The sequence below is a fragment of the Canis lupus genome, chromosome 2 (assembly GCF_048164855.1).
Source record: "Canis lupus baileyi chromosome 2, mCanLup2.hap1, whole genome shotgun sequence".
Lineage (NCBI taxonomy): Eukaryota > Metazoa > Chordata > Mammalia > Carnivora > Canidae > Canis > Canis lupus.
This window is the reverse complement of record NC_132839.1, coordinates 63,780,673-63,849,493: the sequence shown is the minus strand read 5'-3', so window position 1 is coordinate 63,849,493 and position 68,821 is coordinate 63,780,673. Positions and strand designations below refer to the sequence as shown.

Below are 68,821 nucleotides of genomic sequence, written 5' to 3'. Positions count from 1 at the left end.
CTGCTCAGCAGATGTGTGTGGTGCCGACTTTCCATGGGCATGCTTTCCTTCTGTCTCAGCCCTGGGGCGCAGACGGGGCAGGGACCTAAGCTGTCCTGGCCTTGGCAGACCCCTGGCCCCAGCAGAGCCATCTCCTGTACCTGTGGCCCTGGCCCTACCAGAACCAGCCCTGAGAGGTGAACTGTTCGAGTCTGGCCCCTGGGAGAGCCCAGATCCTATCCTGTCCCCAAGGGCATCAACCCACACAAACACTCGTCCCCCCATTGGACCTCCCTTGTCAAGGACCTGGGGACTTCCCTGAGCCCCAAGATGCCTCCCAGGTGGAATGGTGTCCTGAGAAGGGGTAAGTTTCCTGAAGGGCTTTGGCCAATGCTGTCATTGTCCATCCAAGATATTGGCAGAGTTGGGATGGCAGGTACTGGGCTCAGGGAAGTGTCATGCCCTGACACCTGGCATCTCATGTGTCTAGCCAAGGGCTGCCTGCCTAGATGCTCTGTGAGGGCAGGGCCCTGGGTTTGGGGGAGCTGGCTGGGGGCTCAGTGGGCCGGGGTCCTGGCAGGCATCCCCGGCGAAGATAGCTGTGTTTGGGCCACTGTCAATGGGCCGTTGTGCTCCTTGAGGGCCACTAATCCTGCCCACCTGGCAGGACAGATGTGTCCTTGCTGGCAGGTCCTGGCTCCAGCTGGCAGCAGCTGGCCACCGCACACGGCCCGGATGTGGGGTGCCTTGGCTAGGGCCTGGTGCACGTCCTGGGGCCTCTGGGAGTCCCGCCTGAGCAAAGAGTGAACCCTGCACTCTGCCACCCTGTGCCAGCCAGCTGTCCTCAAGACCACACTTGCTGCCCCGACAGGCAGGAGGACAGGCAGCCCCTGGTTCAGAGTCACACAGCTGTTCCGAGCCTGGGCAGCCTTAGTCCTTTTCTGGGGATACAGGTCCTGACTCTCCGAGAACAGCATCCTCGTCTCCCACCTTGAAACTCCCTCCATTAGCCCCAGACCCCCTCCAGGAGTGTGGGGTTGGGCCAGGCTCAAGGCGCTCCGTGGGCCCTCTTAGCTTGGATAGGGGGCCCCAGTGAGCCAGGACCGAGGACAGAGCCTCTGGGCGCAGAGCTGGAGACCTGGAGGTGGAGGGAAGACTGGCTGAGAGCCCAGAGCAGAAGGGCCTTGGGGAACTGCAGAAGGGACCTGGATTTGGGCATCTGCGGTGGGGACAGCCTTGTGGACGTCCTCAGCCACCACAGGAGAGATTGTGTGGCCTGGAGAACGATGGCTGCCACAGGGTGTCGTGCCACATGGTGGCCCACACGCCATAGAGCTGCCACTTGCGGGATGGTCTCTGACCTCTAGGGCCATAAATACACGCCCCTGAGACCTCAGAGACCCCACCCCAAGGAGCCCCTTCCCCCTCTCCTTAGCCCAGGGCCTGCGAGCAAGCAAAGCTGCCTTGCCCTGGGCGAGCTGGCCCTGGCTGTGGGGCCTCAGGTAACGCCCCCTCCAGAGGACTTGGTGGAGGACAGTGGGCAGGGTCTGACTTCCCGGAGGTGATTCCTCCAGGGCAGAGGTGCTAGGGTTGTAGGAAGGCTCCGAGGCCGGCCTCTCTCCTGTGTGTCCCAGGGAATCTGATCAAGACCCAGCCTCCGGCCACCTCATCTATCGAGTGGCACCTTTACTGTCAATGTACCCAAGACCACTCAGGAATGCCAGCAAAGCTGGGACCTCCATACCCAGTGCCTTTCGGGCTAGGACCACTCCAGAGATGGGAAGGGTGGGGTCTGGGTGATGACACTGAAGCCCTGAGGGCGTGAGCACATTCCCAAGGGGGCTGCAGGGAAGGGGCAGGTGGCTCCCCACTTCGGAGGGTCATCTTCAGGGTTGGTGGGACAGGGCAGGCAGGGAAAGCCGGAGGGGAGAGGCCCCCGGGGAGTGGGCTGGCCCCGTCGAGTCTCCACCTGCCCAGCCAGCCTGATTTCTGGCGCTACCAGTTCTGTGAGCTCATGGGAGCACACAGCCCAGAACCCTTAAGCTCTTTACAAGGAGAACACATTGTCTGGGTCGAGTGTGTGTGTGTGTCTGTGTGTGTGTGTGTGTGTGTGGGCGCGCGCATGCACGCCCATGTGCAGGACAGGGTTAGGGCAGGATGGGGATGCAGGAATAAAGAGGTTTGTAAAGTTCTACTGCCCCTTGGTTTCAGAGATCTCCTGCCCCCCTGCCTCTCAGCAGGATGGATGCAGCAAGGAAGCATGAGAAGACAGCAAGACCAGGAACTGGAGACAGCCTCCCAGCCTAGGATGGTGTGTGAATGGCCCCACTCCTGTGGCCTGCATGCTGAATTCTGTCCCCCTGCCACTCAGCTGTAGAGGCAGAAAGTGGCCTGTGGATGGGTTGGGGGATGGAGGGGATGCCTAGTGGCAGTGGGCATTTGAACCCCCACCCTCTGTGGGCTGGGCCTCAGGGTGTGGGGACCTGGATTTCACCCTGAGGTGCCCGGGACACTGCTCCCACAGGTACCCACCACCAGCAGGATAAACCTTGAGCACTAAGGAGTCCCATGGGTCATGGAGACAGGCCTCACTGAACCCCTGGAAGCTTCTCAGAAGCTGGGAAGGGGAGGAGGGGACATGGTCAGTGAGAGTCAGGGCTAGGGTGCCTGCAAAGGCAGCTCATGAAGACACTCCATACCCCAGAAAGGCATGATCAGAGGCATGCTGAGGAGGAGTGGCTGTTCTTGATTTGCTGTGTGCACAGGGCAGGCAGCTAGCTTCTCTGAATCAAAGTGCATTCCTCCTCTGTCTACTGGAGTTCATTCCTCTCCTTAGCCCCAAAGACCCCAGGGGCTGGGAGAGGGAGCCCTTTCTGAGCTGGCCGGGGTTGGCCAGGACCCCAGGGCTACCCAGCTGTTGTGGGCTAGCCTGGGAACTGGGCTTAGCCTGGAGTCCACCCTGGCCAAAGTTTTCCCTCAACCAAATAGGTCCCTGGGTTGGGTGGGGAGGCGCAAGTGGGGGCCACTCAGAGCCCTGAGCAGAGGCTGTCAGCTGTCCCCAAGACACGAGCATGTGAGCACATACACATACACATGGGAACGTGTGCACCCAGGCTTGGCCTGGGCCCAGGGTGTGCTGGGACCGAAGCCCCTGCCTTCACTGGGTGCGTGCTTAGGCGGGTGCGGGGGGCCTGCCCAGCCTTGCTCTGACCCAGTTTTCCGGCCCAGCCCAGCAGGCAGCCCTGGCAGTAGAAGCTCATAGAACTTTTCATCAGCAACATGGATGCCCCGGGCCGTGCCGTCTTGTTGGGGGTGACAGCTAGCTTGACATGGTCAGGGTTTAAGCCCAGTCTGCCAACACAAGCTTGTCTCAAAAATGTGTCTCCACAAGCCCCCCTTAATGGTTCCAGGCCCCACCTGCTGGGGGTAGGCAATCCTCCCAGGAGACAGGCTTCTTCCAGTCCTCTGGTATCCCCAGGATGAACAAACACATCATCCAAAGACAAGCACTACAGTCCTCCACCACGGACTTCTACAGAGCTTCCTGCCACTCCTCCCTGGAAATCGGTCATGGCCTCGCTGGAGACTAGAGTCCTGGGAGGTCAGGGATCCGGGGCTAAGCCCCCAGAGTCACAGGGGCTGGGAAGGCCCCAGAGAGGGGCACAAGGGAGGGTCTGGATGGGCATGGAGGCTGCAGGAGCATGGTTAGGGCAAAGACTGCTGGGAGGCGGGAGAGAAGGGAGTGCGGAAGGGTGGCTGTGGGAAGGGAGCCCTGGGCTGATAAGCCCCTTTGATCTGCACTGAGGCAGCACAGACTCCCCTCCTCTGATAACCTGGACCTGGGAGCCACAGGCCCCAGCCCCCGCCACCCTCCCCTAGGCGCCCCACCCCCTCCCACAGAGCCCATGGCAGTCGACCCTGGGAGCAGGCCTGGAGGCTGGCCCCTCCCCCTGGGAGCTGCTGGGTCCTTGCCCTGGTCCATAGGCCACCCCTGGCCCCTGCCTGGCTGTACCTGGGCCTCTCTGGTTTCCCTGGCCTGGGAGCAGACACCTCTCCAGCTTCCCTGAGAAGCCCCCACTGCTCTTGCCCCGAGCTGGGGCCCTCATGAAGCCACTCCTTGGCTGTGGCCCCTTGAGCAGCTCCAGTCTGACCTGAGTCAGACTCCTGTGCAGGCACAGGTGTGGACATGGGACGGTTGCTCGCTGCCCCAGCACCCTCTCCACAACAGCTACCCTCTGCCTGGGTGGTGGTCAGCATCTCCCACGCCCAGGGGGCCATCCCAACCACGCCCCCAGGCCCTGCTGGGCTGGCCACTGGACAATAAAGTTGTCAGAAGCCTCAGGCCATGGGAAAGGCAGGCAGGCGTGGCCAGGGAGGGAGGCTTTGGGAGGCCCTGCAAAGACATCTCTATTAGGGGCCTCCCAGGACTGGGAGGAGTGGGCAAGCATGGGCAGAGGTGGCCCTGAAGCTGGAGGAAGGCAGGGGACTCACAGTCCATCAGGGCCCATGTGGAGGGCAGGCCCATTATGCAGAGGAGCAAACTGAGGCTGGGAGCTACATGGTGAGGGTCCCCTTCTCTGAAATATCCCCCTGCCCCGAGGCGCCTATATCCTAGGTCTCCCCCTGTGTGGGAGGATCCCCCGGGGGGGGGGGGAGAAAAATAGTTGCTGAGATAGGCTGAGATAGGTGCTTCAGGACACTGGCCCTCGGTTTCCCCATCTGTAAAACGGTGCCACGCTAACACCATGTGGGCCAAGTCTTCAGCTTCAACAGAGAGGCCTCCCCAGTGCTCACTGTGTGCCCCGTGCACTCAGACCCACCCCTGGGCTTCCACAGGAGCAGGGCTTCCAGCAGCCTGGGGGACCCTAGAAGCCCTGACCTCCCGGGAGGTGGGACCGGAGTGTTTTTCCTGCAGAGCTATTCGCTTCAGCTGCCCTCCCACAGGGGACTGGCTGGACCCCACAGGAACCCTAGCCTGTCTCCTCCCAGTCCCAGTAGCTGGGTGTGGGGAGAGGCCCTCGGTGGGCCTGCTGTGCCCCCTCTCCTTCCCAGGTGGCTGGAGGGGGCCCTGCACTGGCAGAGGCCAGCCAGTCCTTTCCTCCCAGATTCCCCAGAGCCAGGCCCACTTCCCCAAGAAGCCCAGGACCCCCAGAGGCCCACTTTCCCCCTGCACCCCCTCTGCACCACCTCCCATAGCCGCCTCCTTCCTCCTAAGCAGCTCCCACCTAGGTGCTGTCAGAGCCCCTTTACCGAGGGGAGACTGAGCTCCCTGTCCCAGACCACAGAACGGGGCAGCCCCAGACTCTGCCTCCAGAACCCGTCTCTGACCTTCCAGCCTGCAGCCACCCCTCCGCCCCCTACCCAGGCCAAGGGCTGCTGCCGCCTCCAGCCCCCACTGCCCACAGTCAGGGCTCCAAGCGGCCATCAGGGGAAGCCTGGAGTGCGGGCTGTGCCTTGTCTTCCTAGGAAGGGGCCTGGCCGGTGGGGCCAGGGCAGGGGTTCATAGTGCAGCCTGAGTCTGGCTGGGGGGTGCACGAGGACTCCAGGGCTCCTGACAGCCAGCAGCCTCTGCCCAGCCTGGGCGAGCTCGCTCTGCAAACAGCTGCCTCCTCCAATTAGCTCTGTGCGGGCCCGTGTGCCAGCATCCGGCGGAAGGGCCCGGGGTGGGGGCAGGGCCGGCCCTCCCTCCAGCTGCTAGGCACTTGCCTGAGGCTGGGGGGTCCAGCCCGCTCTATGGGCTCCCTAAATGCTGCAGAGAGGATCCCCCTTCCCAAGCTCAGTGGTGGTTTCCCCAAGGCAGGGCAGCTGCTCCCGGTCACTATGCACCTGGGCAGGTCATGCCACCTGAGCTTCTGTGCCTCGTTATCCCTACCTGTCAAACAGGGCTGATGATGGAACTGGTGTGAGTCTCTTGGTCAGGAGCCACCATTACCCCCACCTTAAGTCCTCTTGTTCCCAGTCCCGCAGGATACATGTTGCCCCAGTGCAGGCTCTGGGGGGTCCCATGGTCCCAACCTGGGCTGGACAGTGGCGAAGCCCTCCCCTGCCCACTGGACCCCCTGGCCATTCTGACCTCACTGGCTCTGGCTGGAAGCATGGCTGAGGTTTATCCACGGGGGATCTGCACAGAGGCTAGCAGGGGCAAAGGGCCAGGGATCGAATCCCCGAGGAGGGACTTGGGCTGAGGCTCAGGGCAGAGCTCGAAGGGGCTTTCTAGAACAGGTGACACTTGCCAGGAAGGGCCAGCAGGACCCAGAGGCAGGGGCACTCCACTGAGCAGGGTGGAGGCTGCCTACAAGGGAGGAGGGTGTGACGTGGGGTTGGCCCAGCGGCCCCTGAGGCCTGGATTCCTAATTCAGCCGGAGCCTGCGGAGCCGGAGCCGGGCTTGTTTATTCTTGGCAGGAAGGCTGGTGGTGGGGGGTGGGGGGGGGGAGTGAAGCCTTTTCAAAAAATAATAATAATAAAAACGCTCATTTAGAAAGCTCCCAAGACGTGCTGAACTCCAAAAGGGTCTTGGAAAAAATGCTGAGAAGGTTTAAGTGTAAATGGACCCAAAACACCATAATTAAATTTCCCTTAAATTTACCAGAGTTTGGGGTCAAAGAAAAAATAAAACTTAGGGAAAATACACTTGAGGTTTCAGGCAAATGCCAAGTGCTTAGAAAAATAGATTTCTGAGCTGCTCAGCGGCTACCGGCCTGGCCCCCGCCAGCCCCAGGAGCTGTGGAGGCTTTAACCCCTCCCAGGCCAGGGTGGCGCTGGCCACCTCCTGATGCTCTCTTTTCCCAGCCCAGCCCCTTGGGGACCCTCCCCAGCCAGTCTCTATGCCCAGACCAGCTCCCTCCTGCCCCTCTGCACCCTGCATGCGAGGAGCAGCCTCTATGCCAGGCTCTGTGCGGGGAGCAGGGGGCCCCTCACCCTCAGCCTAGGTGGGAGCCCAGTAGAGTTTGAGCTTTCGTCTCCCTGTCCCTCACCCCCTTTCACCACTTTCCTGCATCTACAATCAGCCCTGGTCTCCTTTTTTCTCTTATCTGGGAGCAACCACACTTTCCAAACCTAAAGTCAGGATTTCAGGTCTAGTGGTCTGAGCAAACAAAGGAGTAAAGAGGCCAAAGTGTCGACTGGGGCTATTTCAGCATATCCCAGAGGACAGCCTCCCAACAGCACATGATTATGGTGTTGCCCTCTTTGCTCAGCCTGCCAGGAAGCTCAGAGCTAAAATTAAGCCTCTTGTATAGTAGCTAGTGTTGGCCAACAGATTTTGGAATATTTTCTCCATGTTTTTTAAAATTCCCTTTCTGTTATAATGCACAAATCAATAGTGCTTTTTATTTTAATCCTCAAATTTTCTGAGTGCATGGGCATGATCCTGGAGACCTGGGATTGAGGCCTGCATCAGGCTCCCTGCATGGAGCCTGCTTCTCCTTCTGCCTGTGTCTCTGCCTCTCTCTGTCTCTCTCTGTATCTCTCATGAATAAATAAATAAAATCTTTAAAATAATTTTTTTTTCTGAATGCAAATTTAAAGAGAGGGATTGCCCATGATCCATTGCAGCTGTTGGTTCTCTCAAATCTCTTCTTCTGTCTTTGGGGGAAGGAGGTCAGCCCAGCCCAGCTCAGGTCGACTATGGAGAGATACCTCCTGTTTTACCCTGTGATGGCCTGCTCTGGTCCCTGGGGCCCAGCCCCATCGTTGCCCTGCCAGCGGCAGGGGTAGCAGTGGTTTCTGAGAAGGTGGAGATGTGTCCTGGGAGATGGGGAGCTCCCAGGGGGAGGTCAAGCAGCCCTCTGGGGGTTTCCCTAGGGCCTCCCAGAGAAGCCAAAGCTTCCTTGGGGCCTCAGCTTCCCCCTTCGAAGCACTCAGCCTGGTGGCAGGACAGAGAGAAGCTTCTAGCAACGACCATATCTCTGGGCCATGCACTCCATCCCAGGGGTAGCTGAGCAGGAGGCTCTGACCAGGGGCTTCCAGGTCCGGCGCCAGCCCTGATGGGCATCTACTGGGTACTGTGGAAGCTGTGGCCTACAGAGAACACTGTGGAGAGCGGGCTAGATGTGGATTCAAGTCCACACTAAGAACATCCCCACTGGCAGGGGAGGTGAGGAGGAATGGCTGCAGGGCCGGCTGCTGACAGCCTGCCACAATCCCTGCACCCAGGGCACCGTGCAGCCTGGCCTCCCTTCTGTGCATACCTGCACAGACCTCAGCAAGCCGGGCCTGCCTGCCTCTGAGTCACTGACCAGGCTGGGCCAGGTCAGGCTGCCCACCAGCCCCCAACTCTTGCCTGAGCCTCCTACACTCACCTTCACTGGGGCCCCATGGGTGTGGACCTTGGGAGAAGAGTGGTCGTGCAGGTGGTTGGGGGGAGGGGGCAGGGAAGCATAAACCCTGAAGGGAGGGGATCCCTGGGTGGCTCAGCGGTTTAGCACCTGCCTTTGGCCCAGGGCGCGTTCCTGGAGATCCGGGATCGAGTCCCACGTCGGGCTCCCTGCATGGAGTCTGCTTCTCCCTCCTCCTGTGTCTCTGCCTCTCTCTCTCTCTCTGTCTATCATAAATAAATAAATAAATCTTAAAAAAAAAAAAAAAAAACCCTGAAGGGAGTCCAGCCATCCTAGGACTCCCACACCACCACATTGACCCTCACTGACTCTCCACCCCCGCCCCCCACATGTGCTCACTTGCCTGATGTGCCCAAAGAGGGCCTCCCTCAGGCCCCCGCCCCCCCCCCCCCACCGGGGAGGGAGGACTGCAAAGGGTCTAGGGGAAATGCCCCATCAGGAGGGCTCTGGTGACACAGTGGCTTCTAACGGCTGGCTACTTTTTAGAAAGCATTGTTGAGATGTTGGAAAACACAGCACAGACAGCATCTTGAATAACAGGCCCTGATGTCAAGGGAAGGCCCTGTGAGATGTTGACTTGGAAAGAACAATTGTGAACAATACAGTTATGTTTTCAATAATAATAAAAAAAGGCCTTTAAGCAATGTCCTCCCCTGGTGGCACGGGTGGGGTAAACTGGACGCCTCCTTTGGTGCTGGCAACGGGCAGTGCTTCGGCCTTTTGGAAGCAATTTGGCAGAATCAGCCGAGAGCCACAAGAACCTCCTCCCATTCTGTGACATTCAGGGGAGGCCAGGGGAGAGGCCATAATGAAGGGACCCCTTCAGACTGTGAGCCACCTATAGCCACAGGAGCTAGTTGCTATAAGGTGCGTGGAGGGCGCAATGCAAGACAGGGCCACGTCTTGACCCCCGGGAACTGGGAATGTGACCTTCTTCTTTGCGGTGTCATTAAATGAAGCTCTTGTGGGTGATCTTGGATGATCTGGGTGGGTCCTACATCCAATGACAAGTGTTTCTGTAAGAGATGGAAGAGGAGAAGGCCACGTAACTACATAACTACAGACACAGAACCTGCAGGAGTGATGCAGCCACACACCCGGCAGCACCTGGAGCCTCAGAGGCAGGAAGAGGCAGGAAGGACCCTCCCCTGGGGTCTGCAGGGAGCAGGGCCCTGCCCACACCTGGGTTCAGACTCCTAACATCCAGGACTGCGGGGACAATTTCAGCCACCAGCTTGTGGAAATTTGTGACAGCAGCCTCAGGGTGTGTGAACCCCCCCAGGGGTCTGCCCAGGTCTGGCTCTGGAGGGAGATGGAGCAGGCTAGAAGGGCTAGGGCCCATCTCCCAGTAACTGTTAGTGCTGCCAGTGGCCAGCCAGCTGGCCAGCCGGCCAGAGAGGAGAGGGCCCCTAATGCTGCTGGAGTCAGGCTTGTTGGGATGGTGAGAAGGGACGAGGGAAGCTTCAAGAACTACTAACACAGACTCATAATCCCCCACGGGCACTTCTGCTGTGAAGATAGTCCTGGGGGCAAAAAGCAGGTTATTTACAGGAGGATGGATAGATACCCACCTCTCAGAGACCAGGGGATGCAGGATGCTTATCTCAGGGGCCCCAGGGGGGACCCTGGGCATCATCGAGGAGAGGACCTTCAGGAGACAATACAGAGCATCTCCCGGGCCTCAGAAAGGTCCCCTGAGAAGTTATCCCTCAGGTGCCAGTGGACAGTCCTTCCCCTCTGCCCCATCTGCCCACTCTGTTCACAAACCTGATCCAGGGCACATAGATGAGGAGGGTCAGGGGGCCAAGGACCCACAGCCATCCTTGTATGTTAAGTGCCTGGGGGAAGTCAAGTTCTCACTATTGGTGTCAGCTCAGGTCATGGCCTCAGGGTCAGGAAATCAGCCCTGAGTTGGGTTCCATGCTCAGCAAGGAGTCTGTTAGAGATCCTGTGTCTCTCTCTCTCTCCCTCTCCTCCTCCATCCCTCCTCCCATCAGCGCACTCTCTCTCCAAATATAAAATAAGTAAATAAATCTTTTTAAAAAGTAACCCATTGGGGGATCCCTGGGTGGCGCAGCGGTTTAGCGCCTGCCTTTGACCCAGGGCGCGATCCTGGAGACCCAGGATCGAATCCCACGTCGGGCTCCCGGTGCATGGAGCCTGCTTCTCCCTCTGCCTGTGTCTCTGCCTCTCTTTCTCTCTGTGTGACTATCATAAATAAATAAAAATTAAAAAAAAAGTAACCCATTAAGTAACTAGTTAATATATTAGAGCCTAATATGCCCAGGAGGGGACATAGGTGGGGTAGCCTGGGGCTGTGCACTGGAGGGGTCTGGACAGCCCAGCTGGGGTTCAGAGGGGGCCCATGGCCACCACAGGGGATGTGGGCTTAACGAGCACAGGCAATGAGGGCAGCACACAGCAGAGATGCTCATCTGTCAAGTAGGCACAGACATGGAGCACGAGGGCTCCCTGAGGGTGTGGCCCTTCTAGGGCCCTGAAGTCCGGTGTCAGAGGCTGGGGTGTCTCCAGGTTGGCGTCTTCAAAGCATAGGCTGCCCCTGGAGCTGTGGGGTGGTGCCAGCCACCAGCCACAGAGGGGTTTTCATTGCCATTTTCCTGATGAGCAAATGGAGTCCCAGGAGCAAGGTGGTCCAGAGGTACTTGGGCGGGGCAGGCCAGAGCCATGCTGAAGTGCCCTCTCCTACAGTGCTGGTGCCCCTCGGAGTCTGCCTGAACGTGGGAGAAGTGCCCTCCCCCTTGTGAAGATGCATAAAGAAGCCAGTTACATGGGGTCCTCTCCAGGTCAAATCTGTCCCACTCAGCACCACCCCACGACCCATCACATCTCCAGGCCATTCAAGCTCTGCCACCAGCCACTCTTATCCTTCCTCAGAGCCCCCACTCTTGCATGCTGATGCCTGGCAAGCACCTAATCTCCAAACTTATTTCCTCCTGGAGGATTGGGAGTAAAGATCCCCGGGAGGGAAGTCGGGCAGCTTAACCAGCAGCGCACCGCAGGCGCTTAATAAAAGCAGCGGCAGTGAGACCACAGCTTCTGGGATGCAGTCCCCTAGTATCTCAGCCGCAGGCAGACAGGCAGAGCCGCCCCTCACTCCAGGCCTTTGCACACACAGCTCCATGGCCTGGATGCAGATGCGGCCCTGGGCTTTTCCACCTGAGGACTGGCAGCTTGAACCGCTCCTGCTCCCCGAAGCCTCGCCGACAGGCGTCACCCACCGAGACGCCCCCATCCCTGTCCCCGCGTCCCGTGGCCTGAGGCCCCAGTCGGCGGCCAGGTGGTCACGGAGACTGCGAGCCGCGCAGCTAGAGGTCCGCACTCGGCCCCGGTGCGCGCCAGCGGGGCCCAGCAGTGCCACGCGGGGCCTCCCGCGTCCAGCCACGGCTCCCACGCCCTCCGAGACCGCCCGGCGCCCCCGCCCGGCCCCGCCCCCTCTAATCCCCTTCGCGGGCGGGGCCGGGCGAGCCGCGGCCCCGCCTCCGGGCCGCCCCGGGGGAGGGGCGTGTCCCGCGCCCGGCGAGTCGGGGCGGGCGGGGCCGGGCCGGGCCGGGCCGGGGGCGTGGCGGCCGCGGGCCAGCCCCCACTGGCTGCCGCGCGCCGGGCCGCCCGGGCTCAGTGCGCGGTGGCGGCGGCGGCGGCGGTGCGGACAGCTGGCGCCGCGCAGTCCTGCTCCGCCGGGCGCACGGACGCACCGGCGAGCCGACGCTGGAGGCGCCGGGCGCAGGCGCTGGGCCGGCGGGCGACGAGCGGGAGGAAGAGCCGCGCGCAGCGAGTGGGCGCCCGCGGCCGCCAGGTCGGTGCGCGGGCGCGGAGGGGTCGAGGCGGGCGCGCGGCGAGGCCGGAGCGCGCGGCGGGCTCACGTCCCGAGCGGTGTCGGCGGCGGGGCCTGGCCGGGGCGCAGGCTTCCCGCTCTGGAAAGTTTGCCGCCGCCGCCGCCGCCGCCGCCGCCGCCGCCGCCCTGGGAGGGCTCTGCCGAAGTCAGGGAGGGAAGGGGGAGGAAGGGAGGGACCGCGGCAGGGAGGAGGCGGCCGGCGCCAGGCTGCCCGGGAGCCCTGGGCGGCGGCGGCGGGCGGGGCGGCCGGGGTCGGGGAGCCGGGGGTCGGGGAGCCGGGGCGCAGGAGCCCATCCACCGCCGCTTCCGCCGCTGCGCGCCCCGGCTCCTCCGGGTAACGAGCTGCCTGCCTCCTCCCGCAGTGTCCCGAGGGGCGCCCTCCGCCCGCCGGTGCCAGTGCGGGGCCATGGGGGGCAGCACGCCCGCGCGCGCCGCCTGAGGACGTCTTCGCCCCCGCCCCCACGATGGGCGCCCCGGCTCGCGCCCTCGCGCTCTGCGTGGCGGTGGCGGTCGTGACCGGAGCCGCCTCGGGGCCCCCAGGCATGGAGCAGCGCGTCGTGCGGAGAGCCGCAGGTGAGGAAGGACCCGACGGGTACCGGGAACGGGCTCCTGGGCGGGCGCGGGCCGGAGGGTGAGCCCCGGGCTGGCCCTGCGGAACGCGGGGGATCTCGGCCCGAGCTGGCGCGGCGCTCTGTGGGGCTCCCGCCCCAGGGCGAGGCCGCGGCGGGGACCTGAACGGGACCGGGCGTCCGCAGCCACCGCTGCCCGCGGCTCCGCAGTGGGGCGCGGCCTGACCCCGAGCACTTCGGGAGGGCCCAGGGGCTGCGTGTCCACGATCCCCATTGTTGTTCTGTGGGTTCTCACCGACGGAAAGTTCCTATTGTTGGTGGCGCTGCCCCTACCCGCCTCCGTCCCAGCTGGCGGCTCCGACCCGGGAGCGAGAGCCCGCACTTTGGTGGGAGGGCGTGGGAGTGCCTCGGCCGGCCCCGCGGGCGCTGCCCCCCAGGGGCCTGCGTGAGGACGCGGCGTGGTCCCGTGGCCGCGCGCCCCGGCCCTGTGCGGGAAGGCGTGTGTCCCCCGCAGGGCGCGCGCCCAACGCCCGGCCGGGCTCCGGGCGGTGAGACGGTGGGTGTCCGAGGGGCGTGGAGCGGCGGACCCCAGCTGGCAGTCAAGGTCGGGTGGACGGCGGGGTGCGCGGGCCGAGCGCCGGGGAGGGGCGGGAGCGGTCCGTGCGCCAGGCCCCGCCCCGCACACGCGCCGCGCCCCTCGAGGTGCTGCGCGCGCGGTCCCCCGCCGAGCCCCGGGCGCCCCGGCACCGCCGCCCGCACACGCGCCAGCAGGGCTCGCCCCGGGCGCCCGGGACAGGGGCGGCCGCACAGAGGGAGGCCTTCCCCGGTGAGCTCACGCCCCGCCCGGGCGGGACCCGAACAGCCGCTCCTTTGTACCCCGCGCGACCACAGACCGCGCATTGATGGCGGCCGCGCCGGCCTCGCAGGGAGGTGTGAGCGCCGCGGAGGGCGCGCCGTGCCAGGGAGGCGGCGGCCGGGCGGCCGGAGGCAGATGGCGGCCCGCCCTCCCCGCGCCCCCGCGCCCCTCTCCGCGGCGGCGGCTGCGGCCTCCCGGAACAATGTCATTTTTTTATGAATGAAGTGGGGCCGGCGCTTGAATGTGTGTGTCATTCAGCGGCGTGACAGAGGCCGTCGCGAGGTCAGCGCGCGCTTTTAGCGCCGGCTCAGGCGGCCCCAGCTTCCAGGGGCGCAGAATAGGCGGTCGCGGGGAGAGCCCCGAATTAGCATTCGCATTCAGATAAAGATATTACTCCCTACGGCCGAGGAATGTCAACTAGCCCCGGGGAGGGGGCGGCAGGCGGGGCCCCAGACCCTCTCAGGGCCCCCCTCCGGCGTGCGGGGCCCGGCGCGTGGGGGGTGGGGGGGACCATCCTCCCGCTGGGAACTGCGGGCACCCTGTGGGGCCCGTCCTGGGGCAGGGCAGGAGGAGGGAGCTCTGGGCACAGGAGGAACCCCAGGGCGTGGGGCCTTTTTCCGCCAGACTGTAAGTGCCCTGGTCACCAAAGTGGAGCTCGTGAGACAGGGAGTGGGTTGAAGGATCAATAAATTTTAATCCAGTTCCTTAAGGAGATGGACCAGGCCATAAAAATACAAAGACCTGGTGAAATTTAGAAGTTCCAGCTGACACTTTCCCGGGGAAACAAATTAAAAAGCCAGAATTGGCTGTGGTCAAGGTGTGGAAGGTGTGGGCTCCTGGTATGACCTGGGCAGCCTTCATCTCCACCTGGGGCCATTCTTCTCTGTGAGGGGGAAGGGGGCACTCCCCCTGCAGCCTGACCCCACGCAGCCAAGAGGGGTTTCTTGGTTCAGGGCATTTCCCAGAAAAGTACTGGTTGCAACCTCCCCCACCTCTTCATCAGGGCTGGACTTTGAGCTCCACAGGCCTCTGGGTGGTTCATTAACCTGGCTGAGCCAGAAGCTGGACTTCTGGCCTCAGCCTCTGCCCCCAGGGCCTCAGGTCCTCCTTGGGGCCACTCTGGGGCATGTCTGTGCTGGGTTTCACAACCAAAACTAAAGGGGAACAGGAGCCCTTGAGGGAAACACTTAGCCAGGCAGACCTGAGTGACTTACAAGGGAGGGAGCAATGGGGATGTCTCTTTTGGGTGGGAGGGGAGCTCCCCAACTCCAGATCTGTTGGGGATCTCTTGTAGGTGCTTGCTCCACCTCCAAATCCCCCCTCCTGTTTTTTCTAACTTTGTTAGGAAACCCATCAAAGTTTCCAGGTGGGGAGGTGGGAAGGTCCAACCTTCCCCTTGACCTTGGGGTCTCTGAGATGACCTGTGTCTCTCAGGCTATTTTGTACATGCCTGGCAGCAGGTCCCCTGTTCTGGAGAGCAGTGGGAAGCTTCAAGCATCCTGCATAGAACCCTGTGTTCTTCATTCCACCCCAAAACCCACATCCCTTGGGGGCAGCCAGCTCCAAGGGTTCCTTTGACTCAGGTCTGAATTTGATGTTTGTTCCTTGGGGTCCTCCCCCAGGCCCTCTGGAGGGAGCGTTGTCCAGCCCGTGCACTTCCCATGCGATGGGGGAGCCTCTGCTCTAGTGGTTGGTCCTCCCTCCTGGGCAGGCTCGCTCTGGCCATGGCCTGGTGACATCATGGGTGATGGGTCAGGTCGCTCACCCCTGCTTGTCACGTACTCTGGCATGTTAACAGCCTGCGGTGGCCTCCTTGGCCTTCGGGTGGGATCTTTGCCCTGTGTCCTGGTGGGGGAAATTGAGGCACCAGGTACCTCTGGCAGAGTGGGGGGGGTGGTCTCTGTGACTGAGGGACATGCCTGTAAGCCCAGCTGGGCCTTTCCAGGACACAGTACCCCTGGGTCTGACTATGGCTGCCCTTGGCATGCGGCCCCTGCTGAATGAAGCTCAGCCCCCTGTGGGGTGCAAGTAGAGCAGGACTTCTGTTCTCCAGTGTGTGTGGGCCTCAGCACTTGTGCGGGTGCGGACAGGGCCCCTTTTTGTTGATCAAGAAAGACTCCTTTTGGGGGCTGCTATGGGATGGGGGCTGAGGAGCATGTGCCCCTGATACTCCCCAGGTGAGCCAGATGGTAGCTGTTTTAGCGCCCCCTTGTGCCCATCATTCTCTCTCCCCCTACCAGACCCCCCCCCCTTCCACCACTCAGTCCATGAATCAGACCTCCTGGAGGCGGAGACTCTGCTGCCAATCCGTGCCCTAGTCCAGGGGTCCCTGGCTTCTGCAACCTGGGCAGGTCAAGGATTGGGCCTCAGCTGAGTCCGCCCTCCCTCCTTCCGCCAGCAGATGGCTGGCCTAGGAGTTCCTCCATGTCTCCTCAATCCCACGCTGGACCAGGTTGAAGTGAGTACTGTGTGGATGGTTTGACCTGCTGACGCTGCCCAGACCAAACCGGAACCAACTGCTGTTGCCCTTGGGCCAGGGCCTGGGGCTGAGGCTGCCATGACCAGCCTGTTCTCAGCCTTCTGGGGGGCCTCAGTCAGTGCCCAGCACTGGGTGGTCCTCACAGGATACAGTGACCAGGACTGAGGGGGGTGCTGGAGGTCAGATCAAGAGTCCCCTGACTGTGGGGCCCGCAGGGATACAGTCTTGGAGGATACTTCAGAGACCCTTCTGGTGGGCATGCGGCCGGTGGGGCCGCCTGGAGTGGGTGGGCAGAAGTGGGACTGGCCGGGAAGCCAGGGGCTGCTGTGGCTAAAGTGGGCAGCTGCACCCTCGAATCTAGGCCACGCGTCGGCAGAATGACAAGTGACGGTGTAACTGACCCAGCTGAGTCTGGGGAAGGAGGCCTGGGCGCTGGGACCACCCACCCCTGTCCTGGGCCCCAAGCCCAGGCCGCCTGCCTGCACCAGGCATTGTCTGGCCCTGGCAGGAAGGCCTGGGGGTGATAGCCCGCCAGTGGTGTGTCCCTGGATCTCAGGCCTTGGCTCTTTGAGAGCGAGGCAGCCACTGGGCAGGGGGAGGGACCCAGGGGGCTGACCGGTGGACATATGCCCTTGGCAAAGATCCTCTACCTTAGCTTGGCATTTACACAGTAAGGTGGTGGGGGCAACTTACCCTGGCTTTGAGGGCTCCTGCTCTGACCTGCCCACTGCTGAGTCTGGATAATTTCCCACCCCTCCCAGCTTGTGTCCTTATCCATGAAGTGGTGGGAGGATCACAAGTTCCCTTAACCCACTTGCCTGTGAGACACCACTGGTCAGATGGCACCGTCCTATCTGTTTTTGTGACTTATTTCTTCCTCTGTGTTTAGCCTACTGCTGAGGTGTAGTTCACACACAAGATACTTGCTTCTGAGTCAGGGTACAGTGTTCCATGTCCCTAAGACCCTCACCCTGGGCTGACCCCCACAGTGCATTGGCTTTTGGTACCTGGCCCATGGCGAGTCCTGTTCTGGGAGGTTTGGCCACTGCTGCCTTCTTGTGTTGGGGAGGGTCTGTTCTACGGAGGGAACTGGTTTTGAAGCCAATATGAGGGATGGGGGGGCATTCAGTGGGCCCCTCCTGCTGGGTAAATCATGCTGTCCCCAACCTCATCCTTCATGCCTTGAGCCTCCATTTTAACCAGAGGTCTGTGAGGTACTGCCTGCCTGTTGCCTGATTTTGTGCAGCCTGTGAGCTCAGGGTGGATTTTGCATTTCTAAATGGTTGGAAAAAAACCAAAGGACAGTAATACTTAGTGACAGTTGGCAACGTGAATTTTCAAGGTCCATACATATAGCTTGTAGCCGTAGCCACCTACTTGTGCATCATCTACGTCAGCACTGGTTCTTGGGGCAGGGCTGCACGTAGCACCGCCTGGCCCTCTGCGGGACACTTGGCAGGACTGCAGGCCTTGGACGCGTTGGCCTTGCCCAGCACTGTGGGTCCTAGACGCTCCTGCTGCCTCCTCCTCAGTGTCCAAGCAGTGGGCATGCCATGGTGCCTCCTGGGGGGCGTGTGCAGGTGCTCAGTATTCCTGCTTTGGGGGCACCTGCCCTACGGTCTTCCATCTCCCCTACAGAGACCCCGGGACCTGAGCCTGGCCAGCAGGAGCCACTGGTCTTTGGCAGCGGGGACACTGTGGAGCTGACCTGCCCCTCACCTATAGACAGTCCCACAGGGCCCAGCATCTGGGTCAAGGATGGTGTGGGGCTGGTGCCCTCAGACCGCATCCTGGTGGGGCCTCGGCGGCTGCAGGTACTCAATGCCTCCCATGAGGATGCTGGGACCTACAGCTGCCGGCAGCGGCTCACCCAGCGCATCCTGTGCCATTTCAGCGTGCGTGTGACAGGTAAATGCCTGTGGGGGGGTCCACCCAGGGCAAGCCTGGGAGCAGATGCTGGACAGGTGCGGTCAAGGGGTCACCTCCTGCCCATTCCATGCTGCCTGCCTTTCAGATGCTCCATCCTCTGGAGATGACGAAGACGGGGAGGATGAGGCTGAGGACACAGGTGAGCCCAAGTTCCAGGCACATGGGGCTGGCCAGGGTTGGGGGACTGGCTTCCTAACCACCAAACCCTCTGTGCTGCAGGTATGAGGTCTCCTGCTCATCGAGCAGATAGGAGACCAAGGCCTGTGGCTATCTCCCCGGGATCACACCGAGTGTAGGGTCCCCTCAGGGCGCGGTGGCCCTGAGCTCTCTGGGCAGAAGCTAGGGGTTGGGGGACCTTGTACTGCAGGTGGGACAAGGAGGTGGGGGGTGGCTGCAGCGGGGGCAGGAGGGCCTTGTGGGTAAGGTGGTCCAGTCCAGGTGTGAGCATAGCTGCTGTGGGGTTGATGGACATGGGGTCAGAGGCATGTAAGGTGGGAGAAGAGGGTGGCTGTGGGCTCCAGGACAGCAGGTTTGGGCTTCTGATTGCTGTGAGGGGGATGCTACAGCATCTGCTGGTGCAGGCTGTGAGGGCGGGGTGAGGTGACAGCACTCAGGTGTTTAAAGCCCAGTACGGTGGCAGGGACGCTTTGCCTGTCATAGAGGGGCTGGTTATGGGAGGTGGGCCGTCTGTTTTTGGAGGAGCCAAGTTTGAGACGCCAAGAGATGTGAGATAGGGGCAGGGGTCCTGTGGGATCTGGTGGGCAAAGAGGTGAGGAGGAGCCAGCCAGGGAGGCAGAGCTGGGTGGGGATGTGGGTGAGGTGAGGAAGGGTCCCAGGAGAGGAGCCAGGTGTGGGGTGCTTAGGACAGCTCTGCCTTGGGTATGTGCCCCGCCAGGGGCGTGGAAGGGGAGCCTCGAGGTTTCATGCTTTTTCCCTATTTCCTCTGGCTGCCAGGAAGTTCAGAAGCCAAAGTCCAGGCCCAGTTGCTCTGTCCTCCCGACCACCCTGGCCACATGGGGCAGTGCTGGTACCCCCCCCCCCACCCCAACCCAATCCAGTGGGCTCAGGGGCCCCAAGGGCCAACGCCAGGGCTGCCCTCCACAGGCATTGTCAGGGGTGCTGAGTCACCATGGTCTCTGCCTCCAGAGGGCTCCCTGCCTGAGCCTCAGTGCCCTTCTTCACCAGATGGCTATGTTGAAGGCAACAGGGCAGGGGTGGGGGTGAGAGGGGTGTCTCTCCCCGGCCCTGGGGGATGCCCATCCAGCCTCCCATGACAAGAATGCACCCCTTACCCCAGCATTGGAGGATGGAAACCACTTAGGGTGGGGATGGGCTCAACCCTGAAAACCAGGAAAGGTCAGGGCCTCCCAGATGCCACATCTGAGCCTCGTTGCCGCGTCCCCTCCCGCTTCCATCAGGCCCTGTTGTGAGCTAGAGGGTGACTTGGGGTCTCATGAATCCTGGCAGGCACTGGCTACCTTTAAGACTCAGGGCTCTGTGGGTGGTTGGGTCTTACATCCTGGTAAACTGCTTCCAGAGCCTGGCATGCCCATCCCGCTGGGCTCTGTGCCCTAGGCTGACCTGGTTCCACTGCCAGTGGGGTCTCCATCAGTGGGCCTGCCCCAGATGGGCCTCCCCTGGGAGGTACCCTGGTATCTTGAAGGCTCCCGGGTCAGGGAGCCCTCTTGTCGGGAGTGGGTTCCTGGGGAGGCAGTCAGGGAGGGACCATGTGGCTTAGCCTTGAGAATTCCAGGAGGTGATTCTGGGACCATCGAGGCAGAGGGGATGCTGAGGCTGGAGAGGCAAGGGACAGGTGGGCCTCTGCTCCCCTCAGGGGGCTAGCTGCCATGTGCCCCTCTGCCAGCAGGGGCTCCGTACTGGACACGGCCTGAGCGGATGGACAAGAAGCTGCTGGCTGTGCCGGCCGCCAACACTGTGCGCTTCCGCTGCCCGGCCGCTGGCAACCCCACGCCGTCCATCTCGTGGCTGAAGAACGGCAAGGAGTTCCGAGGCGAGCATCGCATTGGTGGCATCAAGGTGGGCCTGGCGGTGGGTGGCGCTGGCCGGTGGGGGCCTCGGCCTGCTGTCCCCTCACCCGCGCGCCCGCCTGCAGCTGCGACATCAGCAGTGGAGCCTGGTCATGGAGAGCGTGGTGCCCTCGGACCGTGGGAACTACACATGCGTTGTGGAGAACAAGTTTGGCAGCATCCGGCAGACGTACACTCTGGACGTGCTGGGTGAGGCCCCAGAATGCGGGCAAGGGCTGGCGGCTGGGCAGAGCCAGGGGCAGCGCTGACCCCATCTGCCCCCCCAGAGCGCTCCCCGCACCGGCCCATCCTGCAGGCCGGGCTGCCGGCCAACCAGACGGCCGTGCTGGGCAGTGATGTGGAGTTCCACTGCAAGGTGTACAGCGACGCCCAGCCCCACATCCAGTGGCTCAAGCATGTGGAGGTGAACGGCAGCAAAGTGGGGCCCGACGGTACGCCCTACGTCACTGTGCTCAAGGTGGGTGGCACCCCTGGCTGGGCGCCGGCAGATGGGACCCAGGCCTCGCACCATCAGGGGAGAAGTGGTACAGGGAGGCCCGGCTCGGCTCAGCACTGGTGGTGTGGGGGAGGGGAGGTTGGAGCATGTGGCCCTGCTGTGAGTCCTCAGTTTCCCTGTCTGCTCTAAGGGTTGGCCTTAGCCCTGGAGGCAGGCCTACAGATGGTGCCCTAGGCCGGGCTCAAGCTCCAGGCCTGGGGCAGGCAGGTGGCACATTCTGGGCCTGAGGTGCTGTCAGCCACTCCTTGTGCCACCCTCACCCGGCACCGTCCGGGTGTGCAGAGCACGGCTTGCTGCCTGCCTGCCTCCCTCGGCCCTTGCTTGGGCCAGCAGGGCCTCAGCTTCGTTCCCACGGCCTGAGGGGCGGGGGCCACCCGAGCTGGGAAGGTTGCAACACTCTCAGCCCAAAGAGAAACATCTGTTGCTGGTGGGGGTGGGGAGCAGGCACTTGGGCTGAGGGCAGGAGTCCAGACCCGACTGGAGAGGCCATGGTGGCCTGGTCGGGTGAGATCTCGACATGCATGGGAACATGCTTACCGTGAGCCAGGCAGCAACATAGCAGGCCCATCCAGGACCCCAGAGGCAGGCAGGCTGCATGCCAGCCCAGGAGGGCCTCTTGGAGGGCTGCCTGCCAGGGCTGCACTCTGGGCTGTAGTGGGTGCACGTGGAGAAGGTGCCTCCTGTGGAACCATGGCCTGCCACTGGAAGGTGCTTCTGTTGTCTCCTCCAGGCAGCCTTCCTGCCTGGCATAGCCTAGCCACACCCCCTTCTCCATTCTCTGAGGGCCACCCTCGTGGCAGGGTCTGTACCAGGGCCTGCTCCTGCATGGCCACTCTGTGCCCGGCCGGGCTGCCAAGGGCGCGCCTAAGCCGGGTCTCTTGTCCCCGCAGTCCTGGATCAGTGAGAGTGTGGAGGCCGACGCACGCCTCCGCCTGGCCAATGTGTCCGAGCGTGACGGGGGCGAGTACCTCTGTCGAGCCTCCAATTTCATAGGCGTGGCTGAGAAGGCCTTTTGGCTGCGTGTTCACGGGCCCCAAGCAGGTAACAACTCTGTCCCATGCTGTCTGGCACGCCGAGCTCCAGCTCCGATGCCCTGGCCATGCGCCCACCTGCACGCCCCCATCCTGCTCGCTCCCCGCCCTGTGGCTCGCACTGCACTCCCGATGGAGCCACCTCTGCCATGCTGGTGTCTCTGGTCTCCACTGTGACCGCCTGCTTCCAGCCCCCGTGGCCTGTGCTGACCCTGCCTGCGCTCCCACACACACCCCCAGGACTTCAGCCCCAGTGGGGGCTGTACCTCTCTAGGCTTCTGCTTCTGCCCCTACCCCCGTGTGTGTGCGTGCGTGTTGGTGTGTGTGCACGCCGGTGTGCTGTGTATCTTTCTCTCTCCCTTTCCCGCCCCTGGCTCCGCTGCCTACTCACTTCCCATTGGTCTGTTTGTCCACCCATCAGTTCACCTATTCTCCTGCACCCCCCCAGCGTACACGCTAACCCTGCATGCTGCGTTTGCGCAGCCTGCTGCTGGCCGCACGCCTGGCGCTCACCTGGGACAGAGGATTCGCCGGTGGAGGGACTGGCTTCGGGCTCTGTGTGGACGCACAAGGCAGAGGACCCTTGGCGCCGTGGCCGTGGTCATGGCAGTGGTGGTGGTGGTGGCGGCGGCAGCGTTTTCTTTGCAGCCTGGCGGGATCGTCACCATGTGGACTCTGGCTGTGGTGCCCGTGGGAGGTGCTGGCGCTCGCCTATCGCGCTCTGTTCTCTCTTTATAGACGGCGGGCGCTAACACCACCGACAAGGAGCTAGAGGTTCTGTCCTTACGCAATGTCACCTTTGAGGACGCGGGGGAGTACACGTGTCTGGCGGGCAATTCTATCGGGTTTTCCCATCACTCTGCGTGGCTGGTGGTGCTGCCAGGTACTGGCTCCTGCTGGTGCTCGCTCTGTTCCTGTCCTCTTGGGGTCGCTGGCTTGGGACACTCCACGGCTGCCAGGGACAGGCAGGGGGCCCTGCAGCTCACGGCCACCTTGCTCCACAGAACTCGTGCGCCAGGCCCTGTGGCTGATATGGGAGCAAAGTTGACATGCAGTGTCTTGGCTCAGAGGGGCCTCCCTGGAGCCGCCCCACTCTCAGTCAGGTCCCCACAGCCTAGGTGGCAGCTCTGGTGTCTCCCTGGGTGGCGGGTGTGAATGCTGCTGGCTGTGCTGGGCTCCTTCTCTCTTGGGTGTCCCCCTCCTGACCCAGCATTTCTGACTGCAGGACCCTCAGTGAAGGGGGGCCACTGAGGCCGTGGCGTCCCCCCCCACCCCCATCCTGGCGTCTCAGTCCCTTTCCCCATGCCCACTGTGCCTCTGGTTCCGGCCCAGGGCAGCCCGTGGGGGCCCCTGTGTGGCTGGGCCAGGCCTGCAACACCCGTGTCTTTGCAGCCGAGGAGGAGCTGGTGGAGGCTGGTGAGGCTGGCAGCGTGTACGCAGGTGTCCTCAGCTACGGGGTGGGCTTCCTCCTCTTCATCCTGGTGGTGGCAGCTGTGACACTGTGCCGTCTGCGCACTCCCCCGAAGAAGGGCCTGGGCTCGCCTACCGTGCACAAGGTCTCCCGCTTTCCACTCAAGCGACAGGTAACAGAAAGTAGATACCAGGTTCCGAGCCGCCTGGCCTCCCGGACATCCCCACGGCCCAGGCTTCCAGGCTCCTGAGCTCAGGGATGCCCTGCGGTGTCTTAGGCCTGGGGCCTGCCCTGGGGTGCAGGTCTCTGTGGTGGCTGAGCCAGCCCAGCCCCTGTCTAAGCGGTCCCCACATGGAGCCTGGGTTATTTGTCTTCACCAAGTGACACCTGGGAGTTACCCTGGCCCACACAACCTAGCCAGCCCTGTCTACACGGGCAAAGCTGAAGCCTTGCTGTCCCCAGGGGCGCCCTGCCACCCCTACTCCTGCTGTGGTTTGGCCCCGTGGCACCAACCTGTCCCTGCCGACCCAAGCAGGTGTCCTTGGAGTCCAACTCGTCCATGAACTCTAACACGCCACTGGTGCGTATCGCCCGGCTGTCTTCTGGGGAGGGCCCTGCACTGGCCAACGTCTCTGAGCTGGAGCTGCCTGCTGACCCCAAGTGGGAGCTGTCCAGGGCCCGGTCAGTGTTGGTGATGTGACCATGTGTGCTGGGGCTGGGCCCTGATCTGGTGGGGGTCGGGGCACATGTGGAGTGTGGCCCTGTGGTAGGGGAGGAGGCACCACTCAGAAATATGATTGGGTTTAGATCAGAGGCAAGTAGGAATCTGCATGATGGGCAGTGTGATGACTGCTGGATGCAGGGTTGGAGCCAGATGCTCCTGAGGTGCGGGTCACCCCTTGCAGAGTGCTCTGTTGGAGGGCCCTGCAACAGAGTGAGGCTGGAGGGTCAGCGTCCTTCATCCTCATGAGCAAGGTTGTGGGGCAAGTATGGAGGGCTTCCTGGAAACAGCAGCAGTGGGCCTCAGAGACCACCCAGGACAGGGCCTCAAGCTGGTGGGAATACTCATTGCTTCTGTGTTTCTGCCACCAGGCTGACCCTAGGCAAGCCTCTTGGGGAAGGCTGCTTTGGCCAGGTGGTCATGGCAGAGGCCATCGGTATTGACAAGGACCGGGCTGCCAAGCCTGTCACTGTGGCTGTGAAGATGCTAAAAGGTGAGGAAGGGGAGGGATGTAACAAGGGGAGCTTGGGCAAGGGCTGGGGTGGTGGCACCTGACTCACTCTCCTTCCTGCACAGATGATGCCACGGACAAGGACCTCTCAGACCTGGTGTCTGAGATGGAGATGATGAAGATGATCGGCAGGCACAAGAACATCATCAATCTTCTGGGAGCCTGCACCCAGGGTGGTATGTGCTGCGGCTGGGTGGGCCACTGGTGCCGGCCGGTCCCGAGGGCAGGGGCCCTTGTCTCAGCCGCCTCTGCTCCCAGGACCCCTGTACGTGCTGGTGGAGTATGCAGCCAAGGGCAACCTGCGGGAATACCTGCGGGCAAGGAGGCCCCCGGGCATGGACTACTCCTTCGACACCTGCAAGCTGCCTGAGGAGCAGCTCACCTGCAAGGACCTGGTGTCCTGTGCCTATCAGGTGGCACGGGGCATGGAGTACCTGGCTTCCCAGAAGGTGAGCAGGAGGTGGGAGGAGGGTTGCTGGGTCCTTCAGCCTGCCAGGACCACTTGGGAGCTTCAGCCCTGCCCCCCGCCCTGCCCCCAGTGCATCCACAGGGACCTGGCAGCCCGTAACGTGCTGGTGACCGAGGACAATGTGATGAAGATTGCAGACTTCGGCCTGGCTCGGGACGTGCACAACCTCGACTATTACAAGAAGACCACCAACGTGAGCCTGGCTGGAGGAGGGGCAGTCTGGGGAAGGGGGGGGAGGGAGAAGCTGCCCCCCCGCCCCCCCGCCAGGGCACCTGGCCGTCAACATGCCCCCTCCCCATCCCAGGGCCGGCTGCCTGTGAAGTGGATGGCACCCGAGGCCCTGTTTGACCGAGTCTACACCCACCAGAGTGATGTGTATGTGGTCTCCCAGACCCGGGGTGGGGCCGGAGGGTGGGGAGCTGCAGGGATGCTGGACAGAGCTAGATGTGGCCTCTTGGGCTCTCTGCTCTCCATGGGGTCTGTTCAGGGCAGGCGGTCGGCTGGCAGGGTAGGCTGACGGTCCCATGCTCCCTGCCAGCTGGTCCTTTGGGGTGCTGCTCTGGGAGATCTTTACCCTGGGGGGCTCCCCATACCCTGGCATCCCAGTGGAGGAGCTCTTCAAGCTGCTGAAGGAGGGCCACCGCATGGACAAGCCAGCCAACTGCACACACGACCTGTGAGTGTACGCGCCCTGCAGTCCCCTTCTGAGCACTCGGCCCCACAGGTGGCGGCAGCCAGGGCCTGGCTGGGGCCAGGGTCATGGGAGGCAGTGTGGGCTGGGTGCAGGTGGGCACCAGGTGGAAGCCTCACCCCAGCATGATGCTCCCAGGTACATGATCATGCGGGAGTGCTGGCATGCCGTGCCTTCCCAGAGGCCCACGTTCAAGCAGCTAGTGGAGGATCTGGACCGCATCCTCACTGTGACGTCCACTGATGTGAGTGCAGGGCGGGGGCGGGGGGCCCAGGGGGTGCAGCGTCCCCTGGACTGTGCATTGGGGTACAGCACTGACCGCCACGCGCCCACAGGAGTATCTGGACCTGTCGGTGCCTTTTGAGCAGTACTCACCAGGCGGCCAGGACACTCCCAGCTCCAGCTCCTCGGGGGATGATTCCGTGTTTGCCCATGACCTGCTGCCTCCAGCCCCACCCGGCGGTGGGGGTCCTCGGACGTGAAGGGCCACCGGCCTGCAGGCTGAGCCCCCGTCAATGTGAGAGCAGACCTCAGCTCACTATGCTGCTGGTGGTGTGCTGTCAACCACTGGGGCCTCCTGGCCCAGGCTTGAGCCCTGGGCCAGCCTGATGGACAGACGACTTTCTGTCTGTGTGGGCACACATGTGTGTGGGTGTGTCTCGAGGCCCCGGCGCTGGAATCCCTGGAGCACCCGCCCTGCTGTACAATGACCTCCTGGCCACCTGTGCTGGCTGGCAGCACCAGGGGGACCGAATGTAGAATGTAAAGGGGCTCCTCCCTGGGGCCCCTTCCCCCAGGCTCCCCCATTCCCTCAGCTGCTGCCCCACATGGAGCCTCCAGTGTGGACCCAGGCCCCTCCCAGTGCCTGAGCTGAGCCTGCAGGGAACCCCCACGTGGCACACGTCCCTCCCAAGCGGCATCTTGTCCCCGGGGGTTGGGGTGAGCACCCCCACCCCAGCCTTCCCCACTTCCCACCCTGCTCCTTGGAGACTGAATTACGGGTACCCGAAGGCAGGAGCCTTTAACTTCTGAGAGGTTCATCCAGAGACGAGTGTACATTTATATAAATAGAAGCTGTGTATAGGACACACACATATATATATAAATATCTATATGGGAGAAGAGCTGGTGTCGCGGGCACGGGACCCCGGAGGGCCAGGGAGGCTTCCAGTGAGACTCAGTGCGGAGACGACACAAGAACCAGCAGAGGATGGAGGGCTTTTCTAGCACTGCGGTTTTGTTTTAAAAATTGTACCTGGACCTGTATATTTGTAAAGCTATTTATCAACCCCCAGACCCCCTATCCCTGTCCCCCCGCCATGTTTAGCCCACCGCATGCAGAGAAGTTTCAGTTTTAACTTATTAACAGCTGAGAAAGTCCAAGCTTCTGTTGGCAGGGTGGCCCCATTGGAGGGGCAGGTGCTGGGTGCGGCCAGCGTCACCCCAGACTTGAGCTTGGTCTCCAGTGCCCGCCAGGGTCCTGAATAGTTTGAGGTGATTCTAGCGAGGATATTCTATTTCCTTTGGCCTCCTTTTGCAGGGGAATTAGATTTCTATAGGGTTTTTCTTTAGGAGATTTATTTTTTTGGACTTCAAAGCAAGCCGGTATTTTCATACAAGTTCTAATTGCCGTGTGTTCCGGGTGGGGAGGCCATTTCCAGTGGGGGCCAGCCCTGTGCACCGGTTCAGATGTTATTAGATGTTACAAGTTTATATATATCTATATATATAATTTATTGAGTTTTTACAAGATGTATTTGCTGTAGATTTAACACTTCTTACGCAATGCTTCTAGACTTTTATAGCCCGGACTGCTACCTTTCAAAGCTTGGGAGAGAAAGCCGTGAATTCAGTCCTGTTCTTTTTTGTACTATTACTGACCCAAATTTGGATGGCTATTTTTTGCTCATCAGCTGGCCAGCTGGGCAGTGGTTCAGGGTGGTCTTTGTTCTCAGGGCCCCCCGCCTTATGGGGGCCAAAGGTGTCGACCCAAACTGGTAGCCGTACCTTCCAAAAAATAAACAGAGACAACTGGCTCACATCCCTGCTCTGTTGCTTTCCTGTTTCCTGTCCTGCTGGGACCCCAAGCAATTCACTGTCCTCACTGTCCACCCAGGGCAGGTTCTGTCATCAGCCCCCCCAACAACCCAGGAGAGAGGGCTCACCAGCTGCTACCAGAACCCACAGACTGGCTGCTCGGGTCACAGTCCCAGGTATCGCCTTGAATAGGACAAGTCCCAGGCAAAGCCAAGGTGAGGGTGAAGGTGGTCCAGTGTGTCCAGCTGCCAAGGGGTCCAACACGGCAGGGCAGGACCTCAGGGCCACAGGTGGTCTTCATTGCCTCAGTCCAAGGTCCTCAAGGGCAGGGAATGCTGGCAAGGGGGCATCCAGGGGTGGCTGTGAGAGCCTCATGGGATGCAGCAGCAAGTGGAGGGAGGAAGGGCCTGCCAAGCCCCCTGGCTGCCCCCAACTCATGAAGTCCAGGTGGGCTTTGGGGGTCCTGTGTGGGCACCTGCAGCTGCTTTTGAAGCTCCCCCTCCACACCCCACCTACTGGCATCTCTGGTCAGCTGGGGAGGAGAGGATTCTACCTGGGTGCCCCTCCTCCCCCCATGGAGCCACAGGTCAGCAAAGCCCTCACCTGGCCCTGGATTCAACTAGACTCAGGGAGGGCTCTTTCTGCTCCGGGGACCATAGTCCTCCTGGACGCTTCCGCTTCCCTTCCCCATCCCAGGCCTGGCATCCCCTCCTGGGTCTCCGGCAGTACCCCCTACACTCCACTGCTGCTTCGAGTGGATGCTACACTCTGACCCCCTCAGGTGGTTGGGGCACTGAGGACACAGTGACAGGATCTGGCCCCTCTGCTCTGGAGTTCTGGGCCTGAGGGAGTAGGGACACAGATCAGGGCCCCCACTCATGCCTCAGTGGTGGGGGGTAAGTCTGGGAAGGCTTCCTAAAGGAGGCAGCACTGCTCAGGCTAAGTGGTAAGGCTAGAGAGGATTCAGGGACCTGTGGCCATGCACAAACTTGGCCCAGGTCCTCTCCGGACCCCAGTGCTGCCCCAGCATCATCTGTCCCTCCCTCCTCTGGCCCAGCTCACCCCGTGTCAGGTTTGACCAGAGGGCGGCAGCTGGTTAACCAGACCCTGGTCTGGTGCACTTTGACTTGGCTTCTAACTGGCTCCCTCTATAGCTGTGTCACTCACTTCCCGGCGTCTGGGGCCTCCCTGGAAGGGGAAGCTGCTAGGGTCCTGGATCCGAGCCTGGTGCCTCTCAGTACCCTGACCCCACTTGGGGAAGCACCCCAGCACCCCCCCAGCCTGCAGGAGACCCCTTGTTTTGTGTCCCCAGCGCTCCAGGAGATGGAGGTGGAGGAGGGTGGGGGAGTGCCTGCGGCAGGGCCCCAGGCCGTCAGGGAGGTCGGCGGGGCGGGGGCGGGGGTGGGGCTGGGGGTGGTGGGAGCCCAGAAGGGGGCCCCCCCGCGGAGGGGGGCCTGGAGTGGAGCCCACTGGCGATGGGGCCTTGGGGTGGGTGGAGCTCGGCAGAGGGGGGCGGGAGATGGGGAGCTGAGTGGGGAGCCCGCGGGGAGGAGGTGTCCAGTGGGGGGGCGTGGTGGAGGGGTGGTGGGGCCTGGTCGGGAGACCCGGGAGGGGCGAATGGCCCTACAGGGGAGGCCGGGGGCCTGGTGGGGGGTGGGGTGCCGGGGCGGGTAAGCTTGGAGCGGGGGTGGCGGGGAGAGCGGGGGAGGAGGGGAGCCTGGCGCAGAGGAGCCCGGTGGGGAGTCCGGGTTGGGGAGCCCACGTGGGAGCAAGCGGGGGGGGGGGGGGGGGGCGGTAGGAAACCCGGAGGCGGGCGGAGCGCGGGTCGGGGGCGCCCTCTAGTGTCGGCCAGCGTCCCCGCCGCGCCCCCGTCCTCGTCTGCGCGGCCCCGCGGGGCTCCAGGGGCGGGCTCGGGACCCGGGTCCAGGCATCCAGGGGAGAGGCCGGTTCCCCAGACGCCAGCGGAGACCCCGGGCGGGACGCGGGCGGACAGGGAAACAGGCCAGGGGGGCAGGTCGGGGCGCTGGACACGCAAGTAAGGGTAGCTCCGCCCTCCGCACTGCAGGAAGCCTCCCCGCCCTCGCCTGCTGGCCCCGCCTTTCCCGCGGCCCCGCCCCCCACCTGCTGGCCCCACCTTTCCCCGGGCCCCGCCCCCCACCTGCTGGCCCCGCCTTTCCCGCGGCCCCGCCCCCCCACCTGCTGACCCCACCTTTCCCCGGGCCCCGCCCCCACCCGCTGGCCCCACCTTTCCCGCGGCCCCGCCCCCACCCGCTGGCCCCGCCTTTTCCCGCGACCCGCCCCCCACCTGCTGGCTCTGCCTTTCCCCGCGGCCCCGCCCCGTCAGACCGCACCTGTCAGGCGGCACCTGTGGCCCTGCCCCTCACCTGTCTGCTCACCTCCTCCTGCAACCTGGGCTGGCAGTTTCCCGAGTGTTCTCTGGTCCCCAGGGCGGGTGGGTTCCGCCCCAGCCCCGGGACAGGCCTCAGCGGCGGCTCAGGGAGTGAGGCACCCACAGGCCTCCTGCCCTTGGAGGGTCGCGAGCTCCTTATTCCTGGACTCGCAGGCCCGGCCCTGTTCACCTTTCTTCCACGCTGCCTGGGTGGCTCACCTGGGCTGAGGGCCTCGAAACCCTTTCTGGCCCCCTGCAATCTTGTTCCTAATCTGCCAGCTGCCGCCCACCAACCTGTCCTGCTAGGCTGGACACCAACCATGCACCCCGCGTCCTTCCCCCCAGGCAGGTGGGCACACTCTTGGCTGCAGCTGTCAGTCTTCAGGGGGGATGGCCCCACACTAAGCACACTTGCAACCCGCTGGAGTGGAAGGGCTCCAATCGCCCCTACCACAGCTAACCAGTGTGTTTGTTTTTAAAGATTTTATCCATTCATTTGACAGAGCAAGCGAACTCCTGCTTGCAGGAGAGGGACTCCCCGCTGAGCAGAGAGCCTGCTGTGGGGCTCGATCCCAGGACCCCAGGACCCTGGGATCATGACCTGAGTGGAAGGCAGACACTGAACCCACCAAGTCCCCCAGTCACCCTTGCGCTGTTTTAAATGGAGACCTCATCTGTCTCTCCTTTGCCCAGACCTGCCTTTCTCTCCTCTTCCCAGAGCTTTCTGGGGGTGTAGCTGTGTCTTCTGGAAGGCTTTGCTTTCTGGAGATGCTGGTGCTCCTGACGGGTCACCAGACTTCGCTGGGTGGGCACGAGGGGCATATGCCCACAGCCCTCACACCCAGCTCCCTGCCTCCACGACCCCCAGCCCCCAGGGAATGGTGACGGGGACTCCCAAGCAGCACAGGTGGATTCCAGCGTTTCTGGGGGTCCACAAGCTGGAATTGCCGCTGAGGACATTCCATGGATGGACCCTCCTGGGATGACAGGGGAGCATCTTCGTCTTTCCTTCTAATGAGCTGCTTTCAGTCAGAAACTGGTGTGGTCATTTGCATGTGCTGGGGCAGACAAGTCTGAGTATCACCATAGGGGCCTGGATCTCTGCTGACAACCAATTCTCGGGGTTCCATCCTTGTTCTGATCAGGAGCACCTTCCCCTGGACTGCAGAGCCACCTCCTTAAACAGCCCCTGCTGCCACTCCCCCCCACTCCTCTCTGCCCTATCAGCCTCTCCAGAGCCCTGCTGCCTTACAGGCTTATGGAAGCCACTGACCCAGGGCCCAGGCCAGGGAAAGGCAAGGGCTGGGGCCCAGCAGCGCCCCCCCACCCCACGCATGTACCCATAGCAATAACCTCTCCCACGTGGTTCCAGAGCCGTGTCTCAGCTCTCAGGACCTATGGGGCAGAGGGGACAGTGGCCAAGGCTGGCCTCAGGAAGAGATGGGATGCTGGTGACAGTGGCCCTTGGACAGGGCGTGTCAGGACTCGCAAAGGTGGAAGGATCCCACATAGCCTGCCATGCAGCCTGGCACCAGTGAAGGGGTGAGGCCACTTGAGACAGGGTGGAGGTCCTGGGCTCAGGTGGGGTGATCTGTCTGCCAGAGGGAAACTGGGAGGATGGTTCTGCTGCCCACACTCCCCTGAGGCTCTGTGAGCCCTGTCCAGGCTGCGGCATAGTCAGAGAGCCCCCACATCACCCAGGACCCCTTCAGCAGAGTGCACAGCCCTCGGGCAGCAGTATCCCCAGCCCCAGGAGTCCTCAGGGTCTTTGAGAACAGAACTGGGCTGGATCAGAACTCAGCCAGGATCCTAGTCCTGCCCACCCTGGTCCCAAGGCGTCCACTGAGGACTGGGGTTAAGGGGGAAAGCATGGTCAGGCAAAAGCCTCCTTCACCAGTCTGCACAAAGCAACCACCACACAGTGGACAGGTCATCGAGACAGTGCTTTATTCAGCCTTCATACACTGAACTAAGCATCCAGCCACTGGCACAGAGATGGGTCTAGATGCACAGTCTGACGGGACGTAAGGGCCCATGTCACAGAGCCAGGGGGCACCTGAGGCCAGGGCTTGAGCTCTGGAAGGCCCATGTCCATGTGGAAGCTGGCCTCACAGTGACACCCCCACACCCACAGTCCACGGTCCACCCTTCTGCTGCAAAGGTAGAAGCAGACCTCAAAGCAATGGCAGACGCTCCAGCAATTCTGACAGTTACCACCTTGACTTCTGAGGCATCACATGGTTCAGGAGCTATTATAGGAATATTAATTTGGCATTTTAATAAAAACACTATTTCTAAAAAAAAGAAAAGAAAGAAAAAAGAAAGATGTTTATACACAGCCAGGGAGGAAGTGGTTCTCAGGTGGAGCCAGCCCTGGGACCACAGGATGTCCCAGAGACAGAGCTGGTCTCAGGACATCCATGGGTTCCTGCCCTGCCAGCCCAGGGCCCCACTGGGAGAACCACTGCCTGCAGCTTATTCTCAAAAATTACAAAGTGCCCTTCATTAAAAAAAAAAAAGTCTAGATTTCAATATTCCAAAAGGGCTCCAGAAGCCACATGCCAATTTCCGGAATCCCAACTGACGACATGGGTGCTCAGGTGAGGTGAAGGATGAAGCATGTGCTAGGAATTGGCTTCCTTTCCATGCAGGCGTCCACACCACAGGCTTCTCCTCCTGAACTGCGGAAAGGCCGTAAGTGCAGCCACACAACATAGGTGGTCAAGACACAACCGCCTCAGAAACCTTATTGCACAGAACTCTGATTTCCAGGTCCACTGTTTGTGGTGCCCACCCCCGGACATGAGCTTCAGCTTCAAGAAATAGCCAAGGACAGTAAAAGGCCACACCACACTGAGGAGGGCACTTGCAGCAGGCCACGGCCACCCTGGCAAACACCTCCGGCCTACATGCAGGTGAGAGTCTCTCCCAGATGATGTGGACAAGCTGGGGGTGGGGGGCTGGGGGAGGAGGTGGTGTTCCAGAGCAGGGGGCGCCGGGCTGTGGCAGTGACCGCGTCGTGGAGATGGCCAGGGCACCCAGCCAAGGCGGCAACGGTGAAGACGGGAGTTGGGCACAGCTGACAGGGCCCCTAAGCACTGCTCACCAGAAAGACAACCGCCATCCTCGGGGTGCACGGGCAACCCAAAATACACACATATACTTCCTATGGCTCAACACCAGGCTACTAAAATAGTATAAGGTAATTCATAAATATTTTAATTAAGCATCTAGAATATATATCTTTCTCAAATAATCGAAATAAAAACCCTTTAGAACCCAACTGATACTTTACAAAGGTTTACATTTGAGAATACATAATCTTATTCCTATTTCGTCAAGTTTCCTCTTTAATGGCTGAGTAAAAAGTTTCAAGTAATTTAGAAGCCATCCTTTCTGGGACCTCGTCCTCTGCTCCCGGCTAACCTGGCCACTCTTGTTCCCATGTCTTTCAACTCCTATGCCTGCATTCCCCCAAGAGAACGTTCTACCCATTAACGGACCTGGCCTCAGAAGGATGAGTCCAACACAGCTGAGACCCCAGGGCATAGCCCTGCCTGCCCCCACAGAGCACCAAATATCCGAGCTGCCAGGTGCCAAGGCGGCTAGAGGCCAAGCCCTCTGAGGCTATCTTGCTCCACCCCAGCATGTGCCAGGCAAGCCTGACACTTCCAAAGCCAGGGGAGTGCCTTTCTGGAAGCCCCTCAGGACGTCCCGCCGCAGGCCCAGGAGCAGACACCAGCCTGCTGGTTCCAGAGGAGCTGGGAGTCACATGGAGACCCCAACACTGCACAGCTACCCTGGGGCACGGTTATGTGTGCTGAGCGCCCCGACCATCCCGGGGCCCAACACCCACACGGGTGATGAGGTGCTGATGCCTCAAGGTGGGAAACTTTCTAAAAACCACAAGAGCATGATAAATTAGTTGAATGGAAAGGCTTAATCTCCAAGTTCTTCATTACTATCTTTCTCAGCCTCAATCACATCAGCTATTCTAGGTCAGACAGGCTGTCATGTGTGGAAATTCTGTACTAGTTAACTGGTTAAAGCGTTAAGGTAAAATAAAAGGTTAAACCAAGTAAGAGCTGACACGCACAACAGGGGACTTGCACAAGGCACCATGTTCCTGTCAGAGAGCTGTAGATTTCCAGAGGCCATTAGAGACACCTTTGCAAATGAGTGTGAAGCAGTGCCATGTATGGTGATGGTCAGGAGTTGCGTCCACTGGCTGACGGGCACATCTTCTCCAGAGCCGAGCAGGGCTGTGTGTCGCTAATCCCCATCTGCACACCTCAGGCTCCATGGGCACAGGGAGTCCACAAGGCTGGTCCTTTCTCCTCCGGGGACAGGCACCAGCAGAGTGAAGCCCATGCAGGGGGTCTAGCCAGGCTCACTCTGGAGCCAGGAGGCCTGTGTGCGGCCGATGGTGGGCTGCCCACATGACCACCAAGGCTGGGGCCACTGTGTGAATCCAAACATGATTCCCGGGAAGGGTTCAGGGATTCCAGACTGAATCAATCTTCATGGAATGATGAAAATTAAAAATTACTTGATTATGGAAGTTTCTGATTTATTCCAGACAAAATATTAGATCTGTCACTAAGAATCACGTCACAGCCATCACTATCACAGCAGGGCCGGCAGCCGGCGCTGTAGGGGTCCCTAATTCTTTACTTCGGCAGCCTCCTTCTCCGCCTTCTCCTTCGCCTTCTCCTTCTCCTCCACCTTCTCTTCCTTTTCCAGCAGGGCCACGATCTCAGCCACCTGGCTGGTGGAGATGTGGACATCTTCCTTGTCCACCAGCTCAATCACCTACGCACACAAGAAAGGGACAGGCGAAAGAAAAAAAAAAAAGGGACAGGGGTTCAGGGATGGCCTGGACCCTTGCAGCACTTTCCCCGCAGGGCACACAGCGGAGTCAGAGCATATCTCCGTCATCCCAGAGAAGAGCCACTCGGGTGCTCCAGCATCAGACACCACCAGACCTTAGGAGGCCCACGGGCTCCCAAAGCCCCAGGCCAGGTGAAGAGCTATGAGGGAGAGGGGCTCAGAGAGCAGACATGGGGATGAGGGTCACAGCTCTGCCAAGGGCTAAGGATACGGGCATGCAGGGCACAGGCCTCCCAACTGCCATCCACACCACGGATCAGGCCCCAAGGAAGGGGCGGCTGACGTGGGCTCAGGCCTCCCAGCCCCGGCTGCTGGCAAAGCGATGGTGTCCAGCACATGCACCTGATGATGCCTTGGTCTTACAAGCGGACTATAATCAGTCAACAGCTATACTCGGTAAATGTGTGAAAAAAATCACTATCTGGACACACTGGGAGCCATTTAGACACTGTGAAGGGGTGCTCTCCTCAGATCCCCTTATGAAAGTGGAAGCCCATTCCAAGTCTCTTGGGCTGCCCAACACCAGGTACCTGAGTGTTCCCCCATCTTGCATCCCACCCCCACCCCCACCCCAGGAATTGGGCGACCCCTGCTGAAGTCTGGCTCTGGGGACGGTCTGATGCCACCATCCTCTGAGGTCTGGTGCCCCAGGGGCACTGCTGCTACCACACTTCCCAGACTGCACCGTGGCCCACTGGACGCCTCAAGCAGATGGGCTGCTCTTGGTGGACATTAACTAGGCTTTTCTTCATTTCATGTGAAAAATAAGCCAAGGGTTTAGTGTGAGGACAGAGACAGGGCCACGTGTGGACAGTGCCCTCCCCAGAGTGAGCCCTCAGCTGGTCTGTACAGCCCCAACCCAGTCCCACCAACTCACCTTGACGAGGTCATCAATGTTGATCTTGCCGTCCTTGTTTTCATCCAGAGCTGAGGCCAAACTCATGAGCTTGTTTTCTGGAATGTGCTTGATTTGCTTCATGGCACTGATGAGCTCATTGATGCTGATGACATTGTCTCTGGGGGGGGGGCGGGGGGGGGAGACGACACAGCCTGTATGTGGCACCACCAAAGCCTCACCAGGCCTCCTATGGGTTGGACCCACACAACCTCTTCTTCCAGAGCTCCCTTGCCCCTCCCTGCCTGTGGAAATGCCCAACCAACTCAGACGCAGAACCAAAAGCCTTCACTCATGTGTGCTGTCCCTGGGCCAGCCTGGCCTCTCCACTGCTGCTGAGGACAGAGTCCCATGGGTACTGGGCAGCGCTCCTCAGGCCAGTCTGTGCTGGGGCCCAGGTAGGAGGGTCCGAGTATGGCTGTGCTGCCTTCTGACCAGTGAAGGCAGGCAGGCACACAAAGCATAGCAGGTCAACTCAGGAAGCGACATGGACCACGTCTGGGGGTGATGGCCTCAGAACCTGAGGACCAGCCTACCTGCCCCCTTGGAGACGTGGGAGCTAAAAGCAAAGTGCCCAGCCCACAGGAGCACCGGTGCCAGCTGCTACCACCTGGCAGGGCTGTTTCACCAGCCTGACCACTACTCACACAGCGACCAGGGTGAGGGTCGTCATGAGCGCCACTCTGTGCCTGTGTGTAGGGCATTCAGAAAGAGGGAGAGGAGGGCCCAGGGGTCTCCAGGGGAGCTTCCAATCCTATGTACATTCTGGAAAGGTGATGGCAGCCTGGAGAGGTGTGTGGCCCCTGGTGGCCGGGGCGGGGGGGGGGGGGGGGGGAGACGGACCAGCCAAGCCAGGGCTGTGGTCCTAACAGTGGCCAAAGTGTGTATGTGTGTCCATGTGTGTATGTGTACGTGTGTGTGATGAGATGATTCCGAGAGCTACTTCAGTAAAATGGTTACCCACAAGTGGAGACTGAGGTGTGGCTGGGCTTCTGCCCAGAACTGCTGGCTCAAAGGGCAGGGGATGGGCATCATAGCTGAGAAATGCACCACAAGGTTAATAAGTCTGAGAGCCTCCCTGTGCCTGACCTCCATGCCACACTCACCCCACAGGTGGGCTCTCGGCGGCAGGGCCCAACTTGCCGGCCTTCTGGTCCATCTCCAGCTGTGAGAGCAGGCTATCTATCTGCCCGATCATCTGCTGCACCCTCTTCGTCAGCCTCTTGCTGGCTTTAGACTCCTCCACATAGATCTCTTCGCCAGTCTTTGAAAGTTCCTTCTTGATCTCTTGCAAGTCCTAATGAAATTATTTGGTTTTAAGACAATGTCTTAAAAATGGAGAACCCACTCACCCCAGTCACAGAGCTGCAAAATCCTATCTGTATCCCTCAAAAAAAATTTTTTTTAAGATTTTATTTATTGGGGATCCCTGAGTGGCTCAGTGGATTGGCTCCTGCCTTTGGCCCAGGGCGCAATCTTGGAGTCCCGGGATCGAGTCCCGCATCGGACTCCAGGCATGGAGCCTGCTTCTTCCTCTGCCTGTGTCGCTGCCTCTCTCTCTCTGTATCTCTCATGAATAAATAAATAAAATAAAATCTTAAAAAAAAAAAAAGATTTTATTTATTCATGAGACACACAGAGAGAGAGAGAGAGAGAGAGAGAGAGGGAGAGGCAGTGACACAGGCAGAGGGAGAAGCAGGCCCCATGCAGGAAGTCTGATATGTGGGACTCGATCCCTGGACTCCAGGATCACGCCCAAGGGCGAAGGCAGCGCTAAACCACTGAGCCATCCAGGGAACCCCTATTTGCTCTTATTTTTGCACTCAAATATTATTCTTATAGTAAAGGAAATGGCATCAATCTGAACCTCAACTTTCTTCATATTTGTTAAAAAAAGAAAGATATGAATGAAAGAATCAAGGAAGAGAAAGTGATTTCTTAAATCCCAAGTCTTGACTGTCCCCATGAGCAAGCATCACAAGGAGGAATGGTTGGTGGGGCTGGAGACAGGGAAAGGGTGCTCAGGCTTTCTGGTGAACTCCTAATTTCCAACAGAAAACCCACCACAGCAATAGGGTTGCTATAAAAATGGCTAATTATATTTCCAATCTCAAACCTAGACAAATTTTCCTAATGGATCTGTGAAAACATAGTTCTTTTATAAAGCAGGGTCCAAAGCCCAGGTGGGGCTTGAGTTCACAGCCCCGAGATCAAGTCACACGCTCCCATTGAGCCAATGAGTGCCCCGAAACAACTCTTTTCAATCAGATTCAGAAATAATATTTTAAAAATACATATTTTCTTAAAAAAAAAAAAAAAAAGAGCTAGGTATAAGAAAGAAGTGTCTTCTGGGGAAACATGAATAAGAAGAGTTTATTTATGAAGCGGCCAGACTATCTGTCTGGCACCTTCGCAGGTCCACACACTGCCAGGGTGCATACCCCACCCGGAGCAAAGGGCCCACCTCGCTGTAGTCCTGCACGTCCTCCTTGAGTAGCTCCAGCTCCTCCTTCTCCTTCGTCAGGGACGACTTCTGCTCCTTCAGCTTCGAGCAGGCGTTGCTCAGTATGTCAATCTCCTCTTTTGTTATTTCCTCTTCCTGCAAAGAAGACACATGAGCACCCCCAAAGGACACCCAGCTGGAGGGAAACCATCACTGACTCCCTCACCCCCGGACTTGGCGCATCTTCTGTCCACACCGTCTGCTCCTACCATGCCTGGCAGAGGCCTGCAGACATGTGCACAGTCCCCACCCTCGCCCCTGCAGCACCCCGCATGCCAAGTGCACTCATGCTGTATGTTGGATACACACATGAATTTGTGAAATCATCACACCTGATAGAGACCTGTCAGCTGCCCCAACCATTTCTATCCCCAGGCCACCATCTTGGAGCTGCCTTCCAGCAGGTCACACAATCACACCCCAGACTGCGAGCTCATGCACAAAGGGCATCGTCTGGCCTCTTACTCAGAGACCCATCTGCATTGTCTCGTGCCCCTAGGTGCTTAATGGCATCCCATCCAGAGCACAGACCAAATTTGCTCATCCACCACCAGCTATTTTAGCTCCTCTGAATTTCCATATACATTTTATTAACTTATTTTTTAAAAGATTTTACTTATTGAGAAAAAGAGAGAGAGAGAGAGCTCAGAGGGAGGAGGAGACTACGCCCTGAGCAAAAAGCTTGATGCGGAGCTCAATTCCAGGACCCTGAGATCATGGCCTGAGCTGAAGGCAGACACTTAAATAAGGGCCCCAGGTGCGCCTCCATATACATTTTAGAATAAGTCTGCCAATTTCAACAAAAAAGCCTGCTGGGATTTTGATGATTTTGAATCTACGGCTCAGTTGCAGAATTCCTATCTCATCAGTGAGGACCCCCTGCACCCACGAGTGCAGGAAATCCATTTGAGTGAATTACCCTCAACAACACGATAACATTCACTGCACAGTTCTTCATGGCTACTTTCAAATGTGTCCCTAAGTGGCTCACTTCAGGGGACTGTAAACGATATACTTTTGAAATTTCAATTTGATTGCTCATTACTGGTACAGAGCAGCACAGCTAATTTTTAGCTGCTCACATCCTCTGTGAAGAGGCAGTTTCACTCCTTCCTTCCAACTGTGTGGCTTTATTCTTTTCCTTCCTAACCCTGGCCAGAACCTCCGCACAATGCTGAACAGAAGCAGTGGGAGTGGACGCGTGCGCCAGCACCCTGCCATCAGGGACCCAGCTAGCTGCAGCTGTTTCTACAGATGCTCTTCATCAGGTTGAAAACATTTTCCTCTACTGGCTCACCAAGAATTTTTTTTTTTTATCAGGAACAGATGCTGGATTCCGTGAAACGCTTTTTCTGCATTTATTGAGATGATCACATGTGATTTTTCTCTTCACTCTGTTCATACACTCATTACATTAACTGTTGTTTTGTATCCTCTGGACAAGCCCCAGATCATGACAGATTACTCTTTCTTACAGAGTAGCTACATCTGATTTGCTACAAGTTTTTTTTTTTTTTAATATTTATTTATTCATGAGAGACCGGGGGGGGGGGGGGGGGGCGGAGGGGAGAGACACAGGCAGAGGGAGAAGCAGGCTCCATGCAGGGAGCCCAATGTGGGACTCGATCCCAGGTCTCTAGGATCACGCCCTGGGCCGAAGGTGGCGCTAAACTACTGAGCCACCTGGGCTGCCCAGCTATAAGTTTTTTTTTTTGTTTGTTTTTGTTTTTGCTTTTCTGTTGTTTTTTTGCAGCTATAAGTTTGTTAAGAAATTTTTACACTTGTGTTCCCTTCCTCTCCCGTGGACCTGGTACTGCTATCAGCTAATGCCCATCTCAGAATGAGCTCGGACACTTTCCCCCTGCTCGGACTTCCTGGAGACAGTCTGCATAGCTCTGCAAGGATCTCTTCCTTACATGTCAGGACTCACCAGGAGCTTCACCCATGAAGTCACATGGGCCTGGGCTTTCTCCTACAAGAGCTACCAGACTGCTCTCCTCACAGGGGCAGAGCTATTCAGGTTTCTTGCCCCCACGGCAAATGGGCAGCATGAACCTGTGAGGTCGCACCGCCGATGGGGCCAAAGGCACTCGTCCTTCCTGTCCTTACGTATCTTTCCAGGGACACACGCCTGTCACTGAGAGTTCTGTGAAGGTCTGGGCTTCCTGCTAAGAAATCCTCGGCAATCCTTAGTTCTCCTGACAGTCCTACAGTCCCTTCATATCTAGGCCTTTATTCGCTAGAAATGGGATGCATCTGTTTCCACAAAGACAGCCGACTGTGCACCAGCCCTACTGGATGACAGGCGCTGCTTCTCCCTGAGCTGCACTCCATGGGCCCAGTCAGGCTCCATCTCTGCCCATGTCTTAGATCTGCACTGCCTCAAAAATGACCCTGATACCTTGGGCCTGACCCTTCCCTGGGTCACCCTTTGAGCGAGCATGGCCCCTCTTCCTCCAGGTCTCCTCCACAGCCCAATGCCACCACAGGTTTGTTTCCATCTGTCTCTGAGGCCATGTCTCAGGATGGCCCTGGCCTCCTCTACAGGCTTGTCCCATCCACTGTCCTGCGCCTAAACACACGGCCTCTGAGCCTCATGGACTATCTCAGGCACCAGCTCCAACGTGCCAGCCCTGGTCTTCTTGTGCCAACGGTCCAGATCTCCCCAGAGACCCAGCTCTCCTTGCTGCCTGCTCCAGCGGGGTCCTTCCTGCCGCCCCTTGCAGGTCCACCCTGAGATACCCGCAGGGGAGTTTCTCCTTCCACCTCCACTCTACACTGGCTCCCACAAGGTCATGGACTGCCTCACCCTACCTGTGGGAGTCGGGTTTTTAGGCCTCACCCATCCAGCCCCTCAACACCCCTCACAAAGCCCACCCTCCCCTGGATGCAACCCTCCTCTCATGAGCAATTGCCCCCACAGCCTTGTCTCTCCTCTGACACAGAGGCCACCCTCTTCCGACCTCAGCTGAAACCCCCCCACCATGAATCCGCCATCCCGGGGTTTCTCCTGCTCCAGCTGCCAAGCTGACGCTGCCATCTGCCTAGAGTCTTCCTGTACCCAATACCCAGGAGTTCAAGATGGAAGGTATCCCATGTGGGGGAGCAGGCTACAACCAGGACAGTGAGGCCACCCAGAGATGAGTACTGCTAGGTGCACAGCACATCGGGGTGGGAGTACCAGGGCAGGTGACAAAAGTGGGCCTGTGGCGAGAGAGAGAGAGAGAGAGAGAGAGAGAGAGAGAGAGAGAGTGTGTGTGTGTGTGTGTGTGTGTGTGTGTGTGTAGGTATGTGCACAGTAGCTTCCCTCCTCCACAATGTCCAGCCTAGCCAGTAAGGGACCTGAAATACCTGCCTTCAGGCGGGGATGCCCTGCCATTACAGGTACAGAGGGCTGTGGGCCAAGCAACGGGTGCCTCAGCATGCCAGTTGCTCAGGTATGGGGTGCACCTGGCTCTTCTCACACCACACCACACCACGTCTCTCCAGAACATCTCCCCGCTGCAGCCTCACCCTCCTCAGCCTAAGCCAGGCCAAAGCACTGCAGGAACCCCCCCCCCCCCCCCCCCCGCCAGCCAGCCCCCTCTTCACTCTCCTGTGAGGCTTTGACAGCCTCTGCTCTGGCGTGCGTGCACAGTTACCTTCAAGCCTTCCAGGACGGGGGCAGTGTCCTGCAGGGCCTCTGACGGCAGGGTCACCTCAGGCACTTCTGGCTGCAGCTTGGCCACAGACCTCCCGGGGGCAGCTTCTGCCACCACGTCTGGCTCCACCTCCTTCTGAAATGCAAGGCCATTGCTGCCTCAGCATCACCTGTCACCCTGGCATCCATCCTGGAGTGGCCACAGCGGCATGGATGGCGGGCATGCTCTTGACAAGCCTGCCTCGTGCTGCTGGAGGTTTGTCGGAGCCTGCTAGCTGGCCATGGGAGACGCACCTTCTGGGAAGCATCCCTGCAGGACTCCATGAGGCACATTTACACAACTCACGCAGCTGCATGCCAGCGCGCCCCAGGTCAACTGTGGCCCCCTCCGAGACGGTACCGGCACCTAATTCCATCTCTAGGCCTCCCCTGACAACTGTGCGAAGCTGCCCCACGTCTAGAGCTCACACCTCGAGGATACCCACAGTCCAGGCCAAGGGACCAGCACACATCACCCAGAGTGCAGCCCCCTACTTCAGAGCCACAGCCCTCTGCCCCGAGCGTCCCTTCCCCCACTGTGCCCCCCACCATTCCAAGACAAAAGAAGATGGGCCACAGAGACCTAGATGCATTCCACAGGTTCTGGAAGAGCCTGAGCAGACAGCCCCCATGTGGCACCTGCTCCACTGCGGCACCCTGCTTACCACTGCCGCCTCAGAGAGCCTCTGCAGCTCCTTCTCCCGGTGTTCCTGCTGAATGGCCGCCTCCTCCTGCAGCGTGGCCTCCAGCTTTGCCTTGTTGTCCACCTGCTCCCCTTCCACTTCAGCCACTTTCACCTGTGCTTCCTTTGCCTTCAGAGAGGGGACACCTGTGAGGGGCGGGAGGTGCCTGCGGCCCAAGTGCTCGCCGAGGCACGGCAGGTTCAGCCACAGCAAGAGAGACCCATGCGGCACCCCCAGCCCACCTACACCACCCCGTGGGACAGCCATCAGGGCTTCCAAGGGGAACAGAAACATTGCTGGGCCCTGACTGTTGCCAGCGCCGCCAGGCAGCCGAGAGCCAAGTGGGGGGTGAGAGGGCTGCTTCCAGAGCCAGCTGCACAAGGGGTCTCCTGGCAGCACATACCACGATCTCTGGGAGTGTCTGCAGCGTGGACTTGAGCTGGTCGGCAGGTGAGAGGGTGTCTGGGAGGTACATGGCTCGGGACAGGATGAGCAGCGACGTTGGGATCTCCTGATGCAGGTGCAACTCCAGCCACTGCAATTGGGAGTGGAAGACACAGACTCTCCTGCTAGCCATCCCATCTGCCGGTCTTGGAACCTGGACCCTAGAACTTTCCTCTCTGTTCTGTCTGATGGGGAAAGGGGGACTTGAGTAGGTGGGCGCACTAGGTCACTGAATGGAGTCCTCCCCAAAACAAGAGTTCTCAATTTCTACAAGGCCTACCTACCGCTGCCACTTCTGACCCGATGCCCACCATGGTTGACCAAACACAAGATGCTTCAGGATCACGAATGAGCACCTGTAACATGGCTGCTGGGCTCAGAAAGCACTTAGCAAGATGACCAAACTCTCCGGTAATGAAACTCTTCACTTACACATTTTTTATTTTATTTTACTTTGGGAGTGAGGGGGACAGAGGGAGAAGGAGAGAAGCAGACTCCCCGCTGAGTGTGGAGCCTGACAAGGGGCTCGATCTCACGACTGAGATCATGACCTGAGCAGAAATCAAGAGTGGGATGCTCAACTGACTGTAACACCCAGGTGTCCCTTGAAGCTCTTCACTTACAAGTGGCACAAAACCCACAAGGGTGGCATCTGCGGGCTCCCCCGCATGCCTACAAAGGACCCAGTGGTATTTGAGGGGTATTTTTTAAAAAGATTTTATTTATTTATTCACGATAGACATGGGGGGGAGGGGCAGAGACACAGGCAGAGGGAGAAGCAGGCTCCTTGTAGGGAGCCCGATGCAGGACTCAATCCTGGGACTCCAGGATCATGCCCTGAGCCAAAGGCAGGCGCTAAACCGCTGAGCCACCCAGGGACCCCCAATTTGAGGGGTATTTTAGTGACACAAAGACAATGTTCAAACTGACAAGGAAGAAACCCACACACTCTGATTTCCAACAGTGTCCCACATTCACACATGTCCCAGGTGTGCTCAAAGAAGGCTGGGAACTGGGATGCCTGGGTGGCTCAGTGGTTGAGCATCTGCTTTCAGCTCAGGGCGTGATCCTGGAGTTTCGGGATTGAGTCCCACATTGGGATCCCTGTGAGAAGTCTGCTTCTCCCTCTGCCTATGTCTCTGCCTCTCTCTGTCTCTCATGAATAAATAAAATCTTTAAAAAAAAAAGGGGGGGGGGTGCTGGGAACAATCCTAGGCACACTCAGGGGGGACACAGGGACATTCACCCTACAGAGGAGGTTCCACCCGGGGGATCACATACTAAACAACCATTTGTTTTAAAAGAGAAGCAGGTGGTAACACATTTTTGTCTACATGTAGAGGACAACCACCAAGGAGGGAGTTGGCCTTGTGGGTCAAGTTGGAGGGGGGCCGGCTGGCACAGGAAAGCCTCATGTCTTCCAGTGTGATGGCTGAATTGCTGTGAATGTGGCTGCTCCAACATCTAACCTACTCAAGATGATGCCAGCTGCAGACCTGGCCTTTGGACTCTGACCAAGGACCCTCTGGGCCACTGAAGAAAGTGAGATGCAGTGGAGACTGGCCCTCAGGATGGCCGTTGGGCTGGCCTGGGTCCTATTTACCCAAAGGTCCTTGGTGTCAGTTACGAGACAGACTGGAATTTTAAGGGAAGTTAACCTAGTCCCCATCTGTCCACACGGGACCAGAAGGCGGCAGTGAAAGTGTTAATATCCACTGAGAGCAGGTGAAAAAGACTACAGCTGTGAATGCAGGGGGCGTGTCAGGACACGACTAACCAGGTTACCACAGACCCTGGTCCAGGCCCCAGCCAGGTTGGAGCCCAAGGCCAAAGAAGAGGCACCTCACCAGGCCTGGCGGCCACTGGAGCTTCAGAAAAGTCCTTCCACAACAAGCCCATCTATGCAAGTCCGACAGAAGGGGAAGCCCTTCCCCCACACACCTGCTTCAGTTGGTCCCTCAGACGATCCTCCGTGACGCCAAGGGCCCGCATGCCTCGTGCCCGACATGCTGACTGCAATTCCTTGACATTCAGGCTGTCCACCCCTTCCTCAGCAATCAACTGTAAAAGAGAGTCAACTAGCCACATGAGGCAAGGTCAATACAGAGTAATGGTATTTACGTTAATGTGCCTGGGAACAAGTGTCTAATCGTAGGACACTTTCCTACTCTGCCTTCCCAAGCACAGGATGAAGCACCACCACTAAGCTGTGTGTCTGCTGTGACCAGAACCATGTGACAGAGTGGGGACCTTGGGGAAGCATAGCGGCCAGGACTAAAGCAGCTGAGAAGCAAAGCAGCCCACCTCTGCCCAGGCACTGCTCAGTCCTCCTCCTCCTCATGGTCACCCGTTTTCCTTCCTGCACCCCATGGCCCTCCAGCATCCACAGGACAGCAGGTCTCCTGCCTCAGCCAAAGGCCCCCTCCCCTCCTCCGCAGCCCGAGGTCACTGTGATCCAAGTGAGAAAAGCAAACCAGAGTCCTAGTGATAGAGGACAGAGTGTCAAGAACACTTTGCAAGGGTGCACCTGCCACGTCAGTTGGCCCCACACAGCCTTACAATGACCCTGTGAGGGAGACTGCACCATGACTCCCCTCTTCTGAATGAAGCTTTCCATTCTGAGGACTGCAGATCAATGTGCAAACATAACCAATGGGTTTTCTCCCAATGGCAATGCTCAATTGCTTACAAAGTCATAGTCAGCACTGTGGCAGGAGACCATTCTGTCCCTACAAGGACCTAATGCTGCCCTCTTATAGACACACTCCCACCTCCTGAACCCCTGGCGACCACCAATCTGTTCTTCATTTATGAAATTTTTTAAAAAAGATTTTATTTATAAGAGACACAGAGGCAGAGAAACAGAGGGAGAAGCAGGCTCCATGCAGAGAGCCCAACGTGGGACTCAATTCTGGGACCATGGGATCACGACCCGAGCCGAAGGCAGATGCTCAACCGCTGAGCCACCCAGGCATCCCATTTCTATAATTTTGTATGTGAGGCATGTCACATGACTGGGATCACAGAGCATACAGCTTCTGGGGATTCCCTGAAGACCTGTGCAGACAGCCAGCTGTGCCTGTGAGTGGTAGATTCTCCTTCTGTTATTGAGTTGCACCACACCCTAGAACATCCTGGTTTGAAGGAGCTGGGTTTTCCCAGTTTGGGATATTGCAAAGGGTAGGAGCCTCAGCCCCCATTGCCCACTTAAGGCACACTTATCTCAGCGTCTCCTTCCTGGGGAGCCACACCGCACAGCACTATCACTACTTCAACCATACTTAATTTATAAGGCATACAAGAAGAACAGTCTATTGGATTTCCTATATTTTGCTTACCACATTCAAAATGTTTTGTTAAAAAAAAAAATTTTTTTTTTCTTTGTGTTCTAGGGTTCCTCCTATTATAGCTGCCCTGTGAACAACAACGGCTTAAACCATGCAGGTCCACTCATGCTTAGCTTTTTCTCGACATAGGACAGCACTGGAAATGTCTTTTCCTTAAGATTTTAATAACATTTTCTTTTCTCTAGCTTACTTTAAGAATACAACATATGATACATATCATACACAAAGCAGGTATTAATGAACTGTTTATGTCATCAGCAAGGCTTCTGGTTAACAGCGGGCTATGAGCAATTAGATTTTTTGGGAGTCAACAGTCATACATGGAGGGCCTGGCTGTGCCCCCTTCCTGCCTACCACTGAGGGATACAGAGCCAGAACACTCCCTCCACTTGTGTTTTTAATGGAGTCAAATCCAATCCTGGGCATTTTGTTTCTCTTCCTGAGAAGGTAACTTCAAACACTATAGAGCCAAGGATCATATAAAAGGTGTGACTGTAAATGTCACACTGTTTTATACACCTTCACAATGTACCTTTGCTGCCTTCTATATAATTTATTTTGTAACACATTACTGTAGTTGTAAACAATTTCTGTACTGTAACATCGCTTATGTATAAAAAAATTAGTGGGATCCAATGTCCCTAACCCCCACATTGTTCAAAGGTTGACCATGTCCTTTCCGATTAGAGACCCTCCTTTAGGAGGGTCTTTGAGGGCAGATCTGCTGGTGGCATGTCTCTTAGTTTTCCTTCTTCTGAGAATGTCTTGATTCCCTTCTTTCTTACAGACTATTTTCACTGGTCATAAGATTTTTTTCAGCACATGAAAAATATTTTGCCACTTCCTTCTGGCCTCAACAACTTCTGATGAGCAGCTCATTGTCCTTTGTGTCATCTTCCCTGTGGGCTGGACGCTGGGCGCATGCACTGCTGTCAAAATTACCTGTCTTTAGTGTTTGATGATGATGTGTCTTCTTGCGGATTTCTTTGGGTTGATTCTATCTGAGCTTCACTCAGCTTCTAAAACGCGCTAAGTGTTCAGCTGTTATTTCTTCCAGCACTTTCCCAGCTCTGCCCTCCCTCCTCTTTCCACAACTCTGACAAGTACGTTAGATGTTTTGCTCTAGTCCCACAGGTGGCTGAAGCCCTGCTCAGTTTTTTTAAACTATTTTCTCAGGCATTCAGATGGCTGATTTTCATGGTTTTATCTTAAAAGCTCACTGACCCTGTCTCTTCTGTTCCCTTCGCTATAGAGATCATCCATTGAGCTTTTCACACTTTTAAAAAGATTTTTACTTGAGAGAGCGCATGCACACAAGCAGAGGGAGTAGCAGATGGAGAAGCAGACTCTTCACTGAGCAGGGAGCCTGATGTGGGACTTGATCCTGGGACTCTGGGATCATGACCTGAGCCAAGGGCAGATGCTTCACTCACTAAGCCACTCAGGTGCTCCTAGCTTTCTACTCGATTTTATTTTTCACTTCCAAATTTCAATTTGGGAGGCACCTGGGTGGCTCAATCAGTTAAGCATCCAACTCCTGGTTTTAGCTCAGGTTTTGATCTCATGGTCGTGGGATCAAGCCCAACACTGGGCTCTGTTGCTCAGTACAGAGTCTGCTTTAGATTATTTTCCCTCCCCCTCTCTGCTCACTCATGCTCTTGCTTTCTCTAAAATAAATAAAATCTCTATTAAATTAAAATCTTGGGATCCCTGGGTGGCTCAGTGGTTTACACCTGCCTTTGGCCCAGGCGTGATCCTGGAGTCCCGGGATCAGGTCCCGCATTGGGCTCCCTGCATGGATCCTGCTTCTCCCTTTGCCTGTGTCTCTGCCTCTCTCTCTCTCTCTCTCTCTGTGGCTCTCAAGAGTAAATAAATAAAATCTTTAAATAAATAAAATAGGGCAGCCCCGGTGGTTCAGCGGTTTAGCACCACCTTCAGCCCAGGGTATGATCCGGGAGACCCGGGGATCGAGTGCTGCATCAGGCTCCCTGCATGGAACTTGCTTCTCCCTCTGCCTGTGTCTCTGCCTCTCTCTCTCTCTGTGTGTCTCTCATGAATAAATAAATAAAATTAACTAACTAAATAAATAAAATAAATTTCCATTTGAACTTTCTGATTTTCCTCTGCTAAGACTATGTTTCCATGTAGCTATATGACGGCTGTTTTACAATTGTTGTCTAGTTTTCACTTCTCTGTTGTCTCCACTTCTGACTTTTCTTATTCACTTTGAGAGCCTTCGGTTCTATCTATCTATCTATTTATTTATTTAAAAAGATTTATTTATTCATGAGACACATACAGAGAGAGAAAGAGAGGCAGAGGCACAGGCAGAGGGAGAAGCAGGCTCCATGCAGGGAGCCCGATGTTAAGACCCGACCCCGGGTTGCCAGAATCACACCCTGGGCTGCAGGCGGCGCTAAACAGCTGCACCACCAGGGCTGCCAGGTTCTTTTTATTAAGCAATCAGGCTCCACGCCCAGATGGAGCCCAATGTGGGGCTCCATCTCACAACCCCGAGATCCAGACCTGAGCTGAAATCAAGTCGGATGCTTAACCGACTGAGCCACCCAGGTGCCCCAAGAGCCTCTGTTTTTTTTTTTTTTTTTTTTTAAAGATTTTATTTATTTATTCATGAGAGACACAGAGAGGAGAGAGGCAGAGACACAGGCAGAGGGAGAAGCAGGCTCCATGCAGAGAGCCTGACGTGGGACTCGATCCCGGGTCTCCAGGATCAGGCCTTGGGCTGAAGGCGGCACTAAACCGCTGAGCCACCGGGGCTGCCCGAGCCTCTGGTTCTTAACATGAGGAGTGATTTTCAGTTTAAACCCAGATGTTTTGTGTATTAAATATGAGATTCTGGACATAGTCTGTCTTAGCTGGCTTCCTCTGACAACACCCTGGCATGGGAGTGGCGAGTGATGTTCTAACCAACTTCTATAGATTTTGTGATTGATGATCTGGCATCTATTAATCCAAACTAACAAGACTACATGGCTGAGATCTCCTCTGCGACCTGGCTTTCATGGGAATGCAAGAATTCTGTCTCAAACTCTGAAACCACAAAGCCTGAGCCCCATGTATCACTTGCCACCGCTGGCTTCTCCTTCCACACTAGAAATAAAGGCCAAGTCCCAGGTCCTCCCTGGTTCCCATGTGTGTCAAGATCTCATCTGGCCCTCAGTGGGCCTGTGCCCCCATTTCTGGGGCAAATGTGAGTCATAAGCTCCCTTTAGTGGCTGAGCTCTCTGTGCTATCTCTGTTATATCCACAAATTACATCCGTGGTACAGTCTGGAATAGGTAGGGTGCTGCCTCATTGCTGCCAGGCTCCCCATTCAGCCTCCACTGAGCCAGTTTCCCACCAGGGCTCCACATACCTCCTGGGCTAGGAGGGGCAGGCTGGCCCCACCTGGTTCTAGACACCATCCCAGTGGGATGCATGGGGAAGGTTCTGGAACTGTCAGGTGGAGGTGGAAGTGGAGGTCCTGGCCCTTGCTGGTCTACCTGACACTGTGCCCCGGAGGAGGAGGGGCAGCTTCCCAGCTGGGAAGGAAGGAGCAGCTCTGGTCGGCTGGCCTTCCCTGACACTATCCCAGCTGTGACATCCTGAAGACGGTGGAGGTATCAGCCCTCAGCCAGCAGTACATGTGGTAGGGGTGACATTATGTCCCCTGGTTTCTGCCTGGGGCAGAGCAGCTGCCATCTGAAGTCCTCTGTATGAAGCAGCCCCTTCCCTGTCCTCTGGCCAGAGATAGCAAGTTTTTGTTAGGGGTTTTTTGGTTTGTTTTTTAAAAAAGATTTTATTTTTAAGTAATCTCTACACCCCACATGAGGCTCAAACTTACAACCCTGAAATCAAGAGTCACACACTCCATGGAGGGAGCCAGCTGGGCACTCCTGTCAGGGCTCTGCAAGTCTGTGCTCGGCAGTACCTCTTCAGCGTGGCCTCTTTAGCCTCCAGGCAAAAAGACCCACCTGGTTGGTCCTGGGCTGCCAGGGTCTTCTCCCACTTAATCAAAGTCTTCTTGTGTTTGTTTTTTACTTAATACCCAGGAGAAAGGATGCCCTTCCACCTTCCCAACAGTGGAGGTCTGTGGAGGTCTGGCTGCTGTCTTATTTCATAGGATTCTGGCACAAGATCACAGAGCACGTGAGTGGCCAGGACTCAACCCCAGGCCACCTGCCTTTAAGCTTCCTCTCCTAAGGTGGGCAGTGGAGGTTGAGGGTAGCAATGCTACAGGCTCTCTAGGAGTGAGGAGGCACATCGAGGACCGCCCAAGTCAGCTCCTCACTCTATTTCAGTGGATGTCCTGAGCACCCTCCTACACACAATTTGTACCATGTTGGAGAAAGGATTTCTTTTCATTCTTAAAAAAATGCAGTGATACTCTACTACTTTTAGCTCGAATAAGGAGCCATTCTCATCAGACCAACACCCCTACCGAGAGCTACTAGAAAGCCAGATAAAGCAAAATAAACACAAATCCACATCTGGGAGGCATCAGAAAGCTAACGCAACTAGGCTCAGGGACAGACAGCTTTATGTGGACCAGGAGAGACCAGGTGACCAAGGAGGTGGGAGTCACTGGGGACCCAGGAACACTTGCCAACTCTTAAGGCAAGCTGAGAGTCCTGTCCAAACAAAGGCCACTGCCGAGAGCCAGAGACATCTCGCTGGCTAAGATGACAGCCAGAGACGAGAGGTTGCTCAGCAGACAGGATAGGAAATAACCGTGGTATCAGGCTCTCCCACTAAGCAGCCAGAGCCAAGAAGCTAGGCAGAAAACCCTCACAAAGCAAAGGGGCCTCCAGGGCTCTGTTATGGAGGTGACACGGTGGGGAAGGGATGCGGTACAGCTGCAGGCCCAGCCCTGAATCGAGGTCAGTGACTCTAAGGGGACCAGGCCCTTCTATTACAGAGCGGAGTCAGGTGGACCCTCCTGGGGCAAGATAGCAATACCTGGAACCTCAGAAACTTCCCACAGACAATGTCTGCCTTCGGGAACAACGAGATAATACAAACACACAATCCCAAGAAAACAAAACGAAACAAAAAGGACCTACAGACCACAGTTACTAGAATAATCAGGCAGGAACTCTCATGAGCTATTCCAGAAAAAGGAGGACAAATGGTCTGGGACTGAGGCTAAACACCTCTGAGGTGTGCCTGCAGAGCTATCAGAACATCAGACACCTCAGATGCAAAGGCGAAAGGCACTACTGGAGAAAAAGAAGAGTGTTTTAGGAGCTCCTGAGAAAAGTGCACCGGGGACACACGCAGCAGTGGGTCTGTAGCCACTGGGATGTGGGCAGGGCAGGGGGGAGGGCACAGAGGTCAGCACAGCCCCTGGAGCAGTCTGCTTGCGGGCAAGACTTGCTTCTGACCTCCTGCCCTTCTCCTTGAGAGCCCCAAGTGTAGGTCACTCTTTTTTTTTTTTTTTTTTTTTTTTTTTTTTTTTTAGGTCACTCTTTTTATAAAAACTATCAAAGATCTGGAACAAAAATCCATGTTAAAGAATGTGTATTACAGCTCTGTTTAAAGTAGCAAAATATTAGCTAAACTGATGCTTAATAAATTATGATGTGTTCACATAATGAAACATCAAGCAATTGTTGCCATTTATCCTTTTAACAAATACTCAGTGACATGGGCAGGTCTCCTAATGTCATGCCAGGTGACAAGCTGTTGGGCTGTACGGTTCCAGCCTCGTTCCAGTACATGTACACTTACATTCAGGCTGTGTGCAGAGCACCAAGCGGGCAAACAGGCACAAAATGCCAACAGCTACAGTCTGGGCAGGACAGGACAACAAGGGATTTGATCCTCCTCTATCGTCCAGGACTACCAGGGCTTTACAGTGAGGACAGCTGCTGCTTTTGCAACCAGAAACCAAAGATACCTGGAAAGGCAGAGCCTGGAATGCAGGCTGCTCACCTTGTCGTCAGCCTTGATAGACCGCAGCCTCATGGTGAGCTGGAAGCGGAGGAAGTTGTTGGTGCCAATGGACTGGAGCTCCAGCAGCTTGCAGAGGGCCACCAGCTGAGGCCGTGTGAGGTTATCCAGGGTCAGCTCATCTTCAAACAACTTGGAAAAACGCAGGATCTCCTCATTACTGGGTCTCTCACCTGTCTCTCGGATCTGCAGGAACAATCACGTGGGTTACCCACTGGGTGGTAGGGGTGTGTTCCCCAGCGCCACCCACCGTCTTGTGTCACAAGCCTCAATAAAAGAAACTAAGGAGGATCAGGTGGAAGAGCCCCTCCCTCAGACCCACTTTGTTCTCTGCTCCTACTGGGGAGCAGCCCCTTGGGGGCTCCCCATGGGGGATGCCTCCAGGTACCACGCACTGGCTGGCCCCTTTCCTGCCCATGCCATTAGAGCCAAGGCTGCTAACTGGCAAGAGGTTCCCCACTGTGGCTGTAGCTGTGCAGTAGCTCTAGGGATCTGCGCCCTCCTCTCCCAGCCTGGCCCCCCAGCTCATCACAACTGCAGTCTTCATTCCTCATTGGCCAAACTCTACCTCCCCTGGGGCTGCTACCAAGTCTGGAGACACAGGCAAATAATTCTGAATGTCAATGTGGTTTAAGCTCTCAGGAGAGCAGGATGGGGGGGGGGTGCTCCTGGTGACCCCCCCACCCCCCACAGCACCAGCCCACGCTTGTCTGGGAGTTCCTCTTGCTTTGTGAGGTCAAGAAGAGGGAAGAAAGGAAGCAAGGCATATCCCCACATAACACAGGGGAGCCCTGAGGCTCTAGCCAGCATACTGGACCAGTGGGCTGAGGCCAGCACGGCTCTGAAGCATCATGGTACCTTCTGGAAAAACACAGAGAAGTCTTTGGTGGCATTCCCCTTGGCTGCTTTGTTCTTCAGGGCCATCTCTTCAATGGTGTCCTGGAGAAACTTGGCCAGCTCCAGCTTGACCCGCAGCTCCTTCTTCAGCCTCTCCTCCTGTGAGGTCAGAGAAGGGGTGTTTCACTCCTCTGGCCCCTACCCTGGTCCCCCCATGGCCTCCTGGATGGCACCAGTCAGAGCAGCTGCTGCCACTGTTCCGATGGGAACCCCTCAAGCCAGTGCCACCCACGTTTCCCTGAACAGCACTCACTCCCACCCAGGCGCTATGCATTCTAAGACTTCTTCTATTTCATGGTTTCAAAAAATATTTGTGTGGCCTTTTGGAGCAGGGACTGCGTGGTGTGAACCAAGTCCATGAGCATGGAGGGCAGTGCAGCTGCCACCAGCTGGGCCCCAGGGCTACAGCAGGTCTGCCCTGCCTTCCATGGGTCTCACCAACAACCAGCAGCCTCAACCTGTGGCCTGAAGAGGTGGGCAAGTGAAACTGTATTCTAAAACATGTTTAAAGAGAAATATCTCCAAAGCCCATCCTGTACTCGTCACAGTGTGGCATGACTGAATCATGGAGGAGATGAGAACGTCAGAATAACGTCCAATCCGCCCTGGAGCGAGCTCTCTGCCCCCAGTTCCCCATTACCTTGATGGACTGGGTCTCGAACGTGGATGGCAACATATTGGGGAAGAGCTTCACAGCGACAGGAAGCAAAAACTCCATGAAAGGCACCACCACAAAGACCAGGAAGGGGACGAGGCGGAAGAGGTCAGCGCATATCCGGAGAAACTGAGAAAAGGTGGAAGGGATCAGAGCCCCAGTATGACCACACTGCTCCCGCCACCCTCAGGGGTGCACCGCACCTAACGCCTGGCAGGGGTCAGCCAGAGTGCTACGTTCCAAACAGCCCAGCCAGCTGCTCTCAAAGCCAGTTCTTCCTCCCAAGACTAAGCCATGGGAAGACAGTCTTCAGAAAGGAGAGGTAGAAGCTGGCCTGAGGAGTGGACCACCTCCCATCACACACCACCCACTGGGGAATCCTGCTCTGCAGACATGGCTTGACACCGCCATGGCGCTGCCCACTGGGCCTGCAGGCCAGCGGGATGGGAGCAGCAGGCGACGACTGGCTCTTGCTGGCAGCAACAAGGGCCACCAGGGGAATATCATGAAATGCTGGATACCAGGATGACCTCTCCATCCCTGGTCATCTTTGCTCTGCAGTCACTTCTGTCTGGTGCTGAGGTGGCCACACCAGCTTTCTTCTGTTAGCACCACTTCCCTTTTCCTACTGTTTCACTTCCCATCTATTTGTGTCTTTACATTTAAGGTGTTTCTTGTAGACTGCATATAGCTGGGTATTGTTTTTTTTGTTTTGTTTTGTTTTTATCTAATCTTACAATCTCAACCATTTAAGTAATTAAAAAAAAAAAAGGAAAACCATATAATCACCTAAACAGATGCAGGGATGTCTGGGTGGCACAGTCGGTTATGTGGCTGACTCTTGATCTCAGGGTTCTGAGATTGAGCCCTGTGTCGGGCTCTGTGCTGGGCAGGGAGCCTGCTTAAGATTCTCTCTCCCCTCTTAAAAAAAAAAAAAAAAAGAGATCCCTGGGTGGTGCAGCGGTTTAGCGCCTGCCTTTGGCCCAGGGCGCGATCCTGGAGACCCGGGATCGAATCCCACATCGGGCTCCCGGTGCATGGAGCCTGCTTCTCCCTCTGCCTGTGTCTCTGCCTCTCTCTCTCTCTCTGTAGGACTATCATAAATAAATAAAAATTAAAAAAAAAAAAAGAAAGAAAAAAGTCTACAGTGTAACCATCAGTTACTTCACACAAAGGAAGAGACCTAGAAGGTCTGGGCTCCTGGAAAAATAGGAACAGTCTTTTTTAAGAGATGGGTGAAGCATCTGCCTTTGGCTCAGGTCATGATTCCAAGGTCCTGGGATCCAGCCCCTTGTGGGGCTCTCTGCTCATTGGGGAGTCTGCTTCTCCCTCCTTTCTGCCCCTGATTGTGTTCTCTCTCAAGTAAATACATAAAATCTTAAAAAAAAAAAAAAGAAAAAAAAAAAAGAAGTCCACTTAGGAAGACACAGACCTCTCAACAGGAAAGAAGCCAAGGGCGGGGGAACAAGGTCAGAGCAGGAGGCATGAACACCTCTGGTGGAGGAGCCGCCAAAGGACAAGCAGGAAGCAGGGCTGCAATCAGTGGTGTATTATAGGGAAGTTTGTGGTTTCGTTTCTCTGGGTTTTTTTTTAAAGCAAAAGTGGCAGGAAAAAAAGCCCTTAAAGTGTCTTAAAGCACCCAGAAGTTGAGCCACCTGGCCCCACGCATCCCTTACCTGCCTGCGCTCCCTGCGGGTCAGGGTGTGGCCGTGGAGGATGCGCCAGAGCATGCGCGCGGCGATCTTGGTGTCAATCCAGAGCAGGCGGAAGCCGTGATAATAGTGCTTCAGCTCGTCCAAGACCCGCTGCCCCAAGGACTTCTTCACAGCCACCTCCACAGGGGGGCTGTACACAGGGCCTCCCTCCTCCAGCTTCTTGTTCTTGTCCTTTAAGGACTTGAGCGACTTCTCCACCACGGAGTCATCCCTCAGTGGGGGTGATGAGTGCCAGCAGCGCAAAGGAAGGAACTGAAGCCCTGGGATGAGCAAGTTGGCCGAGGTGGGGGTCCAGGGCACTCCGGCTGCCACGCACACGCGCTCAGGCCTCACAGTCCAACAGCCACGAGGATTGGCTCTAAAGGCAAGGTGGATGGGGTGGACGGGAGTGCAGCAGTGAAATGGAACATTCCTTCAATAGGGAGAAAGGGAAAGAGCAATGAGGGGCCAGCCCCTGTCCATGACCTCCCAGCACCACAACGAACGAGAGCAACACAGAGCAGAGCCCCATCACAAACACACTCTATCTTCCTGCACATGAAACAGGCTCTCCACTGCTCCCTGACAACCGGAAAACAGATCAGGAAGACAAGCAGCTCTGTGCAGGGGGGCCTGTGAGGGAGACGAGGGCAGCCAGCACCCCCTGGGCTCATGAGACACTAGGACACCGAAGAGCCTGGGCAGGGACTGAGGGCTCAAAGGGACAGGATGGACACAAATAGTAGAAGCCTGAGCCCTGGACCTGACAGACCAATCCTCAGGGTCGATCTCCCAGGTGGGTTCCCAGACTTAGGGAATGTGGGGGTGGGGCAGGAGTCCTTTCCTCTACCAGGTGACTTTCTATTAAGACCTGTAGCTCTTCAGTGAGTCCTGGAAGACAGTGAGGATGCTCAAATCAACAGTGACCCAAACTTGTGCACCATCCAGCAAAGACGTTTGTGCAAAAACCCAATAATCACGTCTAGAGCCCTTGTGCACCATCCAGCAAATACGTTTGTGCAAAAACCCAATGAATCACGTCTAGAGCCCACTCCTCCTTCTCTTCCCCATGCTGTTCCCTCTGCTCAGCCCAGAGCCTTGATTACAGTCCAGGGCAGGAGCAACCTACCTGCACGATTCTTGGAGCCCCACAATCTTCTATGTATCTCACCCGTCACACTGGAAATGTCTTTCCTTCCTGAGTGCACAAACCCACTTTTGGGAGGCCACAGGCTCCAACTTAACCTCATAGGTGTGCACTTATAACCAACATACACACCCCAGCTCCTTCTCATCTGCTGGATCATCTCACTGCACCTGGCCCAACACCAGCAGTGAGGATATGAGCTCTACAGCTGCCTGTCCCTGTTCAAATTCCAATCCAATACTTACTGCTGTGAGACCTTGGGCAACTTAATTAACCTCTCTGTGCTTTCAGGAGCATCCTCTATTAAATGTATGTGATAATATAAATGTGGAGGGCAGCCTGGGTGGCTCAGTGGTTTAGCGCCGCCTTCAGCCCAGGGCATGATCCTGGAGACCCGGGATTGAGTCCCACGTTGGGTTCCCTGCGTGGAGCCTGCTTCTCCCTCTGCCTGTGTCTCTGCCTCTCTCTATCTCTCATGAATAAATAAATAAAATCTTAAAAAAAAAAATCTCTTTAAAAAAATAATAAAATAAAATAAATATGGAGTACCCAGAACAGTGTCTGCACACAGCAACAACTACCAGGGAGGTGGCAGCTATGATTACTCCCCCATCAAAGCAGTTGAGACGCTGCCAGTCAGCGCTGAAAGGAAGCTGGAGAATGTCTAGTTTAGCAGCACCTATCATGGATGGGGAATACCAAAGCACAAACAGGGACAGACCCACCTCAGTCTGCAACCTGTTATCAAGTGGGTGCAGCGGGTACAGGGCACCACCAGCCATCCATTGATCAATACCACACTGGCCTCCTGCCTGTTGGGAGTCCCTGTTCCTGCTTTTGAAGGGCAGTCAGTCCTGTGCTGTGAGCCCTAGACACCCTCCACTCCTCCCCACCCCCTCGATCAACACCTGAGCTGGTAAGTGATGGACTTGAACCCAACCTGCTAAGTTACAGTCACCAAGGGACAGGCTGCCCAGGACACAGCAGCGCTGCTCAGACCCTTGGGTCTGTGAGACTGTGGCCACAGCCTGTGCCCTTGGCGCCCTGGCCTTGCCTCCCAACATGGGCAAACCGTGCTCACACATGGGAATAAGCATTACCTCCTCTCTCCCTCAAACTTAATTAACCAATTTTCCAACCCTCAATTATCAAGGAAGCAAGTGGCTTCCACAAGAAGGCATGATGTCAGCAGTTGCAGGAGACAACCAACAGGCAAAGACAGAGACTCATGAAACCAGAGCGAGTAGAAAAACACCTGGTTTATCCAGCTGGGGCCAGAGATGCTCCAAGATCTGGCTATCTCCATGCATACTGGAGACTATTATTACTGACAATCTAGCCAGAAAGATTTAGCTATTTTCAAAAAGCATAAAATTACATAATCTATTGTTTTTAAAATCTTCGTCAGAACACCACTGACATGGGCACTGCTGCCTTCCCAGGGACAGCTGGGGCACTGCTCTGCCCCACCTCACCAAAAGCCCCCGAGAAGCACACACCCACCTTACCCCTACAAGGCCAGCTTAGGCGCTCCTGTCAAAGCCTCCCACTTTACCTTCAGGTGCTGACTCCTACATCCACAACACAGACAACCTGCTGCCACCTTCAAGAAGAGAAAAACTAGGGGCACTGGCGAGCTCTGTTGGTGGAACCTGCAACTCCTGATCTCGGGGTTGTAAGTTCAAGCCCCATGTTGGGTGTAAAGATTATTTTAAAATAAAATCTTAAAAAAAAACAAAAAACAAACAAACAAACAAACAAAAAACCAGAAAACCACGTAGTACCTGGCAAAGAAACGTGTTCATAGGGTTAGAGCATTTCCTGTGACTCGTGGCATCAGATGCACAGAGTGGCAGGCAAAGGGACCCATGCCTGTTCTCCCCATGGCACCTTTGTAACTCCTGTCAATGGCTGTAGACATGCCACAGGCACAACACCTGTGGACCATTTGACTCCTAACATGTCCTGTTCTTAAGGGGGCAGTTGCCCCAGACAATGTCCTGAGGCTGGGCATGGGAAGATCCCAAATCTTAACGTGCTACCTTCAGTTCTTCAGGGACATGATGCCAGCAAGGGCAAAGTGACACTAGAAAGGGAAGCAAAGATGGACAATTGAGTAAGAGGTACCAGGACTAAAAGGAATGATTCCCAAAGTGCAGGACATCTCTGCCTGAGGACAAGAGGTGCAACAGTGCCTGCTTGCAGGACAAGGAGCCCCTCTGCTGGGGAACTGGGGACCACTGCCCACAACATCTCAACACCTATCAGAGCCCTCGAGGCCCTGTGACATTCAGCGTACCCTATGCCAGGAGCATTCTGGGGGGCCGGGGAAGCAGCTGTCCCCATCATTTTAGTGTTTCTGCAACCCATCTCATGAGCATTCACACTGCATGAGACTCTGGAAAGAGCCTCAAGGCAGCCCCAGTTTTCCCACGGAATGAGCTCCAGGACTAACGAATTATAGTTGGCATATTCCCAATTTTAGGTGCTCCCTCTCTGCCTTTATTTATGAAAGGAGGTCAAGAGCAGCTAGATTAACACCCATGATCAGAAACTCCCCACCTGCTCACCCTTGGGGTTTGGACCATTTTAGCTGAAGATTAATCTCACAGAAGAACCAATACAAAGGGTGCTACTGTGACCACACCAGCCTCGGAACAACATGGACTTCTGTGCCTGGACCCACTTTTGTGCAGAGGTTTTCTGATAAATACAGGACAGTCCTGTACGTGTATTTTCCTTATGATTTTCTTTTGTCTTGCTTACTTTAAGAACACAACATATGATATGTATACAAGACATAAGTTAATTGACTGTTTACATTCAGAATGAACAGCTGGCTATCAGTTAAGCTTTTGGGAAGTCAGTCAAGTCATATGTGTATTTTTTTCGAAGATTTTATTTATTTATTCATGAGAGACAGAAAGAGAGATAGATAGAGAGATAGAGAGAGAGAGAGAGAGAGAGGCAGAGACACAGGCAGAGGGAGAAGCAGGCTCCACGCAGGGAGCCTGACGGGGGACTCGATCCTGGGTCTCCAGGATCATGCCCTGGGCTGAAGGTGGTGCTACACCACTGAGCCACCCGGGCTGCCCTTATATGTGCATTTTCGACTGCACAGGAATCAGCATCCGATCCCTTACTGTATTGTTCAAGGGTCACCTGTACTTATCTATGGCGCTTAATATTTCTTACACTGTGCCACCAAAATGAAAAGCAACATGTTCTGGATACTGAGACTGATGCAAGACTCCAACTCTCGCCTATAATCTCTATTTTGAAATGTATGAGTTCAGCTAAACACCTTCATAGTTCCCATTGCTTAATATTCTTTTTTCCCCTTAAAATCTTATTTTGTTTAAGTAAGCTCTACACACAACATGGGGCTTGAACTCACGACCCTGAGAGCAAGAGTCACCTGCTCCACTGACTGAGCCAGTGGACGCTCCGCATTGCCCACTTTCCAAAGAAAGTGCTTAACTTTCTAAAAATTGTTAACTTATAAAAAATTTGTATTAATAAAGCAGTTTTTAATATGAATCTTAAATGCAGGTACGCTGGACTCTTAAAGGTGCCTGAAAAACTCAACATCCATTCCTAATAAATACACTTTAGGACAATAAGGATAAGATGATAGGGTAGAAACAGTACTAAACACAAAAGCTAACATGACACAGACCACACTAGACACACTGTTTGCTGGGGTGACAACATGGGAGGGGCTGTGCTGTTCTGACGCCAGGAGGCTGAGAGAGTAGAGAAGCAGCAGGAGTGCGAGGGTGCCGTGCCCCAGCAGGCCCCACCACCAAAGAGATGTGGTACAGTGTGAGTTAGAATATGATAAATGACTGTGAGAAGTGGCTGGACACAAGAAAACTGGTGACTTATGTGCCAGCAATAATCACTTAGAAAAAATAATGAAAAAGGAGGCCCATCCACACCAAACCCAACATATCTAGGCACTGTCTTAGAGGTAGTACATGTGGCCCAGATAAAGAAAATGAGACCTTTTCCTGAAACAGAGAAAAGGTCTTAACTAAATAAAACAGTTTACCCCCAGGAAACTGCACACTTCTGCTTTAATATTCTCAATTTTATTTGAGAGAGTGAGAGACAGAGAGCACGAGCAGGGGGAGGGACAGAGGGAGAAAGAGAAGCAGACTCCCTGCTGAGCAGAGAGCCCAACACTGGACTCGATCCCAGGATCCCGGGATCATGACCTGAGCCAAAGGCAGACGCTTCACTGATGGAACCATCCAGGCATCCCAATTTTATGATTCTGAGAACACTCCAGCTACAGTCCCAAAAAAACCACTTCAGAACCGAAAAGTTGGGACACTTCGGTGGCTCAGTGGTTGAGCATCTGCCTTTGGCTCAGGGCATGATCCCAAGGTCTGGAATTTAGTCCCACATCGGGCTCCCTGTGGGGTGCCTGCTTCTCCTTCCTGTGTCTCTGCCTCTCTGTGTCTCTCATGAATAAATGAAATATTAAAAAAAAAAAAAAACTGAAAAGTAAACGCAGAAGGACTGTCCAGAAAGGAGGCTCCAGGTCTGGTTCCCTGCAGATAAAAGCCAACGGGACTCACCAGGGTAAATGTGAAGCATAGACCACCCAGACACAAGCACTTCATACAAGAGAAAAAGGCCTGGAAGGTTCTGCAGGCTGCTGGGGTCACTGGCAGCACTCCCCACCTCCAGGTGGTACATGAAGATGAACCAGTCATGGCTGGTCCACACAGCAGTCCCCTAACCTGCCTTAGAGGCCAGTACTCAAAAACCAGAGACTTTACCCCAAAACCCAGACTTCTAGCTTGCCTTGAAAAAACCCTAAAGTTGGCCTTACAGAGTTACATCCTTTATGGCAAGCATGGGTTGCACCCCAGGATCACCAGCCACTATTTCCAGCCTCACACTGGGCCCCATGCCCTTCAAATGGTACCTGCAGATTACAGTTTACTTTAGAATTAGGGCAGCCCCGGTGGTTTAGTGGTTTAGCGATCCACGGCGTGATCCTGAAGACCCTGGATCAAGTCCCACGTCAGGCTCCCTGCATGGAGCCTGCTTCTCCCTCTGCCTGTGTCTCTGCCTCTCTCTCTCTCGCTCTGTATCTCTCATGAGTAAATAAAATAAAATCTAAAAAAAAAAAAAACAAAAAAAACCTTTAGAATTAAATCTAGGGGGTGCCTGGGTGGCGCTTCAGTCGGTGAAAGGTCTGCCTTCAGCTCAGGTCGTGATCTCAGGGTCCTGGGATTCAATCCTTCTTCAGGCTCCATGCTCAGCAGGCAGTCGGCTTCTCCCTCTCCCTCTGCCTCTCCCCCTGCTTGGCTCTCTCTCAAATAAATAAAATCTTTTTTTTTTTAAAGGAATTTCTTTAAAAAAAAAATTAAATCTAGAAACACATACTTTGGCAGGAGTAAAGATGTTCTATACCCATTCATTAATGGTCTCACACCATAAAAAGAATGATTTCATGACAAAAATGTCTTACACTGGTCAGAAGAGAAATCTAATTAATATCAAACCCAGGGGCCCCTGAGCAACTGACTCTTGATTTCAGCTCAGGTGGTGATCTCAGGGTTGCATGGTGGAGCCTGGTGCTCGGCTCCCCACTCAACTGGAAGTCGGCTTGGGATTCTCTGTTTCCCCTTACTGCCGCCGCCCCCCCCCCCCCCACGCTCTAAAATAAATAAATAAAATCTTTAAAATCAATCTCAAGAGCCAGGTGGGAGTACTCTTACAACAGGCAGGGGCCGGTAGGGTCTGCTGTTGGGAGGGGCTTTTAAACAGACTGTTATGTTCCCACCATACGCTGCATGTATGCCAACCCCACTCCACAAAGACACTCACACATGCAAGAAAAGCCATGCAAGCCTGCTGTGTTTAAGCACAATTTTGCTTTAACATCAACCAAGTTTTTGTGTATGACTTACACAGTTTTTATTTTAGGGAATTAAATCTGTTCTAGGAAGCATTCTGCAGAAAAGTGTTATAGTCAAGATGAAATAACAAATTAACAATCTCAAATGAGTAAGAAAACTCAAAAGACTTGATGGCTCTATGACTTGCGAAGGAGGTCCAGCACTCTCCAACAGAAAGAATCAAGGATGTCAGAAGAGAAAGATGGGCTCCACTCTGGGTACCTGGAGCAAGTGGAAGTCAGGAGAGAGGTCTGGGCATCCAACTGTGCAGGGCAGGGGAGCAGAAGGAAACTGTTCGGGGATGTTGGGCAGAGGGAATGGAGGGTGGGAGAGAACAGGAACCCTGAGGGAAGTTTGAGTCCATGTGGGACAGTGGATAGGGAAGTATGCATGCTACTCCCTACAGGAAGCCTTCCAGCCTCACAACAGTACCACCAAAGGGAAGGGCTAAGTCCACCACATTCTGGGCATGTCCGTAGAACCAGGTGAGGATGAGTCCTGTGGCCAGCACTTGCTCAATATAATGCTCTGCAAAGGACCAAATGGGGTTCCAAGGGAGGGTCTAATGTGACTAATGACAGAACCCCACACCCACAACACTGCCTGGCACATCCTACATCTTTTTGCACAAGTATGGGAGAAGTCGTTGACAACAGCAGCTGTGTGAGCATGGAAAAGCACACAGTACGCTGTAAGTATACAGCACTGTTTTTAAAAAGAGACACATGAAAAAAAAAAACCTAGAATAAAATACATCGAAATTTAATAATATATACAACAGGTACTGGGATTATAAATGTTTATTTCCCAAAGATCCACTAATGTATGAGGTCATATATTTCAAAGTGTAAAGATAAAGGCTAAAAAGAAATAAAAACCAAAAATAGGAAAGTAGAATATGCTGTCTCCCCAAAATCAGGAGTCACACACCACTCAAGCATTTCCAAGCTCCCACTTTCAAATGGATGTCAAGTGACGTTGTTTACTTACAAGTGGCTTATCAACCCCACGGTGCTGGCACAGCCAAGACAAGCACCATCTCCCAGACCACCTACGAGAAAACAAGGAGAAAATGAGAACGTGAGTCTCAAACCAGGCACTTTAATCACTATCACCTTTGAGAATCTGAAGGGGCACGCATCTCTTTTGCAGAGTAAGCTTCTATAAGTGTGTTCTGAGTGTTGCAAGGTTTCAGAGTGTCAATAAGTGAAGGGTCTATCCAGTTAGGAACACAGGGTCTTGGGGTAGCCCTAGGGAAGAAGGGGAATCTGAGGTAGCCCCTGGCTTCACACACCCCAACCAGGGACACCAGGTTCCACCAGCTAAAGGATCCACAGAGCCCAGGACTGGGGGTCTCCCCAGGTATGACCACTCCCTAATCACTTCAGCTGGTGCCATATTGCATGGGATCCCCAGTGCACAGACAGCCCCATAGAGCAAGGGCCCCATCCAAACAACCCAACACCTTCTCTATTCACATGAGGGGGTGAGGGCTATGAGAACTATTGATAAAACAAATGCTAAGAACAAGCCATTTCTTAGATAAACCTTACTAATAAGTATGCAGCACACTCAGGATTTTTATGTATTTTTGACACTTTTTCTAACTCAATGTGGTTTCTACAAGCATAAATTCAGACTTCATTCACATGATCAATGCTCGGGCTTACCTGTGATCAAACCCTGTGCTGTGGAAACCACCTGTGGAGGGAACAAGACAGATACGGGGGGGGGGGGGGGGGACGCAGGGGGGATGGCAACAGGGCCAGAGGCATCATGTCGACAGGGTGCCAGGCAGCAAGGCTGAAAAGGCAGGCTGGCATCCTAAGACCTTCCAGGAGCAGGAGTGCACAGAGCAGGTGTGGGGTGCTATGGGCCCACTCTGGGCACCAGCGTGAGAAAGGAGGAGAGAAGATGGGTATGGCAGGGGACAGGTGCCAACTCCTGGACACCCTTGGAACTCCCAGTGGACCCTCTGGGGACAAGGACTTCCACTTGTCACTTTATGTAACTCAGTGCCCAGTGTCATCATGGGTACCTCTCATATTCCTGTGTAGAAGGCTATTCCCAGGGACATCTCAGTGGCTCAGCAATTGAGCATCTGCCTTTGGCTTGGGGCATGATCCCAGGCCCAGGGTCGAGTCCCACATTGGGCTCCCTGTAGGGACAATGCTTCTCCCTCTGTCTGTGTCTCTGCCTCTCTGTGTCTCTCATGAATAAATAAATAAAATCTTAAAAAAAAAAAAAAAGGCTATTCCCATCAAATTTAGAGCTTTGTAGCACAGGTGGCAGCTTGGCTTTAAGCTGGGGTCTGGGCTCACAAGCAGTTTCCATGAATCATATAATAATCTCTTATACTTCAAACACTACGTTTTTAGTCACATCAAGCCTCACCCCAGCTGAGTACCAAATAGATGTGCCCCACGCCTGGGCCTGTCCCCTTCATTCCTGCCCTGGGCCAGCCCTGCACCTCAAGAACATAGCCCAGCAATGGCTCCTGGCCCTGTGCATTCCATGAAGCAAGTAGACAAGCTATCACAGCTCCCATAGCTCCCTGGCCTGCCCTCCCATCATTGCACATTCCCTGTCCTACCTGGTCCCTTCCCACAATCTCCCCATTTTGAAGGCTTCCCTAGCCCTTCCAGGAGCCCTGCTCCTGTGGGATGGTGGAAGGAGCAGAACTACAGGATTTGGACCACAGATGGGTCACTCTCTCCTTCTCGAAGTCCTTTTGTTTTGTTTTCTTTTCCAACAACCAATTCTCCAACTCTGTGACAGCAGCCAGGCAGCCTCCCATTCTGTTCTGACTCTACCCAGAGTTAGCACACACCCACAGGTTCAGGGCTCGGTCCCACAGACTGCTCCACTTCAGACACCAGTTGCAAGTAGGGTCCCCAGGTCACCCACACTCTGCCAACTACAAATTTGGTAGTTCTACCACAGTTCTATTAATTCTCTAAAACAAATAAAATCTTAAAAGGGGGGGGGCAGCCCAGGTGGCTCAGCGGTTTAGCGCCTGCCTTCGGCCCAGGGTGTGATCCTGGAGTCCCAGGATTGAGGCTCACTGCATGGAGCCTGCTTCTCCCTCTGTGTCTCGGCCTCTCTCTCTCTCTCTCTTTCTCTCTGTCTCTCATGAATAGATAAATAAAATCTTAAAAAAAAACAAAACCACAAGAACTCAGGAATTTGCTTTACTTACTATTATAGTTTATTATAAAGGGCACGAGGAACAGCCAGATGATGAGGTTCCTACGCAAGATCTAGAAGATCCCTAAGCTCAGGAGCCTCTGTCCATGTGGGGTTTACATCTTCACACGCCACCAACTCCAAAGCTCCCCAAGCCTTCCTATCTTCATGTCCTAGGCCTCACTGATTATACCCTAGGCCGCTGGCCATCTCATTCGATCCCAGACTCCCCTCCCCTTCCTGAAGGTTGGGATTCTACAACAGAACTGAACAATCCTCCAAACTGTCAAGGAAAGCCTGAGAAACGTGTCACAGCCTGGTATCCTGAATAAAGTCCTGGGACATACCAAGACATCAGAATAAAATGCATGCACAACAAAGGAAAGGTACTAACAAATAAGCAAGCACAAGCAAAATAAAGTATGTAAATAACAAAGTAAAAAAATCAGAGTAAAGCCTGAGACAGAATAAAAGAAATCTGAATACAGTATGGCCCTCTGTTAACAACAATGTACCAATGTTGGTTTACTAATTGTGACAATGAACCAGGGACAGAGAAGGTTAATACTGGGGAAATGTGCTGCAGAAAAAGGCCACTGTGCTCAGCTGGGAGTGCCATTTCAGAATTGGTTCAAAATTGTGCCTCACAGTCCAGTCGTGGGGCTCCCAGGCTCGACTCCCTGCTGGTCCTACAGCAAACTCTGACCCACTCCGAGCCCCTTTCTGTACAATAAAGAAGAGTGCTAACTACAAGAAACATTTGTGTTCCCACAATGATACAACTACAAAAACAAATTCAGCTCACTTTTTTTTTTTTAAAGATTTTATTCATTTATTCATGAAAGACACAAAAGAGAGAGAGAGGCAGACACAGGCAGAGGGAGAGGCAGGCTCCATGCAGGGAGCCCGATGAGGGACTCGATCCCGGGACTCCAGGACCACGCCCCAGGCCGAAGGCAGGCGCCAAACCACCGTCAGCTCACTTTTAAACTGTAAACATGCTCCAGAAATCTGAAGTGGCCCAAGTATTTCTATTACCATCCTTAACAGGGAAGAAATACAAGGAGAACTCTAAGCAGAAGGAAAGACTAAAGGCTGGACTGGACCTAGACCATTCATATGGTCAATTCTTGCTGCTCAATGCCCTTCCCAAGGCTCCAAAGTTCTAAGCTGCCAACCATCCACTACTGTTAAAAATTACAAGAATCAGGCAGCCCCAGTGGCTCAGCGGTTTAGCGCCGCCTTCAGCCCAGGGTGTGATCCTGGAGATCCCAGATCGAGTCCCACATCGGGTTCCCTGCATGGAGCCTGCTTCTCCCTCTGCCTGTGTCTCTGCCTCTCTCTGTGTGTGCGTCTCTCATGAATAAATAAATAAAATCTTTAAAATAAAATAAAAAAATAAAAATTACAAGAATCAGGTTTCTTGGGAGTGCTTTTGTGAATCATGATGTACTTTGAAATATATTTCACTTGAGTCTCTATTACTCCTTTTTTTTTTTTTTTTTTTAAGATTTTATTTATTCACGAGAGACGCAAAGACACAGGCAGAAGAAGCAGGTTCCATGCAGGGAGCCGATGTGGAACTGCATTCCGGGACTCCAGGATCATGACCCGAGCTGAAGGGAGGAGCTAAACCACTGACCCATGCAGGTGTCCCAAGTCTCTACTATTCCTAAGGGAAGTCCTCAACTTAACAAATAAGGAACAGACTCAAAAAGGTTAATATAAAAAGTCAGAAAGGGAGTCTGGGCTACAGACATGTGGACCCCCAGCGCTCAGAGTTAGGTGTGATCTCTATGTGGACAGCTAGGGTCACGGAGGCTGGGGATACCAGGGGACCCGCCTGGCGCCATGCACAGACACACAACACTACTGTAAGGATATTGGCCCCACCGATGTCATGCAAGCCCGCAGATCAGCTCGTTTGTGTCTGCCAGGCCGGAACCCGAGGGCTATCTCTCCTCAAGAGTCCTAAATGTGGCCCAAGGGCACGACTGTCCACCACGTTCCACCAAGCTTAACCACGACTGGCGTGCCCAGGCAGTCCCAGGGCTGGCCGTCAGCGCGCTGCCTTCAAAAAACTTTCCAAACCCCGCTCGGGACGCCACGGCCAGCAGCCGGGCGGCTAAGGTCACAGTGCGAGTGAGTCACAGGCCGCCGCCCCGCGCGGCACCCACACTCCGACAATCCTGACAACGGGCCCGCCCGGGCGGGGCGGAGGGGCGAGGCGGCCCACGGGCCCTGCCTGTCGTGACCCCAGCCCCGGGCCGCGTCCGAGCGCCCTGACCCACCACCCACCGCTGCGCCCCCCGCCCCCCACGCTGGGGTGCCGCGGAGCAGCTGGGCCCGAGGCCCTCTACCGCTCGGCTCCCTGCCCCTGTTCTCCTAACGCCCCCCGGGCCCGGCTCCAGGCCTCAGCCCTGCCCGGGTCCCGGCCCCCAGCCCCTGTACCGGCCCCCACCCGGCCCCCTCATCCGGCCCCGGCCCCCAGCCCCTGCTCCAGCCCCCTTATCTGGCCCCCCACCCGGCCCCCAGCCCGTGTCCCAAGCCGCCACCCGATACCCCCCCCGCCTGGCACCAGCTCCCGGCCCCCGGGTTCCGACCCCCCCAGCCGCTGTCCCAACCCCCTTCCCGCCCCCCTCCCCGGCCCCCGGCGGCCCGGCCCCCAGCTCCGCACTGTCTGCGGGGCACCGGCTGCTCACCTCTCCCGGCTGCGGCACGGGGCGGCGGGAGGCGAGCGGGCCCCCGGCCGCGGCAGCTCCTCAGTAAGATGGACGCCATGTGCCCGGGCCCGGCGGCCGTTCCGGCCTCCTGCTGCTGCCTCCTCCTCCTCCGCGGTGGCCGCGGCTCCTCGCCGGCCCGCCGGCGCCTCGGCCCGCCCGCGCGGACGGTTGAAGGCGGCGGTTGGCTCCCGGCGGCGGACGCTCAGCTCAAGGACCCGGCACCGGCGGCAACCATGTCCCGGCACAGCGTCCGGCGGCGCGGGGCGGGGCGGCGGCGCCGCCGTTCCCATTGGGCCCCTCAGGCTCCCGCCGCCCGCCAGGTGGAGGGCGGACCCGCGCCACCGCGGACTACGAGTCCCGGCGTGCCCCGCGAGGCCGCGCGGCATTCTGGGGCTTGTGCGC

The 68,821-nt window shown here is 56.5% G+C and overlaps 2 protein-coding genes across 13 annotated transcripts; one reads left to right on the top strand and one right to left on the bottom strand.

The window, feature by feature from the left end:
• The first annotated feature begins 12,582 nt into the window (after nt 1-12,582).
• On the top strand, nt 12,583-27,421 carry FGFR3 (fibroblast growth factor receptor 3). 10 transcript variants are annotated; one of them, XM_072804466.1, is made up of 17 exons: nt 12,583-12,742; nt 17,712-17,981; nt 18,088-18,141; nt 19,870-20,039; nt 20,116-20,239; nt 20,317-20,507; nt 22,316-22,460; nt 22,970-23,160; nt 23,524-23,669; nt 24,081-24,202; nt 24,286-24,396; nt 24,479-24,669; nt 24,760-24,882; nt 24,994-25,064; nt 25,228-25,365; nt 25,519-25,624; nt 25,716-27,421. In XM_072804466.1, the coding sequence occupies exons 1-17, from the start codon at nt 12,634-12,636 to the stop codon at nt 25,860-25,862; spliced, it is 2,409 nt and encodes an 802-aa protein (XP_072660567.1). In that variant the 5' UTR covers nt 12,583-12,633; the 3' UTR covers nt 25,863-27,421. The 10 variants fall into 10 exon arrangements, with proteins under 10 accessions (XP_072660567.1, XP_072660557.1, XP_072660537.1 ...); XM_072804456.1 differs by having other exon boundaries at nt 23,521-23,669; XM_072804436.1 differs by lacking the exon at nt 22,316-22,460 and adding an exon at nt 21,437-21,587.
• A 4,310-nt stretch (nt 27,422-31,731) lies between these two features.
• Nucleotides 31,732-68,609, bottom strand: LETM1 (leucine zipper and EF-hand containing transmembrane protein 1). 3 transcript variants are annotated; one of them, XM_072804343.1, is made up of 14 exons: nt 68,399-68,605; nt 63,501-63,561; nt 55,428-55,878; nt 53,737-53,880; nt 53,058-53,195; nt 52,182-52,385; nt 44,842-44,961; nt 42,860-42,991; nt 42,439-42,585; nt 41,736-41,870; nt 38,056-38,190; nt 36,698-36,888; nt 35,574-35,712; nt 31,732-34,618 (listed from the first exon to the last, which is right to left on the bottom strand). In XM_072804343.1, exons 1-14 carry the CDS (start codon nt 68,475-68,477, stop codon nt 34,469-34,471), a joined length of 2,226 nt encoding a protein of 741 aa, XP_072660444.1. In that variant the 5' UTR covers nt 68,478-68,605; the 3' UTR covers nt 31,732-34,468. The 3 variants fall into 3 exon arrangements, with proteins under 3 accessions (XP_072660444.1, XP_072660463.1, XP_072660452.1); XM_072804351.1 differs by having other exon boundaries at nt 33,005-34,618; nt 41,736-41,867; nt 68,399-68,607; XM_072804362.1 differs by lacking the exon at nt 35,574-35,712 and having other exon boundaries at nt 31,732-32,055; nt 68,399-68,609.
• Nucleotides 68,610-68,821: the final 212 nt, after the last annotated feature.

Coding starts and splice junctions, on each gene's coding strand:
- LETM1 (XM_072804343.1), bottom strand. CDS start 68,477: ATGGCGTCCATCTTACTGAGGAGCTGCCGCGGCCGGGGGCCCGCTCGC. Junction 52,386..53,057: donor TCTCTGTGTTTTTCCAGAAG/GTACCATGATGC, acceptor TTGTTCCTGCAG/ATCCGAGAGACAGGTGAGAG. Junction 35,713..36,697: donor GCCGAGAGCCCACCTGTGGG/GTGAGTGTGGCA, acceptor CCCCCCCCCCAG/AGACAATGTCATCAGCATCA.
- FGFR3 (XM_072804386.1), top strand. CDS start 12,634: ATGGGCGCCCCGGCTCGCGCCCTCGCGCTCTGCGTGGCGGTGGCGGTC. Junction 20,040..20,115: donor ATCGCATTGGTGGCATCAAG/GTGGGCCTGGCG, acceptor GCCCGCCTGCAG/CTGCGACATCAGCAGTGGAG. Junction 25,625..25,715: donor TCACTGTGACGTCCACTGAT/GTGAGTGCAGGG, acceptor ACGCGCCCACAG/GAGTATCTGGACCTGTCGGT.